General features: G+C 37.1%; 2 protein-coding genes and 1 non-coding gene across 3 annotated transcripts; 1 reads left to right on the top strand and 2 right to left on the bottom strand.

Moving 5' to 3' along the window:
- The first annotated feature begins 24184 nt into the window (after nucleotides 1-24184).
- On the top strand, nucleotides 24185-24727 carry LOC140878268 (kirola-like). The gene is made up of 2 exons (XM_073281866.1): nucleotides 24185-24371; nucleotides 24447-24727. The coding sequence occupies exons 1-2, from the start codon at nucleotides 24185-24187 to the stop codon at nucleotides 24725-24727; spliced, it is 468 nt and encodes a 155-aa protein (XP_073137967.1).
- Nucleotides 24728-45434: 20707 nt separating this feature from the next.
- Nucleotides 45435-46364, bottom strand: LOC140884077 (plasmodesmata-located protein 6-like). Its single transcript, XM_073290744.1, has one exon. It carries the CDS (start codon nucleotides 46312-46314, stop codon nucleotides 45505-45507), a length of 810 nt encoding a protein of 269 aa, XP_073146845.1. The 5' UTR covers nucleotides 46315-46364; the 3' UTR covers nucleotides 45435-45504.
- Nucleotides 46365-63021: 16657 nt separating this feature from the next.
- On the bottom strand, nucleotides 63022-63127 carry LOC140885715 (small nucleolar RNA R71). Its single transcript, XR_012151133.1, has one exon. It is a non-coding gene; the product is annotated as a small nucleolar RNA R71 (small nucleolar RNA).
- Nucleotides 63128-72089: the final 8962 nt, after the last annotated feature.

Below are 72089 nucleotides of genomic sequence, written 5' to 3'. Positions count from 1 at the left end.
GTGCTTCAGATTTTCCCCTCCCGGGATCAGGGAGTTTCATATCTTCCTCTCATTAGAACCATGGACCTTCAGGATCGGTACCTTGATTTACCAGGTCTGGTTAAGGTTGAGCTTAAAAGAAGGCATAGACTGCTCATACAAAAACTTTTTCTAAACGAAAGGCAAGCCTCTAATCCATATCGTCTGTTCTGGCTGTCCGTCATTCTGAGAATAATCACTGAACTCAGGTGTACTAGAATAACAAAAGTCTCTTCGAAGACTATACCAAAAGAAAGGCCATAACCAAGATCTCTATCTAAAATGACCAAATTCGATATTCAATCAATGTGACAAAAGTTCTGACAGAAACACTAACATCTGATCATGTATGAGAACCATTCTGTAGGGAATACAATAGCAGATTCATCAATCGGTCAATCAAACTCGGATGGCAATTCAAACTCAGACTGACCGGTAGCTCTGCGACAACACCTGTCGAAAGTTCCCAATTCTATTCTGAAATAATAAACTGTACCACCAAAATCAGATCTCTCTCTCAGCTACCAGCTGTGGACAGTCCAGATTATCAGTAGTTATTCTTTAAACTTCCTTCTGCATCTGTTCTGAACAGATCAATCCCTCAATTCTCTGAACATCCGTCTGTCATATGAAAGAATACTGAATAACTCAAAAGTGCCGATCTCTAGATACTCTGCTTTCTCGAAACATCTGACGTAACAAAACAATTACTCCCAACATACGATCTCAGAACTGAACTGAAACTCAAACTGTAACCCAATCTGAATTTCTTCAACGAATTCTCATACCTGCTTCAAACTCAAAATCGAAACTGTATCAATCGTCACTCAAAGAGAATTACCGATAGTAGATAAAATAAAAACATATCTTTTGGCTTAGAGCAACAGCTGCTGCATTCGATATCCCCGAAATGAAAAGATTTCCAATCAAAAATTCCTCAGTACTACTAATCATCTTCTCTTTCTTATACTCAGTCTGTACGGAAATTTCCTCATAAGAAAAGCGATACAGATCTTCTAATCAATAAGATCGCGACGAGATCAAAGTCCAGATTCAGACATTGAGTCTCGAGCGTCTTCAGCTGTCTCGATGCTCAGGCTAAAAATTGATTCTTCCAAACAAGAATAAACCTCAAATCTCAATAAGAATGATCTCCTCAATGGTACCAAGACTCCGAAAGAATATGCACTTAAAGCCTGGTGATGCATGTTCGAGTCTTGGGGAGGGCATGAAACTCTCCTTTCCAGGTGGGGAGAAGACCATGAGTATGGCTGGGCCAAAGCAGAGCCTAGATGATGGCAGAGCAGAGACCCAGTCCATTACATAAAAAGGGCGCCCTTTTATGTAATGGACTGGGCCTCTGCTCTGCTATCTCTTAGGCTCTGCTCTGGCCCAGCCATACTCATGGTCTTCTCTCCACCTGGAAAGGAGAGTTTCATGCCCTCCCCAGGACTCGAACTTGCACCCCAGGCATAAGTACAAATTCTTTCGGAGTCCTGGTACCATTGAGGAGCGCCCTTTTATGTAATGGACTGGGCCTTTGCTCTGCCATCTCTCAGGCTCTGCTCTGGCCCAGCCATACTCATGGTCTTCTCTCCACCTGGAAAGGAGAGTTTCATGCCCTCCCCAGGACTCGAACTTGTACCCCAGGCATAAGTACAAATTCTTTCGGAGTACTTCTGTTTACTCCAAGATAGATCTGAGATCTGAATACCACCAGATGCGGGTACGAGACTCAGATATATCTACGACTGCTTTTAGGACCAGATACGGGCATTATGAATTTCTGGTGGTGCCATTCGGTTTGACGAATGCACCGGCAGTCTTTATGAATCTGATGAATCAGGTATTTCGAGAATATCTGGATAGATTTTTCATCGTCTTCATTGATGATATTCTTGTCTATTCTCATGACAAGGATGAGCATGCACATCATTTGAGAATTGTTTTACAGACGTTACGAGATAAGCAGCTGTATGCGAAATTGAGCAAGTGTTAATTCTGGCTTGATCGGGTAGTGTTTCTCGGTCATGTGATTTCTAATGAAGGGATATCTGTTGATCCTAGTAAGATAGAGGCAGTTCTGAACTGGTCTCGTCCGACGACGGTTGCTGAGATTCGTAGTTTCTTGGGTCTAGCTGGATATTACCGTTGGTTCATCGAGAATTTTGCACAGTTGGCCAGACCTTTGACACAGCTTACACGGAAAGATGTTGCCTTCATATGGTCCTCGGATTATGAGGAGTCATTTCACGAGCTGCGTGGACGTCTTACTACTGCACCTGTGCTAGCTCTACCTTATGGATCAGGAGGTTTTGTTGTCTATACTGATGCCTCTGGTCAGGGGTTAGGATGTGTTCTGACACAGCATGGACATGTTATTGCCTATGCTTCTCGAAATTTGAAGACGCATGAGAGTAATTATCCAGTACATGATCTCGAGTTAGCCGTCATTGTATTTGCACTCAAGATCTGGAGGCATTATCTTTATGGCGAGAAATTTGAGATATTCACGGATCACAAGAGTTTGAAGTATTTATTCACTCAAGCAGAGTTGAATATGCGACAGAGACGCTGGATGGATCTTTTGAAGGATTATGATTGTGAAATCAAATATCATCCAGGTTCTGTTAATCTTACTGCTGATGCCTTGAGTCGGCAGATGAGACTTTCTGCACTTCAGACTAGTGAAGTATCTCATATGATTCAAGAGTGCTGTTCATTGAGTTTTACGCTCAAGCACAAGAAAGGGAGAAATGGGATTCGGTTGTATACTATTTTGTCTGAGCCAGCATTGTATTCTCGGATCAGAGATGCTCAGATATCTGATGTTAATACTCAGCGTTTGGCACGTTTAGCCAATGGAGTTAATACATCTGGATTTCATTTTCAGGCAGATGGTTTATTGTGCTTATCTAATCGAGTGGTTGTACCTAATGTTGCGGAGCTCAGGAATGATATTCTATCTCAAGCTCACAGGATTCGATTATCAGTTCATCCTGGAAGCATGAAAATGTATAAGGACTTGCGAACTAGATTCTGGTGGAAAGGGATGAAGAGGAGTGTGTATCAATTTGTTTCGAGATGTTTGGTTTGTCAACAGGTCAAGGCTGAACATCGATGACCAGGTGGATTATTGCAGAATCTTGAGATTCCCGAATGAAAGTGGGAGCACGTAACTATGGATTTTGTTACCCACTTACCTATGACTTCACGTCAATGTGATGCTATCTGGGTCGTTGTTGACCGTTTGACGAAATTAGCTCACTTTATTCCTTACAACCGGGAGTATTTTTATGATTGCATGGCACGCTTATACGTCCAGGAGATAGTGCGATTACATGGAATTCCAGTAAGCATAGTCAGTGATAGAGACCCGCGATTTACCTCACGTTTCTGGGATAGTTTTCAGGAGGCGTTGGGTACCACTCTGATTTTGAGCACTGCATATCATTCGGAGACTGACGGACAGTCAGAGCGGACAATTCGTACTTTGGAGGATATGCTACGTTCTTCTGTCATGGATTTTGGCTTATCTTGGCAGGATCAGTTACCTTTGATCGAATTTGCCTACAATAACAGTTATCATCGTAGTATTGATATGGCACATTTCGAGGCATTGTACGGTCGACGGTATCGTACTCCGTTATTCTGGGATGAAGTCGGGGAACGACAAGTCGAGGGTCCTGAATTGGTGCAGTAGATTGTAGACAAGGTAGATTTGATCAAGCATAGGATCAAAGTTGCTCAAGATAGACAAGCCAGTTATGCTAATATTCGTCGCAGGCCACTTCAGTTTGAGCCTGGTGAATATGTGTTTCTACGAGTATCACCTTTCAGGAAGGTGATGAGATTCAGCGTGAAAGGCAAGTTGTCTCCTCGTTTTATTGGACCTTTCCAGATACTGGAGAAGATCGGAGATGTTGCATATCGTTTGGCTTTACCGCCAAATCTTTCCAGTATACATAATGTTTTTCATGTGTCGTTACTTCGACAGTATATAGCTGATGAATCTCATGTGATTCAGTCTATTGATATTCAGCTAGAGCCAGATCTGTCTTTTGTTGAACGACCAATCCGTATCTTAGACAGAAAGGAGAAAGTTCTTCGAAACAAGACTATATCACTTGTGATGGTACAGTGGCAGCGCCGAGGCGTTGAAGAAGCAACTTGGGAAACTGAGAGTCGTATGCAAGCAGAATATCCTGAGTTGTTTGCTTTGTATTTTTAATTACCATGTAGTTGTAATTACAGTTGTTGTAATAAAACTTGGTTTGATATTTCATATTGTTATCTTGATTTGTCTTTAGATGTTATTTCGCGGACGAAATATCTAAAGGTGGGGAGAATGTAGTAATCCGGACTTCATTTTAAGATAATGATATGTTAAACATGATTAAGGGTTGGTAATTAACCAATTCCAAGGCTTAATCAGACTTCAAAATTACCAGATGGATCGCTACATATAAAGGTAGTATCCAAGTTCCACTTTCCGTGCTATGAACGGGTTACTGTCTCCCCCCTCTGAAATTGATGAATCCGATTATCACTGTCCATTGGCTACATGCCCCACTGCACCTGGGGTCATCGCTAAAGGATGTCCTGTTCATTAACGTCTATTTGTTGTCTGTTTTGCTGTGTGCATGAAGCATCTACGAGTCATTGTCTATTTTTCTGCCCGATGGTGCATAAGGTTTGGAAGTGTACTGAATTTTGGTCATATTTAAAGAAGTGTAATATGTTGTCTCCTATTGATTGTGCATTATTGATACGAGATAAATTTTCAAAGAAAGAGTTTGAGTTGTATGTGATGTATCTTGGGCCACATGGAAAGATTGCTGTTAGATTAAACATGAGCAACTTAAGCAACATGTCTCGATTAAGATTGATTGGGTGATGCCTTATTTGATTGAATTCCATAAAGAAAGGGATGTAAGTTTGATATTTAATAGAGATAATCACCTAAGGAAAAAACATGGAAGAAACCGTGTGTGGGAGTCTTTAGACTTGATGTGGTGCAGGGTACGACGAACTCAATGGATGTTTTAGTGTGGCTCTGAAATATTTTTAGCTGCCATGTTACACAACTTAATTTTTTACTGTCTATTTGATTATCATGATAAGAAAAATAAAGCGTGTATGTTCTTCTTAAATGGTTCTCCAAATGATGATGTCGGAATGAGGATATCATCGTATTTGGTTTGTGATATATAATTTTTTTGTGCTTGATCGTAACCGAAAATTTTTCGTTAGATAATAGTTGAGATAGGTTAAACTCTGCTATGAACGGCTTAAGAGCCCAATCAAACCAGCTGATTGAGAAAGGTTGCAGGGGATGGTAATGGTGGTTTATTTTGTTCATTCGGGCTTGTGAGCTAAGCTAGTTTGTTGTTTTTTTTGCATTTACTGATTGGAAAGAAAATCTTGAGGTGGGCTGTGGAATTTTGGCCTGTTTCTTTGAGATGTTTACTGTTCAGAAAGATTCAGTATTTTTTAAGCTGTTTTTGGGAATTGTAATGGGGAGTTGCTTGAGTAGCCATTCCAAGTTAAATCTGAGAGCCTTTTTCATTCTGACACAGGTAATTTGTTCTTCTAACCCTTCTTTTTTTGGGGATCTTATGTAATTTTTGTTTTCGACATTATTGATAATTTAAGAAATTGAGAAATTAGAAGCTTTACCCATAGGGAGTCGCCTCAAATTGATGTTTTACCCGAGTCTGGATCTTTTGAAGCCAGAACGGGGTTGTGTTGCCATGCAAGATGCTCAAATTCTGTAGGGAACTCTAAGATATTTTATGCAGTGTTGATGTCTAAAAATGTGTGCAAATGAATTGAATATGACAATACATAAAGTATTAAAATGTGCCTGTTATAGGACACTAATGTGCCATAATTTCGTAATTGGCTTGTAACACTATTTGGTATTTGCTGTTACTTGTAGTTTTGGCTGTCGGGTGACTGGAAGTCATGTCGGGCATGGGCATGAAGCTGTGGAATGAACTTGCTGTTTTGGGAATGTGGAATGAACTTGCTGTTTTGGGAAATTGAGGAGAAGCGCTTTGTTTCAAGATCGAACTCTTAACAATTGAGGAGAAGCTGTTTTTGAAAATCATGATCGAAAATAATTGTAAATTGGTCAGATAAGTAGATCTATATTTTTTTGTACAACTTCCATGACATGTTGGGTTCGAAATTACTAGCGCTACAATTTCTATAAAAGTATTTAGATGTATGTCACAGCTTTTGAGACTTGAAGATATATATTATTTCACATATTTTATGTATGTAGTAAATATTTTATTTTGTATGGGTATATACCACTAATTAAAATAGACAATGGTTTTTTAATTCATTGTGAATAATAGCTCTTGCGGAAAGGCAATTTAAGACAATGGTTATAAACTATTGTTAAAAATAACATACGACAACGGTTTTAAAATGTGGTTGAATAATAAGCAAACGACAACGGATATAAGAAGTTGCATATATGTTGTCGTAACCTACATAAGACATCATTTTTAAAATGTGGTTATTTCTAAACATACGACAACGGATATAAAGTGTTGCAAATCTGTTGTCGTATGCCAACATAGACAACGGTTTATAACTGTCGTAAAATACAACTTAAGACAACGGTTATAAACCGTGGTCAAAAGGTGTGGTATGCCAACATAGACAACGGTTTATAACTGTCGTAGAAGACAACTTAAGACAACGGTTATAAACCGTGGTCAAAAGGTGTGGTATGCCAACATAGACAACGGTTTATAACTGTCGTAGAAGACAACTTAAGACAACGGTTATAAACCGTGGTCAAAAGTTGTGTACCACAACAGATATTTAATGTTGCATATCTGTTGTCATATGTTGGAATCCACAACGGATATAAACCGTTGTCGTATGTTATACTTACGACAACACATAAAAGTACAACGGTTTTTCGACCCCTACGACAACGGATTAAAACCGTTGTCGTTTCCAGTTTTTCTTGTAGTGGTACTGTAATATTGTAAAATCTAATTTTATATATGTATGATATACCTCAATAAAGTGATCTTCTTGGATGAGCTAATTAGCCGCGCTAACAAAACTCCTCCAATAAATGATGAACTGTTGCTGACTGAAACCACGAACAAGAGTGTTAAAGGGGGACCGGAAGATGTTCCGGCGTATCCCCTCCGACGCTCAAGTCAGATGCTTGGATAGAGAAATATAGAAAGTGGTGTGTGTACACGAGTGAAAATTAGGATCCAAATAATGAAAGTGAACCTGGTATTTATAGGAGAGGACTCCGAATCTTACGCTTACCTTCCTTATCAGGAACCCGAGAATCCCGGGATTGCAATCCCGAATATATAGGCGGATATCTCGTCTGAATCTAGCTTGACCGTGAAGATATCGACATGTACATTTTATCCGAGCTGACCTGTCATCACTAAGACTCTATATTGCTGCTCCCCCGGGGGTCATATGAAAAAGGAGTGAGTGAGTTATTACTGAACTCTTGAACTCGCCCTAAACATTGATCCTAACATCTTAACTAGCTCACCAAGGTTGTCGAACCCATTTACTAAGCTAACTCCCTACTAATATTGGGGCTGAGCTGATCCCCCCAGTTCCCGAGCTGAGCTCCCGACCCGAGCTGGAAATTATGGTGGGGGAGCTTGGCCGAGCTCCGAGCTCCCGAGCTGATCTCCCGACCCGAGCTTGGAATTATGGTGGGGGAGCTTGGCCGAGCTCCGAGCTCCCGAGCTGAGCTCCCGACCCGATTCTGGTTGATTAGGGATGTTTCTTTTATATTAGGGTTATCGATGAGTTGAGGTGGTTTCCTCCTTCAGGTATCACAAGTCCCTCCCATAACAGTCGAATTGAGGTCAAAGACTCGAAATTCGTTTTTATTCTGAGATGACCCTAAATGAATGTCGAGCTGAGGTGCCCCACCAAGCCCAGCTGTCATTCTAACAAGTACTATGTAACGGTAACTTTTCTAATTCCACTCAATCTGAGTCGTCCACCTGTCCTAAAATCAACAGCCTGAATTGATCCGAGCTTTCTATAAATAGGTCTCGCTGTAAAATTTCATTTTACCCTTCTCTGATTCCTATTCTCTGATTTTATTTCCTCCATTCCCTTTTTTGAGCTGTCTTGCTGCTTAAAATTTCTTCCTGATTTCCGAGCTCCCCAAGTAAGTTTAAACCCCCTTAATGGCTTCTTCATCCCGCCCTCACCATGAGAGCTCAGATGAGGTATTTGCTGAGGTGGATCAATATGATTCACTCGCAATTACCCCAGCAGGAGAGTCCCCGGGCAAGGATCCTGCTCCCACCTCAACTTCCGCTCTGGATGATGATTTGGGGATTAACCCCGAGGCCCCCTCAGTGCCCTGATTTGACTTGTACTCATCTGAGCTAGATGCTTCGGATGAGGAAAAAATTAAGGCTCTATCTCATGCTCCCGAGGGTTATGAATTTATCATTCCTGACCTCGATGACCGAGCTGACAATCCCCCTATGGGATATTATACTTTTTATGTAGATCAGCTAGAAGCTGGCCTTAGGTTTCCTCTCCCCCCTCTCTTTCAACAGCTTAGTCGTTACTACGAGCTCCACTTAGGACAATTTACCCCCAACTCCTTCCGGACCTTTTGCAGCTTTGTGGTCCTTTTTAGAACCTTAGGTTTTGAAGTAACTTGTTTTACTATATGCAATTTTTTGCTCCCCAAACGTTATGAGGAGGGCCTCTTTTACTTCTCTTGCCGCCCTAACTGCAAATTTTTTAAGGGCTCTCCCAGTTCCAACAAAAATTGGAAAAACTCCTTCTTCTTTGTTCACCCTACCGATACCTGGGACATATGCTCAGTCTGAAGGGAAACCGTCCCTCTCCTGCCTGTTCCTGCCCCAGGCTTCCGTCAGGGGGAGCTGTTTACTGGAGCCCTAAGGGCCATAGGGGGAAGGTGCTTTGATATCTCCACCCTTCTGGCAGAGGACTTGCTCTTCCATCATGGGCTCAGCTCGGCAGATGTTTCTGTCCGAGAAAACTTAGGTATGGCCCTTCCCCCGCCCGTGCTCTGCTTTACTAGTGCTCTCACCATTTACTATCCTGACCTCCCTTTGTCTTGTGCAGAAAAAAAGTTATGAACGCCGCCATGAAGAGAATGCTAGAGAAGAAGAAAACGGCTGCCCCGTCGGGTGGTAAGACTAAAGGGAGCTCGGCCAAATCTAAAGCCCCTTCACCCCGAGCTACTGGCACACCTGAGCCCTCTACATCCCAATCCAAAGGCTCGAAAAGGCGGGCAACATCAAGCCCGCACCCTTATGTGGTGGAGCTGGACTCCGGGAGGTCTTTTATTCCAAAAGTGGTACCCCTCCGTCAGTTCAGGGCGGAAAAACCTCAGACTCCTGTGGTCCGGTGCAGGACCAATTTCTTTGAGATGTACCATGATGCCCTGCGTATCGTGGGGGTCGGGCCTACTCCAACTGCCGGGTCAGTCCTTCGGGATATGATTTCTCAGGCTGATGCTGATTATGTAAAGAACCTTGGATGGACTGAGCTGATGCAACGTTCTAACACTGCCTCAGGCCTACTCTTTTCCTTTCTTAGGCCGCCCTCCTGAACGCCGAGCTGTCCCTCCGAGCTTCCATGACTCGAAAGAAATTTTCCAAGGATACCCGAAATTATGTGTAGTGACCCTGCATGGAATCACCTACTAACTGGCAACTAATAGCATGCATTAAACTTAATACAGCAAAATACTTAACAGAGTAAAAACGTGCGGAAATATAATCCATAATTTACATATCAGCTTAGTAACATAATCCAGGCTTAAATCTGTAGTGATACAACCAAATCTAAGAACTTAAAAGTAAACATTATACAGCTAAAGCATATCCTGCTGTATAAATTCCCCTGAAAAGCTCCGGCTCCCTAGTCCTGCCAGCTCTGTCCATCCTGCGACCTGCCCCATGGAATAGGGTGTCCAAGATAACAACTAGGACTTGAGCGCTAACGCGCAGTACATAGACATGAGTAAACATATGTATATAATGCATGCAACATGATGACTGGTAAAGGGTCATCTGAAAAGTCATGCTCAGAACCGGCGCCACATGAGTGCTGCCACCGCACGGATCAACCTCTGGGTGCAACCACACTCGTCTAGTACACCAGAGTAGACAGACATAAATGCCCCCGCCATCGCGGTACTCTCAGTGACAGACTATCGAGTATAGAGTTGAGCGGCTCTATAGTCAGGTATAACAAGGTATAGGCTCAACGTGTATATGCACATGACATATGAATATAGAAAGCGGTAAATCATATATCATGCCATATAATAATTCCAAATAAATGCAACATATAAACATGTATACTCGCTGGCAATCTCAGTCAATGTGTACGTACCTCTAGGCTAGTTCAAGTATAGTAGGATCCTAGGTTCCAAGCCTATATTCAAAAGTTCACCGTATCACTACATAAATTCTATAAGCCTTAACTAAGCTAATAAATACTCCCAAAACTTAAATAGATTCCCGGACCATACCTTCGTCCGTAGATAGCCCTTTGGAGTCGCTAGTCCCGGATGACTATAACCACTCCTTGGTTATTCCAGAACCTCTATTATAACCGATAGGGACCTCAAGTGTATAACTCACACTATATAACTGAACACTCGAAATACTTGATTTATATCTAATTTCTCGTCCGAATGGCCCTATTTATAGGCAAAATATGCCGGAGTTCGGAGCCTCCGAACTGGGGTTCGGGCCCTCCGAACTTGCATGCCCGAAACTTGTCGAAAATCGCGGATTAGTCATTTAGCATTGCTGTCTGGGGGAGTTCGGAGCCTCCTAAGTGCTGGGTTTGGATCCTCCGAACCCAGGTTCGGATGGTCCGAACTTGGTCTTTGAGTTCGGATGGTCCGAACTCATTTCGATGCCTCCGAGCTGTCCGAGACCCCCGGGACCCTTCCTACCATTTTCGGAAGTTTCGGAGCTGATTTTTCACTTATTTTTACCAAATAAGGACTTCTTAATCATGTTTTGCCACTTTTAAAATTATATGACATATCATAGCACGGAAAGTGGAACTTGGCTACTACCTTTATATGTAGCGATCCATCTGGTAATTTTGAAGTCTGATTAAGCCTTGGAATTGGTTAATTACCAACCCTTAATCATGTTTAACATATCATTATCTTAAAATGAAGTCCGGGTTACTACATTCTCCCCACCTTTAGATATTTCGTCCGCGAAATAACATCTAAAGACAAATCAAGATAACAATATGAAATATCAAACCACGTTTTATTACAACAACTGTAATTACAACTACATGGTAATCAAAAATACAAAGTAAACAACTCAGGATATTCTGCTTGCATACGACTCTCAGTTTCCCAAGTTGCTTCTTCAACGCCTCGGCGCTGCCACTGTACCATCACAAGTGGTATAGTCTTGTTTCGAAGAACTTTCTCCTTTCTGTCTAAGATACGGATTCAAATAGACAGTAAAAAATTAAGTTGTGTAACATGGCAGCTAAAAATATTTCAGAGCCACACTAAAACATCCATTGAGTTCGTCGTACCCTGCACCACATCAAGTCTAAAGACTCCCACACACGGTTTCTTCCATGTTTTTTCCTTAGGTGATTATCTCTATTAAATATCAAACTTACATCCCTTTATTTATGGAATTCAATCAAATAAGGCATCACCCAATTAATCTTAATCGAGACATGTTGCTTAAGTTGCTCATGTTTAATCTAACAGCAATCTTTCCATGTGGCCCAAGATACATCACATACAACTCAAACTCTTTCTTTGAAAATTTATCTCGTATCAATAATGCACAATCAATAGGAGACAACATACTACACTTCTTTAAATATGACCAAAATTCAGTACATTTCCAAACCTTATGCACCATCGGGCAGAAAAATAGACAATGACTCGTAGATGCTTCATGCACACAGCAAAACAGACAACAAATAGACGTTAATGAATAGGACATCCTTTAGCGACGACCCCTGGTGCAGTGGGGCATGTAGCCAATGGACAGTGATCATCGGATTCATCAATTTCAGAGGGGGGAGACAGGGGGACTGTCACTTAGAGAGCCACAGCTCTGGCCTCCATTGACAGGGCCATATTTGAACAAAACTTTGTTTAAAAATGCAAGATTTGAACCAAATTAATCTTGCATATAACCAAATTAAACAAAACACTTAAATACTCTGCCAACCGTCTTGTTATACCACTTCATAATTCAACAAACCTATAATGCACAGCATGCATATGGAAAATATTCTACAAGTTTAGGCAAGACTTGGCCAGTAGAAGTAGCAACTAAGTGGACTCACCAATATTTATTATGTGAGCACAAACGACAAATAGCAACTAAGTGGACTCACCAATATTCTACATGCAAACGACAAAATCATCAGGTCTTGTAGGTCTTGGCATAAACATGCAGCTGGAGATTTAAATCTGATAAGCATAAAACAATACTTAATTCACACTGACAGTCATAGGTAGAGTACCTTATCTGTAAAATTTCCGTTGTTCGTCCATAAATATACGTAACTAGTAATGAATATAATCTTGTATGCATTCCGCCCATTCGGAACGAACTTCATTAATTTCTTCCATTGAGTACTCTGTTTTCACGAACTTCAAACCACAAATAAATTATATTATTACCCAAATAAATGTAAATGACTTTGGAAAAAAATAACAAAACAATTATTTGAGAAGATTTACTATAGCGGACAGTGAATGCTTTTCACTATTAACATTTCCTTCAATAATATCTTTCATAAATCTCATCACATAATAACCACATTGTTTTGCATCTGGTTGTCGAGGACCCTGTGTAGAAGAAAGCAGAATGTCTCATCTATAAATAATATTTGTAGATGAATCACAAGTAGACATGCATACATACCTTTACTGTTTCCCATATTGCCTGTTTTCTGCCTTTCCTTTCTTTGTTAGAATTAAACAATTTCAAGCTCCTTCATACATAATATTAACACATTAATGTTGAATCACATAATTAAGTCCTCGATAAAAACAAATATGTACTCACATATTCACTACATATTTCCAGTCTTCACTAAATTTTATTGGACAAGTTAAGTCCAACTATAATATCATATTTACCTCATCCCGCATCAATACCAAGTGCACAGGCCAAGCCACGTGAGAACCTACAGCATCACCAATAGTATCACATTCATTTGGAATTGGGAATGGCAGCTGTGCTGATTTCTCCACAGCCTCATCAATGGCGATGCGCATACAATTTACGGGCAATGGAACTCCATGAAGTAAGTTACCACCTCCATTGACATGAACAATTGTACCGTATGCAACTACAATATTAGATTCCAGTGTCAACGTAACCAACTTGCCCTATAAAACAAAGTTTCATCATGTTATAAATTGATTCAACTCCCGGGTAACATTCATTCAATTACATAATAACAGTAGCGTAGGCAATACCTGCAAGAAATCGTCTTTGCTCAGAATTTGCATGTCATCATCAATGAAAGTTGCATAATATGGGGCACTCTTTTCTGTTTTGATTTTGTCTTCATTCCTGAGATGTAACTTTACGGAGCAACTACCTTTCTCTTCAATCTCAGAGGCGCATGCACCATTTTTGAACATTTCTTCCAACTTTTTTATGCGTTCGTCTTGATCTGCAAGGCGATTAGATTGTTCTGAAATCAATAGTTTTGCCTCTGACAACTCTTTTTTATGCTGCATCAATAAGTGGCCATCACCAGTAGGCCTCTTCCATAATGTACCAACATTAAAGTAGACAATTGGAGTTATATGACCTCCAACACCCCTGACACGTCCACCATGCTCTTCTGAATCAAGTACATTTGAAAGGATATCCTTTTTTGACCCTTCAAATTGCAACTTACCATCCCGTTTTTTCTTCACATATTCATCCTGTCAAGCACAAGAAATTATTTTTTACCAAAAAATAGTTTAGTTGAATAAATACTATTGGATTCATGTACTTATTACATACAATCTTTTCTATTTTCATTTTCAGATCATCTCATTCAACTTCACCCTCCTTATTCACCCGTCCTTTCTTCCAAATAAGAGCCCGATTGACATCATCATCATCACATAATTCACTTGCCTTCAAACAAGATAAAAAATATCAAATGATTGCCATTGTTATAGAAGATAGGCTATGAAAATAATACTTACTATTTCATCAGCAAATTGTGCATAACCTTTACGGGAAAGCCGATGTGGGTGTTCTGCTTTCTTCTCTTCTTTTGCTCAGCACTTAAGTTCTAGATAATTCTCCACATGTGTTAATGTATCGGTATATATAATAATGACATGTTAAATTGTTTTTAAGAAGTAATTAATAATCGATCTTACCATGAAGTCAACGGACATGCGAGTGATTACAAAGGAACTCCAATCATCCCGTGGAATACCGTAGCCACTTGGCGGTTCTTTCAACTCCTATGGTTTATCAAACTTCGAGAAAATGAACTTCTCAGTTAGATGCGCCTTGTATTGCCGCCACTTACTATTTGCTGAATGCAAACAGCCCTTCCTCCAGCTTGGGCTAACATTGTATGTCAGCTGTAAAGAAAAGTATATATCAATCCATACATAACATTTAAATTATTTAAACTGTCAAATACTTCTTACTTACATTAACTGATTCCCATATTAACTCTTTAACATCACTTGTAACTTGTTTCCAATTCTTGTAACTGATCTTAATCTTTTCTCGAGCGAGAACTCCTATATAACTCTGCATTTCAGCCGCAAACTCTCCTATTGGCTGTCCAATTTTATTGAACATTACATCCTTTCTAACTCCCTGCACCCTTTGCCTAACGACCTTATCCAAACGTGTACATCCTCTAGAACTTCTTGTCATCTCGGTCTCAGTAGATTCCACCGGTTCTGCCTCATTGTTTTCAGCAGCTTTACCATTGTGATAACCATTACGAAACTGTTCACGAGCTTCCATAGTGCCAGAAATTAGAAGATTATTCAATGCCAAATCAGACCTCAAGTTTCCCCAATGACAGTTCCTGCAAAAGTTGACATCTTGTTAGGCATACGTATTAAAACGAAATAAAGAGTGATAATGAAAACGAACTATAAATTTCAAGATAAAATACAAAGAAAATAGATTAACGAGATTTATATACTAAACAGTAAAAAAAGGATTTCAGTGGGTTACATTATGCATTGTCAACCCAAGTTCCATCACAATCTTCACGAATGCATGGTGGTTCATTTTCATCTTTTTCATCAACATCCAATGGTTCCATTGGTAGAAATCCTCTAGTAAAAGATTGATAATGAATTACAGAGTTTTCCAACACATCCTCAGATATGAATTCAATGTACTCCTTGGTAGGAGTAGTAAGTACAACATGCCATGTAGGATCTTGAGGATCTTCAATATAAAACACCTGCTTTGCTTGACTGGCTAAGATAAAAGAGTCAGATTTGAATCCAACTCTTTTCAAGTTCACCAACGTGAAACCAAGATCATCAACTTTAATACCGTTATTATTCTCAACCCAATTACATTTAAACATTGGAACTTGATATTTGTGGTAATCGAGTACCCATATCTCTTGAATGATCCAAAGAAAATCATGTCTGACACAACTGGATGTTTGTCCTTTGCACTGGCAACTTGCATTGTTTTTGCAATTAAGCTTACTCCAGAGTTTTGAACAACTCGTGTATCATCACACTCTTTGGTATGATAAGTTACCCGATCAATCAGATAGCTAGAGTACTTTAACACTTGATTGCTAGGTCCACGGGCTATCCACTTTAATCTTTCTGATATTTGACAGGTGGAATGACTAACACCACTTCCAATCTATATTTCACAATGTGATAAATTTTATCACGAACTTCAAAACTTATATTTCAATGCTTATGACACTTACACGGTCACGTAACCAGTTAGCAAACGCGCGGTTGTGCTCATCTTGTAACCACTTTTTGGACTTAGCTTTATTGGGAAATTTTTCATTCAGAAATATCATGTGTTCCCTAATAAAAAAATAAATGTGTTTATGTTAAACAATAGATCAAAAAAGTTGAAAGAAATTACTAATAAGTTAAAGAAATTACTCGATATATGGATCAACGTCAACATCAATTTCCAACACATAGCGATGCGCTTGATGCAACTCATCAAGGCTAGTGGAGTACACTACGGCACCAGATAAAGGCCTAGTAAGTTGTAATTGTCGATGCCTTGTTGGGATCCCAATTGTATGAACGTTAGACATGTAGTCGGAGCAAAATTCCACAGCCTCTTCAGCAACGTAACATTCGGCTATACACCCTTCCGGCCGATTGCGATTTCGCACATAGCCTTTCAAGATCTTCATGAATCTTTCAAATGGGTACATCTGCCTATACCAAACAGGTCCACACAATTTTACCTCCCGCACAAGATGGACAGTTAAATGAACCATTATATCGAAAAACGATGGTGGAAAATATTTTTCAAGCATACACAATAGGGTAACAATCTCTCTTTGCAGACCATCCAACTTTGAGACATCTATCACTTTATTGCATAAAACATTAAAGAACCCACACAACCGGATGATAGTATCTCTAACATGTTTAGGCAAGACATCGCGGATGGCGATTGGAAACAATTGTTGCATCAAAGTGTGGTAGTCATGTGACTTGAGGCCAACAAGTTTTAAGTCCTTCATTGACACCAGATTTTTAACATTGGAAGAGTAACCTGTCGGGACTTTCATTCCAAACAAAGAATTGCAAAGTTTTCTTTTCTCAGTCCTACTTAGTGTAAAACAAGCTGCTGGCAAAAAAGTTCTATTCTCCTCCGTCTTTGGTGCCAAATCAGTCCTCACATTCATCTCCACAAGGTCTAGTCTAGCGGCTACCCCATCCTTTTTTTTTCCTGGAACATTAAGTAGCATACCAATAAGACTTTCACAAACATTTTTTTCAATGTGCATCACATCAAGCACATGTCGAACATGTAGATGTTTCCAATACTCTAGTTCAAAGAATATGGATTTTCTTTTCCAACATGATTTTGTTTCCAACTCCTTGCGCTGAAGCTTCCCACTCATTTTTCCCGCACGATAGTTAATCTTATCAACTCTTTCCAACACTTCAAGCCCAGTTAATGGTTTTGGTGCGGGGTTAAACTCTTGTTTCCCATTAAGAGCTTTTTTTTGCCTTCGGTAAGGATGATTTCTAGGAAGAAACCTTCGATGACCTGTATATGACATTTTTCTACTATGCTTCAACCTGGTCGAATATGTTTCTTCCCCACAGATAGGGCATGCTTGATATCCTTTCACAACACAACCTGACATGTTCCCATAAGCAGGAAAATCATTGATTTTCCATAGTAAGACAGCTCTGAGCGAGAAATATTCTTTCTGATATGCATCATATGCATCAACACCTATCTCCCATAAACATTTTAAGTCATCAACTAGAGGTGCTAAATAAACGTCAATATCATTTCCAGGTTGTTTGGGTCCAGAAATCAATAAAGTCAGCATCATAAATTTTCTCTTCATACACAACCATGGAGGAAGGTTGTAAGTGATCATCACAACTGGCCAACAGCTATATGCAGAACTCATCAAACTATGGGGATTGATCCCATCTGCTGATATGGCCAATCTAAGATTTTCTTGACTCCGATGCAAAATCCGGCCATTTGTGATCCACTACTTTCCAAGCCGGTGAATCAGCTGGATGACGCAAGTATCCATCACAAATTCTTTTATCAGCATGCCAAGTTAACTCTTTAGACACCTCTTTGTTCCGAAATAATCTTTGAAATCTAGGAATAGGTGGGAAGTACCAAAGAACCTTTGCAGGAGTACCTTCATTCACCACAGAATTATTACCCAACTTCCACCTAGACATACCGCAAATAGGACAATTGGACAAGTCCTCAAACTCTTTCCGGTACAAGATACAATCATTAGGGCAAGCATGTATTTTCACATAATTCATTCCTAATGCACTGAAGCTTTTCTTTGCATCATAGTAGGATAAAGGCAATTCATTGTGATCAGGAAGCATTTCTCCTAACAAACTTAGCAAGTCAGTGAAACTTTTATCGATCCAACTATATTTTGCTTTCAAATTAAATAATTTCACAAGTGCTGTTAACTTTGTAAATTTTGTGCATCCAGAGTATAAAGGTTTCTCGGCATCTTCAAGTATCTTATGAAATTGGCTTGGATTCTCAGCATAGCTATCATATGAATCATGTACCATATCTATAGTTTCCTCGGCAAAATATTTGTGTTCATCTGGTCCTACTTGATCACTATCATTCATTGGGTTCTTGACCGTAGATCTTTCCCGTGCCAAATCCATGTATGATATGTTAAATCCATGCCATTAGAACACAAATGTGCCCTTATAGTGCGAACATCTTTCATCTGTAGATTACCACATCTTGTGCAGGGGCAAGGTATTTCATTTGGATCGTTGGCATTTTGCATTGCAAATTGCAGAAAAGATTCTACCCCAACCTCATATTCATGTGATAATCTGTTCTTTGACATCCAAGCTTTGTCCATTACTCATACAAATAAGCAACCAGCACTGAGTCTAATCCTTCAAAACTTAAAAAAAATTAATCAATGTTTTATCATTCTATTTTGTTGAAGAAATATACCAGTTAACACTAGTTTCTAATCTTTATAATAAAATCCTTAAATATTGATCTAATCCACCAATCAACGGACTATGGAAAAATAAGGAAAGAACTAATTCTACTAATGTCCAATATTTGAGTGAAAAGGAGCGAATTTCTCAGAAAAATAAATTTTATGATTTGATATTCAACCAAGAACATAATGAAAAATTGTGAAAAGAATTCAATGGCAAAGAAAACAGTAACAAAATAGAACCACTTTTTGATGTTCATATTTCAAAAATCAAAAATAAGAAATGAAGAAGAGGATTGTCTTACCAGCAGTATACCACAGACAAGATTCACAGATCAGTTCCCATCCACAGAGACATTGGCACTGAAGTTATCTAACACAGCTGGAAATAATCCTGTATCAATTTAGAACACGCACCATTATGGCCAAGAAAACACACAGAGAAGTTATCTAACACAACTGGAAATAATCGCTATTTTATGCAAATATTTCCACCTTTTCTTTCATGGATACCTTGAGTACTGTTGCATTATCGATACCTGCACAACTTCATCTACACTCCAACCTCACAAGGTCACACCAATTCAAGAGTTGATGGGTTTATGATTTTCAAAGAAAGAACATCTCACAATTAACAGAATGATGAAAAGATTGCAACAAACTCAAATAAATTCAATCTTAAACCAATAATTTGGGCGATTCAGTGAATTTGCAACCAAAACTTGTAATTTTAAAAACACTAAACACAAACTCATGAAAAATTTCTTCGAGGAGGAGATCTGCCCCTAATGGGTCGGTTCTGATTATCAACATTAGCCGATTTTTTTTCCAATAAAAGAATCATTCATCACAGGATAAACTGAATTTAGTAATCAGATACAGGGAAAACATTTCTTCACTGACCTTTTTCTCCTCAACCAAGCGCAAAAGTTATGGGATTTATCTAGAATTCTACACCAGAACTCGTCATTACCGAGCCATTGTTTGAGGGGGCACTCTTTCAATTGATTACTTCACTCTTTTAAATGGATGCGCACGCCTACATTTATTCTCCAAGAACTGAGAAAATCTGTTCAGAAAAGAAACAAAATATCTCGCCAATATCTTTAATCCCAATAAATCTGTTCAGAAAATAGCTTTGTTCTCACAGCATATGACCAAGAAAATGACGTCCTTTTGTGGATGGTGCAGGGGAATTGAAAGCTGAAGTTAGATTATTGACAGCTGATGGAGCTTCAGCAGCAGCAGAACGATTACGCCAATGTTGTCAGTAGCGAACATCATCATCGTAAAAGCTAACCTGTTTGACACTTGAACTATGTGCAATGATATTATGTTAAAATAAAAGTATCCAAACAAGATAAAGGAAAATAAATAGGGTCAAACCAGATCAGTTGAAACCCGATAGTCATCAATAAAAACAGCAGAAAATGTCTATGTCCATGACCATAACCTAAACACGTATAAATTCCAGGGTACTGCCAAAAGAAGAAAAGGAAATTTTTCCAAACAGATTCTCCATTAAGCAGTCTGGATTCTTTCTAGACTTTGGCAGGAATCAAAAGAATCATTTATGAACACAAAAACACATCCAATGTCACACAACAGAATTAAAAAATATCATATAAATAAGAATGGGGAAAAAATACAAAGGCTTCAAGTCATCGGAAAATTACAAGCCTTTGGCCATGGATTCATCAAGAAAACAGGATTTTCTAACCAAGGAAAGGCATACAGAGGCCCATGCACATACATATATCCTCACTACCATAGATATTTAACAAAAAGGAAAAAAAATCAAATTAAACGAATTCAAACAAGAGGTCGCTAACTAAACAGATTTGAAATAACTACTGCATGACTTTTATATAAAAATGTGATACGGTGAGGTGAAGTCAAGGTTTAAAATACTACGATCCAGTATTACAAAAGGTAAAAATTGCCTATCTAGCTTTAACCAGGAAGAAATGAATTATTTGGAAACTGGAAATTCATATTATATGTAGAAACTACAACCGAGAACAGAGTGACCGAGCCATATATATTATAACATAGACAAATTTAGCAAAAAGATAATCAACACGGATTGCCGATACTCCCGTAGGAATGCGTAACACCAAAGAGTAACATGAGTTTTGTGGTATGAACTCGAAAACAATATCACAGGCAATGGTTTTACATAAACGGATGAGCTAATGAAAGAACCCAAAAAAAAACACAAAATAGAGTCTCGTTTTTCACCTTTTCTCGACATTCACCTAAAACCCAAACAACAATAAATCTAGACTCTCAACATCTACTAAAAATACCTAGAAACATGAGCCCGAAGAAAGAGAAGAAAGCAACAAAACTTACACGTGAAAGTCGCGACACTGAAGCTCCGATCCAAGATTTAAACTCACGATTGAAGTCACGATTGGCGTTGCCAAGGCTTGGGCTAGGTGAAAAGAGGTCGAACAACCATTTTTCGGCGATCCATCGGCGCCGGAGGTGAGCTGGGTTGAAGGGGGCGAAGGGTTTGGCTAGGGATTGGGTTTCTCTCGATTCTTCTTAAGGCAGACGTAGTGTTGTACTATATGGGTTAATGTTATATGTATTATATTTTTTAAATATTATTATATTTTTTAAAATATTAAAAATAAAAAATAAATAAATAAATAACAAGGACAACAGATTACAATCTGTTGTCTTAGACCTTCAGAAAAACTCTAATAGACAACGGTTTTTAAAAACCGTTGTCATAGAACATCAAAAACGCGCTCATTGACAACGGTTTTTAAAAACCGTTGTCTTTGACGAATATAAGACAACGGATTTTTAAAAACCGTTGTCTTTTTAATTAAAAATACGGTTAACGACAACGGTTTTTGTAAAAACCGTTGTTAAAGGCAAAAAGACAACAGTTTGTGTATAAAACCGTTGTCTTTTCAGTGTTGTTAATGAGCATATTTGTTGTAGTGAGTTATGATATATACTAGCTATTACGTAGGGGAGAATGGTTAACATTGTAAATTTCTAATCCGGAAACCATAAAATCGATTCGAGATCAAAAGAAAATAAAAAAATCTTATCTTATTAGTGTATTATGTTATATTAATCTTCAATCTAATCTGATCCATAGAAATATTATTTTTAATTGTAAAAATATCATTTTTGTCGATCTATCTCACATATAAGCCGAAAGGAGACATCCTCGTAAAAGAAAGAAAAAAAAAGAACCCTCCAATTGTTAAAAGGGCATTGATATTTACACTCCACTTTTTATTTGCCGAAATTGCCCTTATGTGTGCTATAAATATTACACTTTTATTTTTATTTTATTTTTTTTAAAATTTCAATATTTCAAATTTTCATATTTTTCTCAACTAAAAATTATAGATAAGATAAATTGATAAATAAATTTTAAATTTATTTTTACATTATTTTATAAATGAAAAAAAATAAATTTAAATATTATCAAAAAAATAATACATAACATACAATGTTAAATATATTATATGATTTTATACATACGCAACGCGTGTGTGCGATTATACTAGTATATATTAATGATGAAATCATGGTATTAATTTATCTCTAAAATTTCAAATGTGATATATTTTTCCACGTTTAAGAATTATAAGTTTTCAATTATTTACCACAATTTTCTATCATGTTAATGTATACATAAAAATATAAACGTGGAGCAGAATTTGAAAATTAATATCATTAATTTTATATTTTCAATATGTATATTTGTTTCAAAAATTACATAATATTTTTCATATTTTATCCCAAATCTTTAACAGGGTTTGAAAATTATTAGTTAATTGATTTCACAAAGTATTGGGGTGTAAAAAATTTTGGAGTAAAATAAGACTTGAATTAAAATATGGCATTAATTTTTTTATGCTAAATTATTTTAATTTATTTTTGCAAAATTACTAATGATAAAATGTATAACTTTAATAAAATATATTGCGAACACTATTTATTTAGGCAAAAACTCTTGTGAGACGGTGTCACGGGTTAATTTTGTAAGACAGATCTCCTATTTCGGTTACCCCAGAAAAAGTTATACTTTCTATTGGAAAATATAGGTGCATAAGGTTGAATCGTCTCACGGATAAAGATTCGTAAGGCCGTCTCACAAGAGACTTACTCATGATTCATTTGACGTGATATTTTTAATTGTTAAAAATATTTGAACAAAAATATATTAACTATTTTTATTTTTTAAAAAAAATATAAATGTATTTTTATAAGATAATGTGATTACTTAAAAATCTTATTTTTTAAAGTTCAGAATAAAAATATTATTATGGAATAAGATATCAAAATATGCTAATGAAATATCACTTTATTGGAAAAATTAATAATAAGAAAAAAATTAAAAAAAGTAACAAATCGGGTAAAAAAAACCAAAAAACAAAAGTAACGATAATTTAATGATTTATGTAATTTTTCTTTTTAAACTTTTACATATTTTTTATACATTTAATGTTTTAAGTAACTTATTTTGGGAATTAAGATCATTAATAAATTTACTCAAAATAGAATAATCAATAAAAGGGTATCATTGACAATATATACTATAAAAATTAAAGGTGGAATATATTTAACAAATATTGGAGTGTAAATATCACTCCCCTTGTTAAAATATATCGGAACATATATATTAAGGTTGCGCATGATTTTTAATCCTCAATTTTATTAAGGATGTATAATTTATGGCTTGCATAAATGAAAAAAAAATTAGAAAACTCCTAATATACCTTTATTTTTAATCATTTCTATTATATTTGAAGGGAAAAATTGTGAATTTTTGTTTAATCAAAATTCTAATCACAATCGTAATCAATAATAGTAAACAAATTATTATTTATTCATAACACTTTATATCATATCTAATTAGTTTAATAATCACCTAATAAATTATATCTTCACAATCCTATCAACATAAATAAACACAACCTAATTATGTTTAAAAGTTGTAGTCCATATGATTTTATTCAAAACAAATAATATAATCTTATTAGGATGTTCGACCTTACCTCACTGTGGGTGCACGACCAAGATTTGACCATACACCTTTTTAGAGAAAGTTTAGAATAAAAAAACAAAATCATAACTAATCACGATTCTACACCATAGGATCAAATTTCCCCTTATCTTTCTAGACAAATTTTAGGCACATATATGAAAGCTGTCAAAATCATGGTGCCCAAATGCTCTACAGAAACAAAAATTGGGGGAAAAAAATAATAAATAAAATGACACAGAATTATTGTTGCCACTTGCAAATTTAATTTAATGTTAATAAAAAAAATGAATGGCCATGGTATTTACACGTTAGCTGCCCCGGTTGGGTTTATCATGATTGCCCTTAAATTAAAAATAAAAATCAAATAACTACTTCACCTATAAATAGATGACCAATTCACATAATAATAATAAAAATTTCTTACAACACATGCAAAGAGAAAAGATGGGTCTTACTGGTAAACTAACAGCCCAAATCGAGTACAAATCCGGTGGAGATGTGTTTCATGAGGTGTTTAGGTACACGCCCCATGAAATTTCCAATATGAGCCCTCGAAATATTCAAGGCTTCGATTTGCACGAAGGAGAATTGGGAACCGTTGGTTCTGTCATCTTCTGGAAGTTTACCCATGGTACGTACCTATATATATATATATACATGCACGCACATAATTAATTTTTATAATGACATAAACCTCTCTCAATAGACGGAAAGGAGAAAGTGGCTAAGGAGATCGTTGACGCGATCGACGAAGAAAAGAAACTGTTCAAAATGAAAGTGATCGAAGGTGATCTGTTGGAGTTGTACAAGAAATTTGATGCAACATTTCACGTGGACACTCATGACGATATCGATTTGGTGACATGGACTTTAGAATACGAGAAACTCCACGAGGATGTGGAAGAACCACTCACTGTGTTGGGGCTATGCATTAATCTTACCAGAGATATCGAGCTTCATCATCTCAATAAGAAGGCAGAAAAATAATTAATTAATATATTGGTGATTATATATTTTATATCCATACGTGTGTGTGTGTGTGTGTGTGCATGTGTGTGTGTGGGAGATATTGCAAGGTTTGAATAATTTGATATGCATATGTACGTTTGTTGATGATGATATTTGGCTGGTCGTGGGAGTGGACCTTTGAGTCTGGTTCATGACTTTTCTTTATCTATTTATTTTGTTTACAATTGTGTGATTATCAAATAATTTTGATTATTGTACGTACCCTGTAATTATATATTGTAGCCTATCTGCTCTTGGCAATCTTTTGTTTTTGTTTATGGATTGAAAACGTTAAATGTACTCGATTGAAATAAAGATTTGAGATCTGAGTTAATTACTTTGCATTTGAATTTAATAATTCATAATTCCCACCAGTACATGTAAGCAACGACGACGTTCATGAGATTAAAGTAGTGTTTGCAACTTTAATTGTGGATTTTTTTCTTCACAATTTTGTTAAAAAAAAATTCACGATCACTTATTTTAGAGGTTACAAACACTGTTTAAATTAAATTTGTAATGAAAAGATTATTTATAATCGGTTTAAGAAAATATCAAATAATGTAAAATCGTTTATCAGGTTAATCAAGCAATTATATTGCACTATACGAGCTAGCATAGATCAAAATATAATTTGCTATATACTACAAATATAATTATATTTGTTTTGGGGGAAATGTTTTTTTTTATCCAATAACTTGTCTACTTTTGGTTTTGGTCAATTAATTTTTCAAAGTTTGATTTAGGTACACTAACTTTGAATTTTTAGTTATTTTGGTTTAACTGCTGAGTGGCAGCTAGACACGTCATCATTTTACGGTGCCACGTCATCATTTTTTGGTGTAACATCAGTAGTTGAGCCAAAATACCAGAAAAATAAAAGTTAGTGTATCTAGACCAATAGTCGTGTGTGCTTTCTTCGTCGAAGAAATTAGGGATGGTTTTTCAAAACCCTCGTTACCTTTTTATAAACATATAATTACGATCGATCATATGATATTTTGAGAACAAAAAATTATTGAATGTACTTTCCCATCCAATCATTCGATATTTCATCTGGTTACAGTTTGAAATATTGTTAATCGTACGTGTTCTGATTTAACAAAATCCACCGCAGACAATAAATAATCAAATTGGAGATACAAAACAATAGAGGGGGCGATATGAAAATTCTTGATGAATCAAATTAACAATATTGATTACAATGTCAGAGTTTAGTTAGTAAACATTAATTGAAAAGTAATTGACAGTTTTAAAATCCTTGGGCCAACATGGGACATGACTCATGATGCATGGGCCATTACAATGTTATCATACCGACAGCACGTTAGGTTTTAAGTTTCATCTTACGACGTAACCCCAAAATATGGCTGCAACGGAGTTAGATGTTTGCACGGCTCGATCAAATCTCGAGTCGAATTCGGCCTCGATTGAGTTGGAGTCGAGAGCAAGCGTGAGTAGTCCAAATTGTTGTAACTCTTTGTTTTGGAACAAAAGAAGGATTTAATCTTAAACCATCAACTCTTTTTAAGGTATAGCTAGAAACTAAGCACCATCAAGCTAGTTTCATTGGTATGGTAAATTAAGTTCAGATTTATTCAAGAAGAACCCTTTAATTTGTCTAAAACTTGAGTTAGAGAACTGCATGCAGATGGAAGTAATAATACGTACGTCTAGATTGGGCGCAGGCGATTTAGGTTTTGGTGTGGTGTGGGGTTATTTTGGTCCGACAGTAAGAGCATGATAACTTATCCAACCAAGCGCGGAGCTAGGATCTAATAGTATATATCTGGGGCAGGCTAGCTCTGTCCCGTATTAAACAATAATATGAGTGAAAATTTAGTTAAAATCGAACAAAACTTTCTAAAATCGAAATAAATAAACCTTTTTTTTGCCGATAAAACAAATCAATCGAACTTTACAACGAAAACCAAAAAAACAAACAAAAAATTCTATTATTTCTATCAATAACCAAATTAAGTGAAGTTTTTTATAATTCTTTTTAAAAATCATGAAGTTTTATTTTTTAAAAAAATATAGTTAAAAATTGAATTTTATGATTTTAAATCTTATTTATTAAAAAAGATTTTTTCAAGTCTAATTCTATTGTTCAATAATTAATTAAATTTTATTAGAAAATTTAATAATGTTAATTTTTTATATATAAATGTAAGGTTTGTTCGGTAAACCAAGGTATTACATTAAAATCCGAAACCGAAGTGACATAACCAATATTTTTAAAATCTAAAACCGGACTTCTGAATACACTGAACCAAATTTTCAGATTAATTTAATTAGGTATAGTCTATTTCGATTGATTATTTCTCAAAATTCGCAACAATAGTTTTTAGGGTGAAAATTCAAACTCAAAAATTCATATATATATCATAGTCAATATTATCGCAACTAAATTTTGACATAATTTTGGAGTTGTTGAATTTACCTCAAAATCACATAATTTCAAAATCTAAAACAATAAACCAACCTAAAGATGTAATGGAGAGTTCTATTTTTAATTTTTTTTGTATGGGGCAGAAATTTATTTTTAAAAAATTAAAACTGCAAAAAAAAAAAAAGAAATTGTTTAAATGGGTGGGTCAGCTGGAGCCTACCCAAGCTCAAGGATGGCTTCGCGCGCCATTGTATCCAACCAATAAAAATCATGTTGCACAATTGTTTGGCATCAAGAGGTTGTTTGTCACACAGATTGTGTTCGTACGCTTGCACACAAGTCAAGTCTTTTCTAGTTTAAATCAAGCTTTTTATTTTTATCATGTGCAAGCGCGCGTGCGAGAGACTATTGATCAATCATTTTTACACCTTCATAAAGTGTAACACAACATGATCTCACATATTTTTTTTTCTATTTAATGTTGGACACTCTCACATGTCTTATATATGGCAAGTCCAATTTTCATTGATAACGGAAAAAATCCAAACATGCCAATTTTTGTGACATGACCATTACGATGGTGATGAGTGAGCATATATTTTCCTGTTTGGTTAAAAGAAGAAGTGTGATAGTGTCGATCGACAATATTATCATAATTATTAAGACTAAGGTGAACAGTACCGATCGAGTACCATAATGCTAATTATAAAAGACCGTAATTCATTTTCAAATCTGAGAGTACATATTATCTTAAGGTTCATTTCAACCTATATATATATAGGCATTATTCCCGTGATAGATCTAAGGGTCCTCATTGATCTATACACGCGGGGTCCACTAAAAAATAATAGATCCCACATTTATTGATAAATGTCCACCGTTAGATCTACCTCAATACAGTGCCTATATAGGTAGGATCTAACTTACTCTTATCTTTGTTAGGATTTTAATAATAGGTTGTTATGTTTGATATAAGGGTTATTAAAAGGAATTAAATAATTGATGGTTATTAATTATTTAACGTGTCTTTTGAATTAAATAATTGATGATCATATTATCAATTATTTAATTGTTTAAATTATTAATAGGCATGGAAGTGTCCTTTGAATTAAACGGACATCTTTCACCAATAGTTGGGTTGGTTTATCAACAGCAAACAACTTTTAGTAAAAGTTGTGTTGGTTAAGGAATTTGCCTATAAATAAGTGTATTGAGTTAAACTCTAATAATCTTTTTAATTCAATTTCAGTTTCTTATCAGATAAAAATCCTTTGTTTCATTATCTATTCTTTGGGAGAGATAATAAGATTGTTGCTTTTATCTCTAAGGGGCTTTGTTGTATCCTGGGGTAATTTGCTTTTTATTCCAACAGCAACTCTGTAGTGGGGGCAAATATTACCTTAAAGAAAGTGGTTTCACGCCTCAAAGCCGATACAATATATTTTTTGGATTGATAGATTCTACTACTATATTACTCATCTAACAATTTTAAGGTAATAACTTCCATGGAATCTTCTAAGCCAGAACCCGTCTACAATAATATCATCAATCAAGAAGTATACAAATTGGAGCGTTTTGATGGACTGAATTTTACTCGTTGGAAAGATAAGATAACCTTTCTTCTCACTGAATTGGGAGTATTTTATATACTCGTTTCAAATCTTCCTGATTTGTCTGCACCAAAAGATGACGATTCAGATGCTATCAAGGCTGCACGCAAGAAGAGGGAAGATGATGAAATACGTTGCAGAGGACATATTCTGAATTCACTATCTGATCGTCTCTATGATTTGTTCAGATCAATCCAATCTCCAAAAGAAATCTGGAATGCTCTTGAGGCAAAGTACACTTCGGAAAAACAAGGTACCGATAGATTTATTTGTATGAAGTATCTGGAATTTCAAATGCATGATAATAAATCTGTTATGAATCAAGTTGATGAGCTGCAAGTTCTAGTGTCTAAACTCAAGGATTTGAAAATAGAAGTGTCGGAACAATTACAAGCGGCTGCGGTAATTGCGAAATTGCCGCCATCTTGGAATAGTTATCGAAAAAAACTATTGCACACTTCTGAAGATCTAACGTTAGACCAACTTTTGAAGCAAATACGAATCGAGGAAGAAACTCGAAATCGTGATGATAAAGTCGCTTCAAAAACAGGTACTAACGTTAATAATATTGAGTCGGGCACTAGAACTAACACCAAGAATTATACTGTTGGAAAGAACAAGAGGAAGTTTGATGTATTTAATGGTACTGAAAAATCAAACAAGACCTGTTATTTTTGTGGAAAGAAAGGGCATTTTAAACGAGACTGCAAGTTCCGAAAGAAACTGAAGATTGGGAAAAATGACGCTGTCAAAAGAGCAAATCTGGCTGAACAAGAAAATAATGAACTTGTTGCTATGATTTCACAAATGCGAATCAGCATGATATCAGAATTGAATATGGCAACAATGGTGAAATCTTGTGATTGGTGGTTTGATTCTGGAGAAACTATCCATGTTTGCAATGATAAGGCTAAGTTTAAGGAATACAATGATGTCGTCAATGAAGAAAAAGTATTGATGGAAAATCATGACATAGCAAAGGTTCATGGAAAAGGGACGGTGGAACTACAATTTACTTCAGGAAAGAAATTAATTCTCACAAATGTTCTTCATGTTCCAGATGTTAGAAAAAATCTTGTATCTGCAAATATTCTATGCAAAAAGGGTATGAAGGCTGTTCTTGAGGGTGAAAAGTTAATAATATCCAAGAATGGTATATTTGTTGGTAAAGGGTACTCTTGTGATAGTATGTTCAAGCTCAACATTGATTGTAATAATTATAATGATAATAAAATTGATTGTTCTGCTTACATGATTGAGTCATCCACTATTTTATGGCATAATCGTTTGGGACATGTTAATTTTAGATATTTAAAGTTTATGTCTAATAATGGATTGATTCACGGCATTACTAATAATAATAATTCTAAAATATGTGAGATTTGCATTCAAGCTAAGATGACTAAGAAACCATTTCCAAAAAGAGAAAGAAATAATGAAATTCTTGATCTTGTGCATTCTGATATTTGTGAATTAAATGGTAATTTAACAAGAGGAGGAAATAGATACTTTATTACTTTCATAGATGATCGATCAAGATATACTCAAGTATATTTAATGAGAACAAAAGATCAAGCTTTTGAAATGTTTAAGAATTATAAAACTATGATTGAAAATCAAAAGGAAAAGAAATAAAAATGTTAAGGAGTGATAGAGGTGGTGAATACTTCTCAAATGAATTTACTACATTTTGTGAAGAATTTGGAATCATTCATCAAAGTAGTTGTAGTGACCCTTACCCGGATCACCTACTAAACAAAACTTAGGCATGCAATTAACTTAATAAAATAGATATCAGAATAAAACTGCGGGAACCATAAACATTATACAATCCCAAGTAACGGAATCTGTAATTTATCCAAATAATATACAACCAAATCGAATAGTTGTATCAACCCAAACAACAGTAATAAAACCTAGACGAAGCTCCAGCTGGCCAATCACTGACTAGCCCCTCCTGGATCCACCCTCCTCGTCCAATCGCAAACCTGCCCCATGAAATAGGGTGTCCAAAAACACAGAGTACGAGACGTGAGCATAAAACGCTCAGTACAAGAGTATGAGTATACATGCATGCAAAGTGAACTCCCTATAAACTCGAGGTCAAGGATCAAATAACAGAGACAGACCGGGCCCTAGTATGTAGCACGTTGTGTCGTCGCTTCAGGAGGTGGCTCCCATACCGAGATAACCGTGGATACGCCGGACCCAAATCGATGGAAGTCCATCTACTAACAGGATAGGGTACAACCCTACTAACAGACATCTCGAAAGAGATACAGCAAGATGCAAATGAATGCAGCATAATATCATGGCATATAAATCATGCAGTCACATAATACATGCATACTCAGTCAGGATATCTCGAACAGTACTTCCATATCTCAAAACAGTGCAAGCTCTACCAACTCTAGGTCCACTCCTATAGTCTGCTCTACACTGCCAAATGATACTACTATCATTGAAGTGCTCTAAAAGCCTTAATTAAGCTATTGCATACTCCTAAATATTTATAGGAAGCAAAGGCTATACCTTCGTCCGTCGTTAGCCCTTTGATGTCGATGCCTCCATAACTTGGGCACAACTCCGCTACGACTACCGAACGCCTCGCCGACCGCCGGGTCAAGCCTAGAAAGGCTAGAACAACTCGAATGGACTAGAAAGGAGAGAAAAATACTCGGAATTGGCAATTGGAAATGAAGCTTCGGCCCTCTATTTATAGACAACGATCGGAACTTCCGATCCTCGATCGGAACGTCCGAACCTCGATCGGAACGTCCGATCCTGCCATCGGAGCTTTCGAAGATCCTGATCTGCCACGTGTCAAAATATCACTTGTTGATTCCGGATAGGGGTGATCGGAGCTTCCGATCCTGATCGGAGCTTCCGATCCAACCACACGTCATGGATGACGTAATATCATCGGTGACTCCGATCGCTCATCGGAGCTTCCGATCGTGCCTTCGGAGCTTCCGATCTGTCCGATACCCAATTTATTTAATTAGCATTTATCCTTTAATTACTCAATTAGGGTACGGGCTACTACAGTAGTGCTCCATATACCCCACAACAAAATGGTTTGGCAGAAAGAAAGAATAGAACATTAGTTGATATGGTTAATGCAATGTTACTCAATGCTAAATTGCCAATAAATTTGTGGGGTGAAGGTTTACTAACAGCCTGTCATTTTCATAATAGAATACCTTCAAAGAAATTAAAATCTCCTTATGAATTATGGAAGGGAAGACAACCAAATTTAAATTATTTAAGAGTATGGGGTTGCATAACTTATTATAAAACACTGGATCCCAAAAGAGCAAAACTAGGACCAAGAGCTTTGAAAAGTATTTTTGTTGGATATGCAGAAAATTCAAAGGCATATAGGTTGTTAGATTTAGACTCTAACGTAATTGTAGAGTCTAGGGATGTAGAATTTATTGAAAATAAATTTCTTAATGATTCTAAGGTTAATCCAGAATTGAACCTTGATAAAGAATCTACAACAACAAATGATACGATTATCACTACTAGTCCTAATAATAATAATAAAAGAAAAGCTATTGAATTTTCTAATGAACCAAGGAAAAGTCAGAGGGCTAGAAAAGTAAAAAATTTTGGTTCAGACTTTATATCTTCACAAGCCATACTCTTCTTAGTGGAAGGAGATAGAGATGTGTTACTCAATAAAGTACTGATCCTATTACAAGTAGAAGAAGATCCAAAAACATTTAATGAAGCAATGAATTCAAGAGATTCCGCTTTCTGGCGGGAAGCAGTTAATGATGAAATGGATTCTCTTTTATCAAATAATACATGGGTATTGTTAGATCTACCTTATGGTTCTAAACCTATTGATTGTAAATGGGTCTTTAGAAGGAAATTGAATACCAATGGATCAATCCATACTTTCAAAGCAAGGCTAGTGGCTAAAGGATTTAAGCAAAAAGAAGGGGTCGATTACTTTGATACTTATGCACCCGTTGCACGGATTTCATCTATTAGAGTAATTTTTGCTTTAGCATCAATATATAATTTATATATACATCAAATGGATGTTAAAACAGCTTTTCTAAATGGAAATTTAGAAGAATAAGTTTATATGGAACAACCTGAAGGGTTTGTGTTACGAGGAAATGAAAAAAAAGTTTGTAAATTAGTCAAATCCTTATATGGACTAAAACAAGCTCCCAAACAATGGCATGAGAAGTTTGATTCAGTAATCTTATCACATGGATTTCATCATAATAATGCTGATAAGTGCATTTACACCAAATTCTCAAAAGATCTTGGAGTTATAATATGTCTTTATGTAGATGACATGTTAATTGTGAGTACAAATATGCAAGGAATAAATGAAACTAAGAAGTATTTAACCTCTCAATTCACAATGAAAGATTTGGGAGAGGTAGATACAATCTTAGGCATCAAAGTGAAGAAACACAACAAGGGTTATGTCTTATGTCAGTCTCACTATATTGAGAAAGTGCTTCAAAAGTTTAATCATTTGGGCATTAAAGAAGCAAACACCCCATTTGATGTTTCTTGTAAACTATCTGAAAATTTAGGAAGATCTGTGGGTCAAATTGATTATGCAAGTGCAATTGGTAGTTTAATGTATGTCATGCATTGCACTTGTCAGCCTTCACAGTTTGCAAGCTTTCAAGATACACATGTAATCCTAGTGTAGAACATTGAAAGCTATTGCTAGGGTGCTTGGTTATCTCAAAAGGACCAAATCTTTTGGTTTATTCTATAATAATTTTCCAGCGGTTCTTGAAGGCTACACTGATGCAAGTTGGATAACCAGTATAAGTGATAATAAATCAACTACAGGCTGGATCTTTACTTTGGGTGGAGGAGCCATCTCATGGGCTTCTAAAAAACAAACTTGCATAACTCATTCAACTATGGAATCAGAATTTATAGCATTGGCAGCCGCAGGAAAAGAAGCCGAATGGCTTAGAAATTTATTGTTGGATATCGATTTGTGGCCAAAACCAATGCCTGCAATTTTATTGCATTGTGATAGCCAGTCCACTATGTCTAGAGCATTTAGTAAAATATATAATGGAAAATCTAGACATATTTGCCTAAGGCATGAATATATTAGACAACTAATTTCAGAAGGTATTATTACAGTTGTTTATGTAAAGTCTAATAACAATCTGGCAGACCCATTTACTAAAGCACTCTCGAGGGATATGATTAAAAATACTGTAGTAGGAATGGGTCTGACAATTTTTTAATGTGCCACCAGTAATAGGAACCCAACCTTTCCTATTATTTTCATAATATTAAAGGTTTAATGGGTAATAACAAGTTACTGATAAGTGACATACTCAAACACTAAAAAATTATTTTTGTGTTTGGTGTTAAGGAGGATGAGTGGTTTATGCTCTTAATGAAGTTTAATTAGTTGTTGAAATTGAGCAAGATTAAAGATTTTTAAACTTTACCTATATGAACATAAAGGAGTGGTGCCGCTTCTAGCAAGAATGGAAATAAATTCTTGTACGTGTTCATGAAGACAGGATTGTAGCACAGGGCCATTAAATGGTGTTAAACTAACGGTGAATATTTTGAAACAAGAAAAGCATGTATGTACAATATTTCCGATTATAATATTAAAGAATCTTGGTTTAAAGTTTGAGCTACCAATGATTTCATTATAATTTTGAAATATTTGTAATAAGAGCAGGTTTAAATCGAAAGATACCTTCTTTGATGTGTGTGCCTGTATATTTTGTTTGATAAGTTAATCAACATTACAACCTAAGTGGGGGATTGTTAGGATTTTAATAATAGGTTGTTATGTTTGATATAAGGGTTATTAAAAAGAAATTAAATAATTGATGATTATCAATTATTTAACGTGTCTTTTGAATTAAATAATTGATGATTATATTATCAATTATTTAATTGTTTAAATTATTAATAGGCATGGAAGTGTCCTTTGAATTAAACGGACATCTTTCACCAATAGTTGGGTTGGTTTATCAACGGCAAACAACTTTTAGTAAAAGTTGTGTTGGTTAAGGAATTTGCCTATAAATAAGTGTATTGAGTTAAACTCTAATAATCTTTTTAATTCAATTTCAGTTTCTTATCAGATAAAAATCCTTTGTTTCATTATCTATTCTTTGGGATAGATAATAAGATTGCTGCTTTTATGCTTTGTTGTATCTTGGGATAATTTGTTTTTTATTCCAACAGCAACTCTGTAGTGGGGGCAAATATTACCTTAAAGAAAGTGGTTTCACGCCTCAAAGCCGATACAATATATTTTCTGGATTGATAGATTCTACTGCTATATTACTCATCTAACAATTTTAACAGTAGATCTTTATAACATTAATTATATACATATATGTTAAATATTGACAATTATATCCATGATTTGGGTCCACGGTAATATCTCACTTCTCTATCATTGTTGCCATTAGTCGACTTAGGAAAAAGCAAAATTAGTAACGTAAATGGGCTTATTTTCATTGTTGATCTCGGGAATAATCAAAATTATATGTAGTCATTAAATTTGTTTTTTTTTTAAAAAAAATTTATTGCTTTAATTTTATTTTTCTCGAGAGTACTATTTGTTTGGCGTCAAGACAACCGTTTTTATATATTTTTGTTCTGATTTTGATTGCAAGAATTCATATGCTGCTCTGGGAAATCACGTTTTGTAATAATTGGGATGAGGACCTGAAAATTTCAAATATCAACTTTTTTTTACTTTTAATTTGAGAGAAGGAGACAAAATAATTTTAAAATGGCCACTCAATTACACAAACTAGTGTTATCTGCGTGTGATACTTGGTGTTACTTTGACGATATAATGATTAAATATTTAAAATTCTAGATAATAAAAAAATCTTTAGTAATATAAAAAAAAATTAATTAGAAAAAGTTTGAAGTAAAAGATTTCATTTGAAATTTGGAAGATTGTTTAAAATGTCTAGGGGATACTTTTATTATTTTTTAATCTACTAAATTTAAAATATTTTAAACAATGAAAATTTTAACTTTAAAAAAGAGACAGATGTTAGACCAAAAAGATTTTAAAACACATAATAAATTAGAGAGTAACTCTTTTGAGACAATCTCATAAATTTGTATTCGTGGTATGGTTGATCTGTTTCATCTATTACTATTAATAAAATAAGAACATGTTAGAGTAACTAACTTTTGATATTTTCTAGTGAAATTCCAAAAATAACCATATTCAATAAATAAATATACTATTTAATAATTTCAATTTATTTTCATACAAATTTCCCACCATTTTATATATTTTACGTGTGACATATTTTAATTTCAAATTTTAAAAACTAACTTTCGTATATATTACCTTCATGACATAATTGATTTCTAATTTTTTTAAAAAAAATACAAATTTTATCATAAATTATTTTTAATATAATAATTTAATAAACACACGTATTGCATATGCAAAACGCTAGTATATATAATGACAAATAATATTTTTGACATGCAAAATAATATTTTTTAATGATCGATCAAATAAGAGATCTTTGGGTCATAAATATCTAAAATATAGACTACATATATACATAAAATATGGACAATAGTCTGTTGGACAAGAGCTCACTCTTGCGGCTCTTGCACATATATATAAGAGCTCCGCCCCTGGATGTTTTAAATTTAATTTTTTATGCAACAAAATTTTCATAATCTCATTAGAGCCAATATAATCAAAGTATTGTTGTAAAGCTTGTAGTATATTATTTCCTCTTCTTCTTCCTTTTTTTTTGAGGAAAAATCTTGTAGTATATTCAATACAATACTCTACTTAATCAAAGTATTGTTGTAAAGCTTGTAGTATATTATTTCCTCTTCTTCTTCCTTTTTTTTTTAGGAAAAATCTTGTAGTATATTCAATACAATACTCTACTTTGATTGCTTTTAGAACATGGAAAACAGATTAAAAATATTTTCATACACTTTTCAAATATAAGTCCACCGACACCTATAACGCTAAGAAATCATATCAACATGAATTTATCCCAAATATAAAACTAATTGATGCGATATTATTTTCCATCTTTTTTCCCCAAACAATATGGTTCTAACTTCGGTTTCTTGTCACGTTCCCTGATATGTAATTTTAATTTATAAATATAAATTATAGTTTAAAAAGTTCTATGGATGAGTTCCAATCATTAACAAAATTTTCTTCAAATTTGGAACACAACGTGTATAAGTGATTAATAGGGGTAGTTGAGATATTAAACGCAATCTATTTAATATGCGGACCAAGGATTGAATTTTTCCATGTGACAAAAGTTAGAGAGACATTTAAACCTCCACAATATATGAATATTAGAGAACGATTGAATTAAAAGATTTCGCATGAGTCATGACAAAAATCAAAATCAGGGGAACTCACATAAGTCATGATATGTATATCGGAATATTATTTAAAAATTAACAATAATAATAGTATAAATAGATTCAGGTGTGTGCGTATATATATATATATTTACTATTTAATAATAAGTGAATCTCATAGAAAAACTGATTTTGGTCATTAATGTGGGTGAACTAAGTAATATATCCTTGGTTTCTTTTTCAATTTTTTTTTATCAAAAAGAGTAAAATGATAATTTCACGTGAAAATTTTTTCCACTCTCTCCATTTCCTCCCACATTTCTCAATCTCTCATCCATCATTTTGTTACATATTATTGCATAAATATCCTCTTAATTTAGTGTTCATGATCTACAATAAATTTTAATTATTAAGTATCATTTAAATCATAATATTTAAATTAGAATATTGTAACAACACAAAATATTTTCAAATAAATTTCATGTATTATGTTACACACGCAACGCGTGTGCTTCATTGGCTAGTATATATAGTGGACGAAGGTTAGCCATATTTCATAGGAAAAAAATATCCAAATATTATTATATGTAGCTTGAGTAGGTATATAATAGTCAGAGATTAGAGATAATGGGTCTTCATGGGAAATTAACAGCCGAAATAGAATACAAATGTGGTGGAGATGTTTTCCACGAGCTGTTTCGATTCAAGCCGCATCACATCTCAAACATGAGCCCAACATTGTTCAAGGCTGCGATTTGCATGAAGGAGAATGGGATACCGTAGGTTCAGAAATCTTCTGAAACTACACACATGGTAAATATATATTATATATCCTTACATTCTTGAAATTTGTATGGTGAAAATTCCCTTGAAATTAAAGTTGATGAGTTTCTTCATCAACTGCATGCAGATGGAAAGCAAAAAGTAGTGAAACACGAAGTCGAAGCCATCGACGAAGAAAAGAAACTGATCGTTCTCAAAAGTGCTTGAAGGCGATGCATTGGAGATCTACAAATCCTTCAAGTTAAGTCTTCATGTGGAAACAAATGGAGATATTGATTTGGTGGCTTGGATTTTGGATTTGGAGTATGAGAAACAGGGGCGGATCTACGTGGGACCCGTGGCCCCCCCAAAAATTTTAAAATTTTTTAATATTATATATGAATTATTTTATAAAGTATGTATATATATTTTAATAAACCTATTAATATATCAAATGGGCTTAGCCTAGATGGCAGGAACGTTTTTGTTGTGAACGAGGATAGGAGAATGGTTCCGGGTTTGAATTTCCTTGTACCCTCATTTTTTTTTTAAACTTTTATATATATATTTGTCTTTTGGCTCATTTTTTAAAGTTATTTTTTATTTATTTGTCTTCGGCTCATTGATTAATATTTTTATTTGTCTTAGCCTCATAATTAATTGACATGTCTTCGATATATTTTTAATTGAGATAATTTTAATGTCCATTATTAAACATTTATTAAATTGAATTACTTTTTTTTCCGATGTTATCCGTAAGTATTTTTTATAAAACTAAAACTTTACTTTTAAAATTTATTTTAACTCACTTTTTTCGTATTAAAAAATAGTATAAAAAATTAGTTTAAAAAATACTTCTAAACTTTAAATTAAAATTTAAAATAACATGACCCAAAAAAAATAGGAGTTTTATTATGTTAAAATTTGATTTCATTAATATGACAAGATCATTGTGGCCCTTGAACAAATTTTTTTTTTTTTCAATTTTTTTCCTTTCTATCTCACACTCAAACTGAAATTTTTAAGAAATGCATAAAACACAAGTCAAAAGAACGAAACTAATAGTACTAGTTGGAAATTGATAACTTCGATACCGCCGCATGTTGCTGTCATTTCATATACGGCCCCCCAAATTTTAAATTTTGGATTCGCCCCTGATAAGAAACGCAACGAAGACATCGAAGATGCACTCACTCTGTTGGACATGTTCATTGATCTCACAAGGGACATCGAGACTCATCATGCCAACCCATTGTCTCATAATTAATTAATGTATCATTCATTTGAGAGATCAGTGCATGCAGTAGTTTATATATATATATGTTGATAAAATAAGTGATCACTGAAGATGAATGAATCTCTCGATATATAATGTTTGATTGTGCGTGTTTTGTATTTGGTTTTTTGAATTGTGTGTCTAATTAATATTTCCTTAGACTCCTCTTCGATAGAAGTATTTCAAATCCATGGATTTCAAATGCATTTTTGTTGTTTAAAAAAGTATAACCACAAACATCAAATTCACTACTTTTATGTTTATGTGATAATTTATGGTAGTTATGATGGATTTTAAATTAATCCAATAAAGTGGTGATTTAGAATCTTTTTTAATCCATCTAAGTAATGTGTAAATAAAAGTTATGAATTTGAGATTTCTCTATGTTTCATTGTTAACACTAAAATTATAATCGAAATCCATGAATTTGAAATACTTCAATCCAAGCGCAACCTTAGATTTCTATATGTGATTTTGTTTATAAAAATGGGCAAGTGAGAGTGTTTTATGCTTGTTGTTGGTGGCTGTTATTTGTTGAATATATATGAATGTGTGTGTAGTTGGCGAAGGTTGCAGGTGTTAGGTATCCGTCCTCTTCGTTGTCCAGTTGGCAATCTAGCTTGTTTCTTGTTACTAATCTGCACAACAGAAAGAAAAGAAATAAAGCAGAACAAGCCAATAACAAAAAACCACAAGCAACGTAATATACTCGATACTACCGGGGCTCAGAAGCTTCGACCTCTCCGATTTAACCAAGAACCAAGACGAAGACCACAAAAGAATTGCCAACCTGGATTCCCAGCCCAAACTCACTGCCTCTACACAAAGTAGATACTCCCAGGGAAATAATGGCACATGCTTCCTTACCTACACAGAGTATGAACCCAAATCAAAACCTAGCGAGAAAGAAACAGCAGAGAAACACTAAGAGACTTCACTCCAACCTCTCACCCTCGTGCCCTCTCTCACACACGTCAGCGGCCTCACTTAGAAGCAGAAGCAAGAATGAATCTAACGCTCTCAATTCTCTTTTTTCTTGGCTGCCTCGCTCTCCTCTACTGCCTCATTCTTCCCCCTTTCTTTATACACAAAAGACAAGGCGCTCCAAGGATCCGACAGCCCAGAAACCACAGTGGAAATTGGTGCTATCAGCTGCCCCATGTTTCCCGCAAAAAAAAAGTGGGACTCTCACAAGGTGTCGCCCGCCTTACTCAGAAAGGTGAAGAAAAAGGAACGCACTAACTCTAACTGATTAGGGATAGGGGAATTATAATAAGGCTTTGGGATGGGCTGGGAAATAACATGATAGTTGGGCCAAAACCCAACAATCTCCACCTTTTGGCCCAACGCCAGTTCATTGATTTTCGGAGAGTTACCTACAGCATTATCATCGCCCCACAACAGAAAACACACGTTAATACAATAACCAATACGTAGCAAACACAAAGTAAGCTACAACACAACACACAAACAGAACAAATCTGTAAACAGCATCAAAGTTTAGAATTTTCAAACAACATCTAAACATTTCAACAGGTAAATGCTCCATCTTGTTTGGAGCAGTAACAAGTTTGAGAATAGGGGAATTTGAAAACTTAACTCTACTAAGAACACAAAGTTCAGATTCAGTATGACAAACATACAAGTTTTACTTTCACAGCGTTGAAAATTACTACTGACCCTTTCATAATTTTCATGACCTCATTACCCCATCTACCTTGTAAACCAAGGTCTTCCAAAGATGCACCTGAAATCAAGTTATGACACAAGTCAGGAACATGTCTCACATTCTTCAAAGTTAACATATAACCAGAATCAAACATCAACGAGACATCACCAACACCAGCAACTTGACATAATCTTTTATTTTCCACAGAAACATACCCATGCTTCACTTCTTCATAACTAGAAAACATATTTTTAAATGGGGACATATGAAAAGTGCTTGCAGAATCAATAAATCATTCATTTTCACATAAAAAACTTGAATGCACACAATTCACTATACACACATAATATATCTCAGTCACCATAAAAACATCACCCATGTTTTCACTACAAGAAGCCATATTAGCATGCTCATCATATTCTTTTTGACAATCTTTGTTTTGGTTTTGGTTTTGCTTAGACCTAGAACAATCTTTCATGTAATGACCAATTTCACCACAATTATAGCATTTTCTATTCTTGGGTCTCGATTGGAATCTGTTTTTAGACTTTTCTCTGACAAACATAGCTTCTCCAGAATTATTAGCCTTTAAATCTATTTCTTTGCTTTTCAAGCTATTCACAATGGTATCTAAAGTTATCTGATCTCTACTATTTAATAGCAGATTTAACATTACTATAGGAATCAGGAATAACATTTAAAAGAACAATAGGGGTATATTCATCAATATGTTTATCTCCGGTTTGCTTAATATCTTGAACTAATTTGGTAACACATCAATATTCTCGTCAATTTCTTTTTCTAAATCAAGTTTGAACCGGAAAAATTTTTCAAGCAAAAACAATTTACTGGGCAATGAATTTTCAGTATAAAGTTCTTCTAATTTTTCCCAAAGTTCCTTAGCAGATTTCAGTTTACCAACTTTCCTTAACACCGAGTCAGACAAGTTCAAGATAATAGAAGAATAAGCAAACTCATCTATTTCAGTTTTTTTCTCAGCCTTTTCATCAGCAGAATATGACAAATTTATTGCTTTGAAAACTTTTTGTTGTATCAAAATTCCTTTCATTTTATGCTCCCAAATTGAAAAATCCATTTTCCCATTAAACACAAAAGCAAAACCAACAAGTTTTCACATAGAAAACGCTAAACACACAAAACAGATTTTCACACATCTGTAAAATCGCACAAAGCACAAATCAGAACACAGCGGAATTGAAACACAACAGTAATCAATCACTAAAATAAATCCTAGGATCTACCAGCAAGTAATCCCAGCACCTAAACCGCGACCAGTGGCTACTACTAATGTTACTACTAATGCGATAAAAAGAGGTTCAAGGTCAAGCCAATATACGAGTTTCGATTCCCAGCTAACCGATGTGGCAGAACAACGGACACGGCACTTGGTGACAGCAACTAACCAGGCGGCTGCGGAGTGGTGAACGGGCGACGACGGCGAACCAGCGGCGACCAATGGCTCTGATACCACTGTTAGGTATCCGCCCTCTTCGTTGTCCAATTGGCAATCTTGTTTCTTGTTACTAATCTGCACAACAGAAAGAAAAGAAACAAAGCAGAACAAGCCAATAACAAAAAACCACAAGCAACGTAATATACTCGATACTACCGGGGCTCAGAAGCTTCGATCTCTCCGATTTAACCAAGAACCAAGATGAAGACCACAAAAGAATTGCTAACCCAGATTCCCAGCCCAAACTCACTGCCTCTACACAAAATAGATACTCCCAGGGAAATAATGGCACACGCTTCCTTACCTACACAGAGTAGGAACCCAAAGCAAGAACTAGCGAGAAAGAAACAGCAGAGAAACACTAAGAGACTTCACTCCAACCTCTCACCCTCGTGCCCTCTCTCACACACGTCAGTGGCCTCACTTAGAAGCAGAAGCAAGAATGAATCTAACGCTCTCAATTCTCTTTTCTCTTGGCTGCCTCGCTCTCCTCTACTGCCTCATTCTTCCCCCCTTTCTTTATACACAAAAGACAAGGCGCTCCAAGGATCCGACAACCTAGAAACCACGGTGGAAATTGGTGCTATCGGCTGCCCCATGTTTCCCGCAGAAAGAAGTGGGACTCTCACAAGGCGTCAGTCGCCTTACTCAGAAAGGTGAAGAAAAAGGAACGCACTAACTCTAACTGATTAGGGATAGGGGAATTGTAATAAGGCTTTGGGATGGGCTGGGAAATAACATGATAGTTGGGCCAAAGCCCAACAGCAGAAATTTCAAATATCTCCTGCCTATTCTATTCGAGCCCCGGGCCGGAATTCTAATGAGTTCCATTGTTTTTTTAAGTATAAGAAAATTGGGAAAAAACAAATTCATTCTCCTTCATGCAAATCGAAGCCTCGGACCAATACTTGAAGACTTGATGGAACAAATCTCCACCAGACTTGTACTCTATCTGTGCTGTTAATTTTCCAGTGAGACCCATCACTAGCTCATTTATAACTTAGCTTGATCGATGATATATATATTATTGCAGGGAATTCTAAATCTTTTTCTCTCTAGTTATAGCTAGCTAGCTATGAATAATTCGAAATTAGTTTATAATTTGATCTGTTTACTTATTTTATATGTGATTTTCATGACGTGGGAGCAAGGTAGGTAGGAGATTAGGAGGTGTTGATGTCTTAGTTTGTGTCTCACATCAGTTGGTTGAATAACTTGGGATCGGAGCCTTATATATAGATAATTGCAAACCTTTCATTTTGAGCTAGCTTTCGAGGTGAGCTAGTTCCAAATCAATTTCTAATATGATATTATAGCCCGTGTTTTACTGTTATGTATTAGACGGCCCATAGTTGGCCTCACATGTCTCATAGTTGGCCACCCGTTAATATCTCCACGCTAGCCAGTTATTACATTCCTGATAGTTGATTGTAAAAGTAAAACTACTCCGAAAAAATGGATTGCAAAATATTGTTTACGCACAAGTAATCGAGTTGCACATGTACGATTAATTAAGAAAAAATATCCTTAAAAAACTTATTTTGGTGAAGTTTTTTATTCCAAAATACTAGCACTCCATTTTTCACAGTTTTCACTTTTGCTCATATATATGTAGCTATCGATTTCAGTTTCATATAAAATTAATTATTATATTCTCTAGACAAAAAACCTTCATTCTCCACTTTTTTAATCGTGAGTTTTGCATGCACAAGAGCATTGTGTATGTCGCCTTGCAGCCATTAGTTATTTAACCTGGATCCTTTGTTGTCCAAGAAAAACAACACCTTGTGTTATGTAATGAAATCATGTCGTCGTTTCTCTACAATATATTTTTTATATATTTTTTTCAATTGACAATATATTCACGTGAGTCTCATCTCAATTCAAAAAAAATATATAAAAATTGCATCGAAACGACGACGTCATTTGATTGCACAACACGAGGTGTTGTTTTCCTTGGACAACAGATCAGGATCCAAATCCTTAGTTATCAGAATAGTTTACTGTTAATTATCATAAACATGTATCTTTTAACGCTTAATATATATATAATTAACAACTGAATTAAGGACAATCAGTTAATTATTGGATTTGTTTCAACTTGGAGTCGAGTAAATCGACCTAGAATGAAGCCTTTTGCCATTGGAATTGGGCCAGTACTCTTCTTCTGTCTTTCTTTTGACCTATTTTATTTCGGTATTCTTGTTTTATTTTTTGTAAATGATTTATAGGGCACGTATGTTATTATTACAGGACCTATTGTTTTTTTTTTCAAGTTAATTAACATATAATTGATAGCGATATGTATTTAATTCGAGTATGTCTATCTTACGTACAAATTTGTATTTAGCTAGCATTTTAACATTAATGTTTTAAGAATATATATATATATATATATATATATGTGTGTGTGTGTGTGTGTGTGTACATATATATATAAAAAAATGTGTTTCCACGATACTTTTGTAAAATTTTATTCAATGTCTGTTTAATTTAATTTTTATGAGATTCTATCAACAGATATTTAATTACTTTCAACCATATTTACAATTTTAAAGTGGAAAATTTGTATTTTTTTAAGGCATCTTATACGGTCTACTTTTAAAAGAAAGTGCTTTTGTAAAACAAAAACACCATACCAGTCTTTAGTGCATTATGTGGCCATGATTTCACTTAAAGTTCATTGCTTTTTACCATTATTGAAATTAAGAGTTGTTTGTGATCGATGTCGCCAATGACAGAATATTTTATCATTTTATTTGGATTTTTGTCCCTTATAATATGATTCCAATATATAGAATATGTTTGGGTTATGAGAGTTTATCTATGAGGATTTTCTAGAAAATTAAATCTCGAAAAATAGAAATGGTTGTGGTCTTATTCAAACTCCACCACATGATATTCTTTAAGGCGTGGCCAAATAAAGGAAAAGAGAACTAATTGCTTTTCCCTTTATTTGACTTCTTTTTGCAGTCGATCTAACACTTTAATAATACAAAGGTTATTTGCTTATAGTTAACGTGTTCCAATGTACTTGAAAATTAATTGTTGAATGAAAACTTGGTTTTTTAAAACAGAACAAATACAAAATTTTCAACATGAATTATTCTAAAATGCCAAGGAGATGTGTCACTAACAAAGTAACACCAAATATATTGTAAACATAGTATAGCTAACATATCCAACCATGTTACATCTCCAAACTTAATTTACACACTTATTGATCAGGTAAAAATCCAAGAGACCGTAAAAACAAAGAAAACCGTGAACCGCCACCCGTGGCTGCGAAGCTTCTTGCCGCCGCGGGAGGTGTATCCACGCTCAGAGTACCGAGCGTAGCACTTTCCCAAATACATATGGCCCCATGCAGAATCCCCACACACGTTTTTCAACCGTTGGATCGCTTCCGATAGACAATCCTGGCACTCCCCCGTCGTCAGATCCTGCACACACTGCGTCGTACCCTGCACTTCGCCCGACCCGCCGACCCGAAAGTACTGCCCCGCACCCGTCAGATAACCCAGCACCGCATCTTTCCGGGTCAGCACGTCGGTGTCCCCCGCGATCGACGGCCCACATTTACTGTAAACGACGGACTTATCCTCCACACCCAGGAACGGAGTGTTGTCATACTTGACGAAACACCCTTCGTACTGCAACGCGCCGCCGGAAGCGCCGCCGCAGAGGCTCCCGAGTCGGCCGACGGCGTCGGCGACGCATTGGTGGCAGTCGGAGGTGGGGAGGTCGCCGCGGCACTGGAAGAGGCCGTAGACGACGTCGGTCTGGGTGGAGCCGGGGAGTGAAATCTTGAAATTGTTGAAATTGGCGGAGGCGGCGGAGTTGACGAGGGAGGCGAGGATGGAGTTGACGTTGGATTCGTATGGGGTGCCGGAGATGTACCTTTGCTGGGAACAGCCGACGTATATTAAAGATTGCAGCGAAGAATTTGAAGAGCGTGGGAAGAGTGAAACATTAATTAGTATTAATACAAAGCATACAGATATTGAAGGGGGAGACGAAAATTTAGCATGCATGTCGATTTTGTGAAGGGATTGTGCGAGAATAGCTGGGGAGGAGTTTGAGTTTTGATTTCAGTTCAATCAGTGGAGGGAACATTAATATTTATAAAATAAAAACAATATATGGGACCCACATTCCATCTTCTCGAGATAATAAAAAAAAGAATGATATATGTATATGTAGGGTTAAACGTTAAGTTACACAATGTACTTGAAATTATATGATTATTCTATATGTAATTTTGAAAAAAAAATTTCAAATAAAGTGCAAGAATAATCATGTAATTTCAAGTATATTGTATAATCCAATATGTAATTCTCCATGTACATGTAGCATTACCCATAAAAAGAGCACATGCACGTACAAAGTAATTGTTATATTCATGTTATTTTTGTTTGGATTATATATATATTTTTTCGAAATATATAAGTTCCTACTATATTTAAGAGATATTAGAATTTATGAAAAAAAATGTTTATATATGGTACACTGTTGAAATTAATTGAAGCAATCGATCATATCGTTCGTCCCATCATCTTTCATTTTGTTTTTAGTCTTTTAAGCGTACACACACTACAAGAAAAATGCACAATTACAACACTTAAAAGACAACGCTTTTAGTGAAAAATATTATTTTTTTAAAAGACAACGCTTTTAGTGAAAAGCATTGTGGTTATATGTTTTTTATTAATCAAAGACAACGCTTTTTTTAAAAAGCGTTGTCATTCAGCGTTTTTTTGGGGTCAAAGACAATGCTTTTAAAAGTGTTGTCTATTAGCGTTTTTTTCTCCATGTAGCACAACACTTTTTAAAAAGTGTTGTAGAAAATATATTATTTTTATTTAAAATAAAACATAAAAAAATAATATTCCCCAAATCCCCAAATCAGACCCCTAGCTTCTCGATTACTTCTCCCCCTTCTCGATTTCTTCTCTATCCGATCCCTTTCTCTCCTTCTTTCAACGCCGATGCTCCCCAACATCGACACTCCCCAACACCGACACTCCCCAACACCGTCGATCCGGCAGCTCCGGCAGCTCCTGTAGCTCCATCCGATCCCTTTCTCTCTTTCTTCTCTCTTTCAGTATTTTTTCTCCTGTAGCTCCGTACTGATTTCATCTTTAAAATATAACGTATGGTAGTCTTCTGAGGACGACGGGGAATGAGGCAGGAGGAAGAAGGCGGTGAAGGACAAGATCAAACACAAACCCACCTCGCAAATGCTATTCTCACTCGAGCCGTCGGGAAGCCCACCTCGCATCTGCTGCTACGCTCTCATCGAACGACACTACAGGTGAATACCGGGAAAATATTGATTTTTTGTAGCTCTTATAGTTGCCTGTCACGATTGAAAAAATAAACTTAAAAGGATTTGCGACAAGTTCTTTAGGATTTTCAGTGGGTGTTTACAGTCCACCAGTAACAACGAGGGAGACAATTTGGTACCATTATTTTATTTATATGTTTGGTAGTGAAATTTAAGCTTTTCTGAGTTCAAGTTATCATTACCAGAGCAAATCAATTTACTTGGCCGTTATATTGAGCATAAAAAAAATAATGAATTGATTATTGAAATAAATGTAGAGCTTCTCCATTTTCAACTCGGTAGTTTGGAAAATGTGCTTGAATCCAAACTTTTGTTCAAATAAACGTTTTGGTCGATATATAATTAATATTTCTGAGTTCACAAATTAAATATTAATTTATATTTGTGATGTATATTGTAATATATAATTTTTAATTATGTATGTAGCTGCAACTTCCAGGGTAATGTGATATACTTGCTTCAATTTTTGAAATGAAATTAGCCCATTATTTTCATTGTGTGGGTGTGCAGAATGAAGGAGATAGTAAAAGGTTGAAGACAGAGGTCATTTCGAATGGAAATGGCGAAAATAAACTCGAATGGATGCATGACCTTTCTATTTAAGTAGTAACATTTAAAATATTTAACACCATTTTTGTAGTTCTATGCTATTGATTGTTACCAACTATTAGTCAAGTTAGGGTGGATAAGAAGCTAGACGATGCCTATTAGTCAAGACGTCTATTATACTATTTAGTTAATATAAGCAGATTTTTTGGTAACAATTTTTTCCTGTATTATTATCATTCAGGTTTCATTTTTGTAATATTACCTTATCTCTGTTTTCTCTTTATAGACAATTAGAGTATTAGACATATTTATACTATTTTTGTCCCAATACACAAAATCAAACCTGGGTTTTGGTATTTCATACATGAATTTCTACTTTTATTTTATCAATGATATGTATATTAAGCAAACCATCTGGCTGGCTATGTTAATTCTGATCAATGGGAGCTACGTGTTATTTGTGTCATTTTGCATCTATGTGCATCTGGATTGCCTACTCTGTTTCATGCTTTGTCTATGTGATTTGGTCGTCGAAGAATAACTTTTTATATGTTTTTTAATGCTACTGATTTGGAAATATATTTGACAATAATTTTTAATGTGGAAAAAATTCTTTTACAGAGAGATTTTTAATTTGGTTTATTGTTCACGAGATCGATGTTTTAATATTGATTGGATCTGTCAAAACTTTGGTCATTGAATTTCTCCACTTTTTTGGCCTTTGGCCAAGCATATGGGACGAACCACTTGGCTTTTTTTTTTTCAACATAAAACTATATATAGATGTCCCAATTTTTACAAGCTTGAGTTCAATCGGTTCGTGGATCTTAGTTAACTGTAGCCTTCTGTTTGTTCCAGCCAAATTCGGGACGTGTGGATGGAGGAACCGACATCAAGTACATGAACATGTTTGATGCACAGGTCATTAACTAGTACTGTTTTATGCTTACATGTTATTTATAAGTTCTTACATAATCTTCGTCTTCTCGATTTCTTCTTTATTAGGACTGGATAATATACATTTGGGGTTACTCATGCCGCTGCCAGAGCCTTCTGTATCTCCTTTTGTAACAAATGGTAAATATGAACAAAATTTAGATTGCAACTACATAACTAAGCAATTGAGGCATAATTCCCCATCGACAATGATCTGTCACTTGTTGTGTTGCAGAGTCGAAGCAAAAATTCTTTTAGCTCTATTTGAAAAGGAGAAGTTTTTGATGCGTATCGTTTGAAAATAAGCTACTGGCCAGTTCCAAACCACATCCATTACCTCTAAATTCCGCTGTTCCACCCTTCAAGTTCAATCGTTCTTTCCCCAAACTATCTCCTCCTGCTTGGTATGTTTTTATTCCTCCTACGGTGAAAGAATTAAGCTTTATTGATTTATGTTTGATAGTTTTTTTTGGGTTTTTTTGTTATTTGATTGGTTGTTCTTAGTCCTGTTCAACAATTTAAAGCATTGAGCTATATTGTTATGTGAATCCAGTGTTTTTCTTGGTTTATCTTTGCGTTCTTGACTGTTGTCAGTTCAGTTCTGAAGTTGGATTTGTACAGCCGCTTTGGTTTGATTGTGTTTAAGGTTAACCCATTTCCCATGCTAATTCTTGCTGGGTTTTAAGTAATTTTTTCAGTAGGTTTCGAGGTTAAGAGGGATTTAATGATTTTCAGTATGTAAATTGTTCTTCTGATTGTATAAATGATTAACCTTACAAATAAAGGGAAATCACCGTCAGTTTTAAAACAACTTCTTCTGAAAAATGAGACCAGATTTGTGAGACCTCGTTTCTAATCAACTAAACTCGGACAAACAACCAATTATATATTTTTTTTAAAAGAAGGCTCGCGCGCCCGCGCTGACATCAGCGCGCCCGCGCCTAAGCTGCGCAAAACCCAGTGTGCCCGCGCTCTAAGTAAGAGCGCCCGTGCCCTTACCTCGCAAAGAGGCTGTGCGCCCGCGCCGTCCTTTCACCCAGAAAAGCTAAGGCACCGAAATAAACTCAACAAAACCTAAACACTTGCATTAAAAGTATTTGACATGCCAATAACAATACAAGTAAGGTTTAGGGAAGAGAAACATTCAATACGATAGTACCTACATCGATTCTTGCTTACAAAACAAATACGAGAAGTTTGAATGACTAAACATGTTCGCAAAACATAACTAGGTTGACATGCTGATTCGACTTCTAAACGAGTCTCACTTCTATCTCTTTGTAACACCCGGTATTTTTAAATACGTAAATCCGCCTGCATAATTAGGATATTTAATTATTTAAATTTATGATTTATGGGTTAAATAATTATGTGAATTAGTTATGCATGATTTAATTTATTTTTAAGCATTTAACCCATAATTAGTGATTTTTATGATTTTTAGTATTTTTATTATTTAATCGCGTAGACGGGACCGTGGACGGACGAGATGACAACTTTCTAGCCAAATTATTTTATGAACCTTTTTGGAGCCTTAAAATATTATTTTGAGTTTTATTATCTCAAAATTTTAAGTATTTAATTTTATTTAATTTTAGGGGTCATTTTTATCCAAAATTAGCCAAAATATGGACTTTTTAATACCTTTAAAATTCCTATTTTTACTAATTTCGAGATTTCATTTTTTATTATCAGATTTTTAAAGTTTAATTAGGAGTTTAAGTTGTACATTTAATATTTAAAACTTTTAATTCCTTAATTATTTAACCTATATTTAATTAACACTAAAATTAAACCTAATCTACCCAAACCCCATTTAGCCGATCACTTCACCCCTTAGCCGCCTCCACCCTCACAGAATAGTCATCTTCTTCATCGATATTCAGCCCTAAAACTCCATAGAAGATCGGTTTCAAGGTTCCAAGCAAGCCAAAGTCGTCCCGTCGTCCCGAAGTCCTTCCTACACGTGTTAAATCCATATCTACGGTGAAAGGCATGATCTTTTTTCTTATTTTTACGCTATATCAGTATATATATTATGTAAGTTATGGTAGGCATCTAAATCCTTTAATCATTTTTCAGAAAAATCGATTGAATGTTGTTGTTTGTGCATTGTACTTCGAATTCATAGCATGCTCACGGTTTCTTTCTCTCTATGCATGGTTCGGCTGATGGCTAGGTCTCCTGGGGTGTGGGTACGTGGTCTAGGCTCGGGTGGCTCGAGTGGTTCGAGCCAAACGAGCCCAGGTGGTCGCTAGGTTCACTCAAGTGCACGGCCCCGACAGATTAGGGTTTTGGGTTTGGAAGCTTCGGGTTCGACGTGGGGTGAGCATGGGGTTGGAACCATGGTAGGGTTCGAACCGGCAGGACCCTGGGGAGGTCCTGCTGGCGGCGCTCCGGCCGGTCGTGGCCGGAGCAGGGCGGCAGCAGGCGATGAAGGCCTGCTGCTCAAGCCCTCGGCGGCCGAGAGAGGAGTAAGGAGGAGGGGGTCGGGTTCTAGGGTTAGGCTTGGTCCGGGTCGGGTTCTTGGGTCCGGGTCGGGTCAGTAGGTTAGTGGGTCGGGTTAAGTGGGTCCGGGTCCGGGTTTGGTGGGCCGGGCTTGAGTCTTTTTATTTTTAAAATATTTTATGAAATAATGGGTTTTTGAGTCAATTTAATTGAAATAAAATTATTTGGACTCCCAAATAATTTTATTTGGACTTTTAAAATTTTAATTAAGTTAGTCCATTAATTTTATGGGCTTTTGGGCCCATAAAAGTTAATGGGCCAGTCTTTGGGTTTTTGGGCCCAATGGGCCAGTTTAAGTGTTATTGGGCTTAGTGTAATTTTAATGGGCTTAATTAATTTAATTGGGCTTAGATTAATTAATTGGGCTTAAAGTTTAAGATATTGGGCTTAAGTATGTTAATGGGCCAGAATTAAGTTAATGGGCTTGAGTGTAAGGCCAGCAGTCCAGGACCATCCATGAGAAAAATTGCATGTGTCCTGATTATATATTTAATTATTTTTATGCATTTAAGTTATTTTAATATTTATATGTTAGTAAGAAAATTAAATTAAATATATATGAAGGACACACAATTTATTTAAGTACATGCATTCATGAAATCAATTTTTATGCTATGATTGAAGTTCTATGGTCGAGCAAATAAAATATTTTAGGTGGAAATTGAAGTAGTGTGGCCATTTATGTATGGGCAGTTTCTGCCATTTATGTATGGGTGGTTCGCCACAAGCCTCGTACGATGGTTTCTTAGACTGATCAGTCGCACTATAAGTATGGGTCACACTTACGGATAGGACCATTCGATGTTAAGAAAATAAGTGCTCAACAACTCAAGTATGTATGATATTATGTATGTTATGTATAATTCAGTGATTTCTCTAAGTAACATTTATGTTATTATTTTTAAGGCATGCTCATGCATTTATAGTATAAGTATTATGTATGAAAGTGTATTAAATTATTTTAAACCCTTGTTAGTATGCATGTTGGGCCTCTAGGCTCACTACACTGATATGGTGCAGGTGAGTATATAGAGGAGCAGGTTACCCCTACCGGTGGTGAGAACGTATGAGCGGAGCTGCAGTGGCCCCGTGACCGTGACAGCCTCTGAGTCACCATATATGTTATGTTATGATACATTTTAATATTTTCATGGGTTGAGGTGATTGAATATTTTATTAAATATTTTAGTGCATGCACACTTTTTATTTATTTTATTTATGCAGTACATTTTGAATTATAGAGGTTGACTCAGATAATTATTTATTTCAAAGATGCATTTTACTTAAGTATTTAATTGTTTATTTATTTAGTCATGTATCTATTTTAAATATTTTATTCTGTGCATATATGTATGGGCATATATGTACATATTTTATTTAGTAGTAAAAAAAAAAAAAAAATTTCCGCATATTTATTTATTATAGAGTTAGGGTCGTTTCAGTTGGTATCAGAGCACGGTCCTTGGAGGGGCCATTACTGCTATGCGAGCTCAGAAATCCACGCTACCGGTCTGTAAGTTTTAAATGTTTATAGTATGATTTAATTTCTAGAATTTAAGTTAGCCTTAATTTTAAACACTTAGTTATGCATGGCGATTTACGTAAATAAATATGTGGTGGTGCAGAATGCCTCCCAGACCAGTGAATCGACGTGGGAGACCTCCACCTCCACCGCCACCTCCGCAGCACCCCATGACAGCACTGGAGCAGGCCAGTGCTACGATGATGGCAGGGATTACTGCTCTGTTGGAGCAGCAGGCTGCACGTCCCAGACTTTCACATGAGGAGGACGTCGCTGAAAGGTTCCAGAAGAAGGGGCCTAAGGAGTTTATGGGGACCACCGATCCTTTGGTGGCTGAGGGATGGATTCGCTCTCTGGAGTCCATCTTCGATTATATGGGGATCACAGACACCGACAGGGTGAGCTGTGCGACGTATATGATGAGAGGTGATGCAGCCCTTTGGTGGGAGGGTGCAGTTCGAGGAGTCCATCTACCTACACTGACGTGGGCCGAGTTCAGGCGTATCTTCTACGCCAAGTACTTCACTGAGGATGTGCGCAGTCGCATGATCCGGGAGTTCATGAGTCTCCGTCAGGGGGACAGGTCTGTTGTGGAGTACGTGAGCCAGTTTGAGAGGGGCTGTCACTTTGTGCCCATGATTGCTGATAGTCCGTAGGAGAAGCTGCGGCAGTTTGTGGAGGGCCTGAAGGCTGAGATCAGGCATGACGTGCGTATGACAGACGTCTTTACATATGAGTCTGCAGTCAGCAGGGCCTTGCGTTCCGAGGAGGGACGGAGAGAGATACAGAGAGAGCAGCAGGGTAAGAGGCAGTTTCTGCAGACAGGGTATCAGCGACCATCTTCGCAGCCACCTGCAAAGAAGCAGTTTACAGGGCCATCTAAGGGCCCGAATCAGCAGAGGCCTCAGGGGAAGCCACAACAGCAAACTAGGGGCGGGGCCCCTACTCCAGGGAGATATCCAGTATGTCCGAAGTGTCAGAAGATGCATTTCGGGCAGTGTCTTATGGGAGCAGGAGTCTGCTATCGTTGCAAAGAGTCGGGGCATCAGATTGCCAACTGCCCGCAGAGGCAGAACGTCAGTGGGCGAGTATATGTGATGCAGGCAGAGGAGGCTGACCCAGATACCTCCTTGATCACCGGTATACCTAACCCCTAGACCTTTTTCAATTCTTTGCTTTTGTTTATTGCGATTATATTTGAATGCCTGTTACTTGAGTTTAACTATCAGCATGCTAGAATAAGAATTTTGTTTCTTTGTGATTAGAATTAAGGGTTGTAGTGTTTTAACCTTGGGAGCGTAGTGGTATGAATTGTTGGGAATCTTCTGCGTGCAGGGAGAATTCTAGTTGGAGGCAACTCCACGTTTGCGTTGCTAGATTCAGGAGCCACGCATTCGTTTATCTCCCGAGATTTTATCAGACGGATAGGCATTACACCGGAGGTTGTCGACTGTGGTTACGATGTTACCATGCCATCCGGACAGACTATCACTACCACTAGTGTCATCAGGGATCTGGAATTGGAGTTGCAGGGACACTCCATTCGAGCAGATCTAGTGGTTCTTCCATTGACCGGGTTTGACTTGATTTTGGGTATGGACTGGCTATCAGTTAATGGAGCTTCGATTGATTTCCGACGTAGGACAGTGTCAGTAAAGCCAGCGGGAGGTGAGATGTTTACTTTCTTTGCATCTCAGTCTAGCAGTATTCCTCAGATGATATCACTTGTTCGTGCGAGGAAATTATTGCGCCATGGATGTCAGGGCTTTCTTGCTAGTGTGGCCACTACCTCAGACATTTCTAGCAGATCTTTATCAGATATAGAGGTGGTACGTGATTATCCAGATGTTTTTCCTGACGATGTTGCAGGAGTTCCACCAGTGAGAGAGGTGGAGTTCAGTATTGAGTTGTTGCCGGATACTGTGCCTATCTCTAAGGCACCGTATCGACTTGCTCCTACAGAGATGAGAGAGTTGAAGGAGCAGATTCAGGAGCTGTTGGAGAAGGGCTTTGTTCGTCCTAGCTTTTCTTCATGGGGAGCTCCAGTGTTGTTTGTGAAGAAGAAGGACGGCAGCATGAGATTGTGCATCGACTACCGAGAGCTCAACAGAGTCACAGTGAAGAATAAGTATCCACTACCGAGGATAGAGGATTTATTCGATCAGTTGCAGGGAGCTTCGGTATTCTCCAATATTGATTTGCGATCTGGTTACCATCAGCTGAGAGTCAGAGATTCAGACGTGTCTAAGACTGCCTTTAGGACACGATATGGGCACTATGAGTTCTTGGTGATGCCCTTTGGGTTGACCAATGCTCCAGCAGTTTTTATGGATCTCATGCATCGTGTTTTCCAACCGTATCTAGATCAGTTTGTCATTGTATTCATTGATGACATATTGATCTACTCGAGGAGCATTGAGGAGCATATACAACATTTGCATACAGCCTTGCAGACTTTGAGGGAGCATCGACTGTTTGCAAAGTTCAGTAAGTGTGAGTTTTGGTTGGAGCAGGTGGCGTTTCTAGGCCACATTATTTCTAGGGATGGGATTGCAGTGGATCAGTCCAAGGTGCAGGCAGTGAGGGATTGGGGGATTCCAAAGAATGCTTCGGAGATTCGCAGCTTCTTGGGTTTAGCAGGATACTATAGGAAGTTCATCAAGGGTTTTTCCTCTATTGCAGTACCCTTGACTTCCTTAACCAAGAAGAACGCAAAGTATATTTGGAGTCCAGATTGTCAGAGGAACTTTGATCAACTGAAGGATGCACTTACTTCAGCACCTGTGTTAGCTATGACAGTGCCACATGAGGAGTTAGTGGTGTACACCGACGCGTCCAAGCTTGGTTTGGGCGCGGTACTTATGCAGAGTGGCAGAGTTATCGCATATGCGTCGCGACAGTTGAAGATTCATGAGCAGAACTATCCGACGCATGATTTGGAGCTTGCAGCAGTGGTATTTGCGTTGAAAATCTGGAGGCACTATCTGTATGGCGAGAAGTGCAAGATTTTCACAGACCACAAGAGTCTCAAGTACTTCTTCACACAGAAGGAGTTGAACATGAGACAGCGCAGATGGTTGGAGTTGGTGAAGGACTATGACTGTGACATTAGCTACCATCCGGGTAAAGCTAATGTAGTGGCCGATGCTTTGAGTCGGAAGTCGTCAGTGGTATCATGTTTGACCGTACAGTTACAACTACAGAGCGAGATTCAGAGATTTGGCTTGGAGTGTTATCCGAGTGGTTGTGCACCGAGCTTGTCAGTGTTGACGGTGCAGCCAGTTCTGCGAGATCGGATTAGAGAGGGACAGTCTACTGATGAGGAGTTACAGCGATGGAGACAGAGAGATGAGGCTAGAGGTAATCTCTTGTATACAGTGGAGGATGGTATTGTTCAGTACCGTGGTAGGATGTGGGTACCGAACGTCGATCAGTTGAGAGCTGAGATTTTGGCAGAGGCTCACACATCTCCGTACTCCATTCACCCCGGAAGTACGAAGATGTACAAAGACTTGCAGCTATTGTATTGGTGGCCCGGGATGAAGAGTGACATCGGGAGAGTGGTGTCAGAGTGCTTGACTTGTCAGCAAGTCAAGGCAGAGCATCAGCGTCTAGCAGGACTTCTTAGACCTCTTCCTATTCCGGAATGGAAATGGAAGAATATTACGATGAACTTTGTGGTTGGCTTACCGAGGAGTGCCAGAGGTTGCACAGCGATTTGGGTGATTGTAGATAGACTCACCAAGTCAGCTCATTTCTTGCCGGTGAAGAATACTTATACTTTGACACAGTATGCAGAGCTTTACATCAGAGAGATTGTTAGACTGCATGGCATACCAGTGTCTATTGTGTCAGACAGAGATCCGAGATTCACATCTGCGTTTTGGAAGAGTCTGCACACAGCTTTGGGGACGAGGCTTTTGTTCAGTACAGCATTTCATCCCCAGACAGATGGTCAGTCTGAGAGAGTGATCCAGGTTCTCGAGGATCTTCTGAGAGCTTGTGTCATCGATTTTCGAGGATCTTGGGAGACTAGACTGCCATTAGTGGAGTTTACCTATAACAACAGCTTTCAGTCGTCTATAGGTATGGCTCCTTATGCAGCACTTTATGGGAGGAGATGCAGATCTCCGGTGCATTGGGATGAGGTTGGTGAGAGGATTTTGTTGGGTCCAGAGATTGTGCAGCAGACAGCTGACATCGTGACGCAGATTCGAGAGAGGATGAGGACTGCGCAGAGTCGGCAGAAGAGTTATGCAGATGCCAGACGACGCGATTTGGAGTTCGCAGTAGGTGATCACGTATTCTTGAAGGTGTCACCTATGAAGGGAGTAGCGCGTTTTGGACGGAGAGGCAAGCTTAATCCGAGATATATAGGGCCATTCGAGATCTTGGAGCGAGTGGGCACGTTGGCCTATCGTTTAGCTCTACCTCCAGGGCTAGCGGCAGTGCACAACGTTTTCCATGTATCCATGCTTCGGAGATATGTCTCCAACCCATCGCATGTGTTGGATTTCGAGCCCTTACAGTTGCCACCGGATCTTGTATACGAGGAGAGACCAGTGCGGATCTTGGCTAGAGAGGAGCGGAGGCTTAGGACACGGGTCATACCGATGGTCAGAGTCCAGTGGCTGAATCACTCGGAGGAGGAAGCTACTTGGGAGACCGAGGAGGATATGAGGACTCGCTACCCGGAGTTGTTCGGGTAAGTACTTTAATTTCGAGGACGAAATTCAATTTAAGGGGGGGAGAATTGTAACACCCGGTATTTTTAAATACGTAAATCCGCCTGCATAATTAGGATATTTAATTATTTAAATTTATGATTTATGGGTTAAATAATTATGTGAATTAGTTATGCATGATTTAATTTATTTTTAAGCATTTAACCCATAATTAGTGATTTTTATGATTTTTAGTATTTTTATTATTTAATCACGTAGACGGGACCGTGGACGGACGAGATGACAACTTTCTAGCCAAATTATTTTATAAACCTTTTTGGAGCCTTAAAATATTATTTTGAGTTTTATTATCTCAAAATTTTAAGTATTTAATTTTATTTAATTTCAGGGGTCATTTTTATCCAAAATTAGCCAAAATATGGACTTTTTAATACCTTTAAAATTCCTATTTTTACTAATTTCGAGATTTCATTTTTTATTATCAGATTTTTAAAGTTTAATTAGGAGTTTAAGTTGTACATTTAATATTTAAAACTTTTAATTCCTTAATTATTTAACCTATATTTAATTAACACTAAAATTAAACCTAATCTACCCAAACCCCATTTAGCCGATCACTTCACCCCTTAGCCGCCTCCACCCTCACAGAATAGTCATCTTCTTCATCGATATTCAGCCCTAAAACTCCATAGAAGATCGGTTTCAAGGTTCCAAGCAAGCCAAAGTCGTCCCGTCGTCCCGAAGTCCTTCCTACACGTGTTAAATCCATATCTACGGTGAAAGGCATGATCTTTTTTCTTATTTTTACGCTATATCAGTATATATATTATGTAAGTTATGGTAGGCATCTAAATCCTTTAATCATTTTTCAGAAAAATCGATTGAATGTTGTTGTTTGTGCATTGTACTTCGAATTCATAGCATGCTCACGGTTTCTTTCTCTCTATGCATGGTTCGGCTGATGGCTAGGTCTCCTGGGGTGTGGGTACGTGGTCTGGGCTCGGGTGGCTCGAGTGGTTCGAGCCAAACGAGCCCAGGTGGTCGCTAGGTTCACTCAAGTGCACGGCCCCGACAGATTAGGGTTTTGGGTTTGGAAGCTTCGGGTTCGACGTGGGGTGAGCATGGGGTTGGAACCATGGTAGGGTTCGAACCGGCAGGACCCTGGGGAGGTCCTGTTGGCAGCGCTCCGGCCGGTCGTGGCCGGAGCAGGGCGGCAGCAGGCGATGAAGGCCTGCTGCTCAAGCCCTCGGCGGCCGAGAGAGGAGTAAGGAGGAGGGGGTCGGGTTCTAGGGTTAGGCTTGGTCCGGGTCGGGTTCTTGGGTCCGGGTCGGGTCAGTAGGTTAGTGGGTCGGGTTAAGTGGGTCCGGGTCCGGGTCCGGGTTTGGTGGGCCGAGCTCGAGTCTTTTTATTTTTAAAATATTTTATGAAATAATGGGTTTTTGAGTCAATTTAATTGAAATAAAATTATTTGGACTCCCAAATAATTTTATTTGGACTTTAAAAATTTTAATTAAGTTAGTCCATTAATTTTATGGGCTTTTGGACCCATAAAAGTTAATGGGCCAGTCTTTGGGTTTTTGGGCCCAATGGGCCAGTTTAAGTGTTATTGGGCTTAGTGTAATTTTAATGGGCTTAATTAATTTAATTGGGCTTAGATTAATTAATTGGGCTTAAAGTTTAAGATATTGGGCTTAAGTATGTTAAAGGGCCAGAATTAAGTTAATGGGCTTGAGTGTAAGGCCAGCAGTCCAGGACCATCCATGAGAAAAATTGCATGTGTCCTGATTATATATTTAATTATTTTTATGCATTTAAGTTATTTTAATATTTATATGTTAGTAAGAAAATTAAATTAAATATATATGAAGGACACACAATTTATTTAAGTACATGCATTCATGAAATCAATTTTTATGCTATGATTGAAGTTCTATGGTCGAGCAAATAAAATATTTTAGGTGAAAATTGAAGTAGTGTGGCCATTTATGTATGGGCAGTTTCTGCCATTTATGTATGGGTGGTTCGCCACCAGCCTCGTACGATGGTTTCTTAGACTGATCAGTCGCACTATAAGTATGGATCACACTTACGGATAGGACCATTCGATGTTAAGAAAATAAGTGCTCAACAACTCAAGTATGTATGATATTATGTATGTTATGTATAATTCAGTGATTTCTTTAAGTAACATTTATGTTATTATTTTTAAGGCATGCTCATGCATTTATAGTATAAGTATTATGTATGAAAGTGTATTAAATTATTTTAAACCCTTGTTAGTATGCATGTTGGGCCTCTAGGCTCACTACACTGATATGGTGCAGGTGAGTATATAGAGGAGCAGGTTACCCCTACCGGTGGTGAGAACGTATGAGCGGAGCTGCAGTGGCCCCGTGACCGTGACAGCCTCTGAGTCACCATATATGTTATGTTATGATACATTTTAATATTTTCATGGGTTGAGGTGATTGAATATTTTATTAAATATTTTAGTGCATGCACACTTTTTATTTATTTTATTTATGCAGTACATTTTGAATTATAGAGGTTGACTCAGATAATTATTTATTTCAAAGATGCATTTTACTTAAGTATTTAATTGTTTATTTATTTAGTCATGTATCTATTTTAAATATTTTATTCTGTGCATATATGTATGGGCATATATGTACATATTTTATTTAGTAGTAAAAAAAAAAAAAATTTCCGCATATTTATTTATTATAGAGTTAGGGTCGTTTCACTCTTGCTCTGGACGCTAACCAGATCTATGCTGACTTGATCCTGCCCTTCCTGTTGCCAAGTACACATACAAAACAAAGCAACAGCCGGATAAACCGGTGAGAATGATAATCCCAGTAAAAGCAACATATCAAGTAATACAACAATAAACATGCTTTCAAGACAACAACACAATCAATAACAACGTAATGAAATGCATGTCTTTAAACCGGGATATCAAATCTGATAAACAAAGGATTGCTGCTGTGCTTTTGGGATCCCGAGGATGAGATCATGGGACGACTCACCGACTCTTCCGATCGAGATGGTGCCACATATCTCACTCCTCTAGAATTTGAGCAACCATAATGAGTATGCTAGCACTAGACGATACGACTACGACCTAGGCCACTCAATCATAGTTCCCAAACGTCCAAACAAAAAGGGCGGTTCTGCCCGCTGAATCAACGTAGGCTCAAGATGAATGTATAACAAAAACATAAAACATAAGCCACTGATCAGTGCAATTTTTGCACATATATTTTATATGAATTAGCTTGGCTTTTGTTGTGTTTTGAGCGATATTATGCATGTATCTTGTTGTTTGTGTTGTTTGCAGGAATTTGAGTGTTATTCATTTTAGTTGGTCAAAAAAAGTGAAAAAGAGGTGAAAAAGAGTTGAAGAAAAAAAGAAATAAAAGTGCCCAGACTAGCGCCCCAGCGCTACAAGCCAAGCGCTCCAGCGCTACACGGAGTCTTCCGAAAGGTGAAAAGTCGAGGAAATAGCGCCCCAGCGCTACATATGCAGCGCTCCAGCGCTGTTGGAAGAAAATGACGGGCGCTCCAGCGCAGATGTATAGCGCTCCAGCGCTGCGCAGTGTCCATAATTTTGGAAAGACTTGATCGAGTTTAAAAAGGAATTTATGGCTTATTCTGAGGGGATACAAGGGTTTAGAGAGTTTTCAGAGCATAGAAACGGCTATTGAGAGTTTTGGATTGCACAAAAGCTCGAGATTCCGGTACGAAGACTGAAGACGGCGGCATCCGGCGACGGAGAAGCTTTATTCTAATTCGTTCTAGTTTCTCTTTGAACTCTATTTTTCTTAGTTTATGGATTGTTGGAAAAACATGAGTTATTTGATTTTGAATTGCGTTATGAACTAATTTCTTAGTCTAGAGGTAGACGAATCTTGACTGGAAACCATGATTGACATATTTTGATTTATATATTTAAATTTCTTCGCACAGTTTATTTGTGTTTTCCTGATCTTAATGCTTTCAATTTACTGGTCATAGATTGAATGATATTTTATTTAGAATCTATCACTCGAGAGAGGAGATTTTGAATACGACATAGGAAAATACATCTATGGTGTTTATACTGTTCGAGAGGCATATAACTCCATAGAAGTCATTAGAAGAATTCTTGTGCTTTTTACCGAATTTAATAATTGAACTTTTATAGAGATATTGAGTTTGTTATTGAATACGAATTTCTGCTTGACACTCGAGAGAGGTAGTAGAAAATAATAGGAATTCTTGGCTAATAAACTAGGAGATTTTATAATTGAACAATCATTAGAAATAAATTGTGGTGTACAGTCAAGTGAAGTCGAACCTCTAGCATTCATCGCTTATTGAATTTTTCATCTCGTGAACTCGTGGTTATTTAGTTTTGTTTCTTGCAAATTTTAGTTTTATAATAATCAAACTATTTTCGTAGCTCTACATAGGATTAGGATTTGATTAGTTGCAAATATTTTATATAATATCATTTATTCATTTTTCGTGGGATCGACTTGGACTTAATTCCTGTATTATAACTTGACATCGTGCGCTTGCGAGCGAAAAACATGCAACAAGTTTTTGGCGCCGTTGCCGAGGACTGAATTTTATTTGATTTATATTAAATTGTGCTAATTAGTCTTAATTTTGATTTAGAGCATTTTATTTTATTTTGTTGGTTCTAATTTTAAATCTTTCTTGTCTATGCAGTTTATGCGAAAGAGCCAAAGTTACGACTCACTGCTCTTTGATCCAAAAATCAAAAAAACTGCTAAAGCGTTGCGAAAGGCTAGAAGAGAAGAGTTGCAACTAATGGCTGAAGAAAGAGAAAGAGAAAGAGCTGTTAATAATGCTCTGGTGCCGATCAGAGATCACTTTCGACCGGTGATCAATGCTCATTATTCTGGGATAGCTAGGCAGAATATCACAGCAAATAATTTTGAGTTGAAGCCAGCTCTGATTAATATGGTGCAGCAGAATCAGTTCAGGGGTGCAGCTACAGAAGATCCAAATTTGCACCTGCGTACTTTTTTGGAGATAGCTGACACGGTGAAGATTCATGGTGTTACTGAGGACACCATCAAACTACGATTGTTCCCATTCTCTCTTAGGGACAATGCTCGTAGTTGGTTGCAGTCTTTACCTCTTGGGAGTATCACCACATGGGAAGACATGGCATCTAAATTTCAGTTGAAAATAGAGATCACTACATTCAAACAGCATGATTTTGAGCAATTGTATGAAGCCTGGGAGCGGTACAAGGAATTGCTTAGGAAGTGTCCGAACCATAATTTTCCGGATTGGGAACAGATCGAATTATTCTACAATGGTTTGAATGGGCCAACTCGTATTTCTGTGGATGCTGCAGCTGGAGGTTCAATTTTTTCTAAATTTCTTGAGCAAGCTTATGAGATGCTCGAGCAAATGACTGTTAACAGTTATCAGTGGCCGAGTGAGAGATCTGCAATAAGAAAGCCTACTGGAATTCATGAGGTTGATGCATTCACTGCTTTGACTGCTCAGATGGCTACTATTTCTACACAGTTGGCTGCACTGACCAAAGAAAATCAAAGTTCTATTGAGACAGCATCACTGGCGACTGCCGTAAATTCCGCTGATGGATTTGAGAGTGTGGAGCAAGCTCAATATGTGAACAACAAGAATTACAACAACTATCGAGGTAATCCTGTACCCAATCAGTATCATCCTAGTTTGCGTAATCATGAGAACTTTTCCTATGCAAACAATAAGAATGTGTTGAATCCTCCACCGGGGTTCAATACTCAGAATGGTGAAGGTAAGGCATCGTTGGAAGATTTGGTGAGTAATTTCATTGCAGAATCATCCACAAGATTTAAGAGGAATGAGAATAGGCTTGATAGTATGGAGACGCACTTGACCAATGTGAGCGCTTCTATGAAAAATCTTGAAACACAAATTGGTCAACTGGCGAATGCATTGAATAATCAGCAGAGAGGTGTGTTTCCTAGCAATACTGAGATTAATCCAAGGGAGCAGTGCAAGGCTGTCATGCTTAGAAGTGGTAAAGAACTCGGGACTGATAACCCAAGGGCAGTGGTTGATGAGGAAGCTGAAGAGATTGTGGTAGAGTCTGAAAAATCTGATAGCCAAAATTCCAACAAGTCTACAGTTGTGCCTGAGAAACCGCCTGTGCCAAAAGCTGTTTTGCCATATCCTCAGCGGTTCAAGAAGAAAGCGTTGGATGAGAAGTTTTCTAAGTTTCTTTACATCTTCAAGAAAATTCATATTAATATTTCATTCGTTGATGCATTGGAGCAGATGCCGCACTATGCTAAATTCATGAAGGATGTGATGGCGAGGAAGAGAAAGCTTGAAGAGTTTGAAACAGTGAAGTTAACAGAGGAGTGCAGCGCCATCCTACAAAAGAAACTGCCATAGAAATTGAAAGATCCAGGGAGTTTTACTATTCCTTGTATTATTGGTGGTGCGACTGTTAATAGGGCATTATGTGATTTAGGTGCAAGTATTAATTTAATGCCTTTGTCTATTTTCAGGTCGTTGGAGCTTGGCGAGGTGAAACCAACCACGATTACTCTGCAGTTGGCTGATCGTTCTCTTACTTATCCTAGAGGAGTTGTGGAAGATGTACTGGTAAAAGTAGATAAGTTTATTTTTCCTGTTGACTTTGTAGTGCTTGACATGGAAGAAGATCAAGATGTCCCTCTAATTTTGGGAAGACCATTCTTGGCAACTGGCAGAGCGTTAATTGATGTGCAGGAGGGTGAACTAACTCTACGAGTTGGTGGTGATGCTGTCACCTTCAATATCTATAAAATCATGAAATACCAAGATGAGGTACATTCTTGTAATCGCATTGAGTCATCTGATTCTCATGAATATAATTTTTGTGCAGGAATGGAGTTGGAGGACGCATTGACTAGGTGCTTGATTAATTCCATAAATCAAGTGGATGGTGATGATTGGGAACTTAGAGAGCAAATTCTTGCTCTTGAAAGTTTGCCAAAGGAAAAAGAAGGCAAAGACAAAATTGAAGCAGTGCCTGAGGAAGCCAGCAAAGAGGTACCAGTTTCTTCTACTCCTGAATTGAAAGAACTGCCTGGTCATTTATGTTATGCATTTTTGGGAGAAAATTCGACTAACCCGGTAATTATTTCATCCTCTCTTACTCATGATGAAAAGGATAAATTATTAAGAGTTTTGAGAAAATTTAAATCTGCTTTGGGTTGGTCAATTTCTGATATCAAGGAAATTAGTCCCAATATTTGCATGCATAAGATTTTAATGGAGGAGTCATATAGTCCCTATGTTGATCATCAAAGGAGATTAAATCCTGCGATGAAAGAAGTGGTAAAAGCTGAGGTGTTGAAATTATTGAATGCTGGTATTATTTATGCCATATCTGACAGTTCTTGGGTATCGCCAGTACAGGTAGTGCCGAAAAAGGGAGGTATGACTGTAGTTAAAAATGAGAAAAACGAGTTGATCTCGACTCGTACTGTTACTGATTGGAGAGTTTGTATTGATTATAGAAGGTTGAATAAGGCTACTAGGAAAGATCATTTTCCTCTTCCTTTTATTGATCAAATGCTTGACAGGTTGGCAGGTTACAAGCATTATTGTTTTTTAGATGGCTATTCTGGCTACATTCAAATTGCTATAGCGCCAGAGGATCAAGAGAAAACAACTTTCACATGTCCCTATGGTACTTATGCTTTTAGGAGAATACCATTTGGTTTGTGTAATGCACCGGCTACTTTTCAGCGATGCATGATGGCCATTTTTTCTGACATGGTGGAAGAAGTTATGGAAATTTTTATGGATGATTTTTCTGTGTTTGGGTCTTCGTTTGATTATTGTTTGCACAATCTGACCCTTGTTTTGCAGCGTTTTCAAGAGAAAAATCTAGTTCTTAACTGGGAAAAATGCCACTTCATGGTGCAAGAAGGCATCGTACTTGGGCATAAAGTGTCATCTAATGGGCTTGAGGTGGATCGAGCAAAAGTGGTTGCGATTGAAAAGCTTCCACCGCCAAATAATGTGAAAGCCATTAGAAGTTTCTTGGGGCACGCCGGGTTTTATCGTCGCTTTATTAGAGATTTTTCTAAAATTACTAAGCCTTTGTGTAATTTATTAGAAAAAGATACATCTTTTATTTTTTATGATGCGTGTTTGCAGGCATTCACAAAGATCAAGGAGGCATTAATTTCTGCGCCTATTATGATTGTGCCTGACTGGAAAGAGCCGTTTGAAGTAATGTGTGATGCCAGCGATTATGCTGTAGGAGCAGTTTTGGGGCAAAGAAAGGACAAGATGTTTCGGGCAATTTACTATGCCAGCCGCACTCTTGACGGAGCACAACAAAATTACACTACTACTGAAAAAGAGATGCTGTCTGTGGTGTTCTCCTTCGACAAATTCAGGTCATATCTCATTGGCTCTAGAGTAATTGTTTACACTGACCATGCAGCTATTCGATATCTCTTTTCCAAGAAGGATGCCAAGCCGAGATTGATTCGGTGGATACTCTTACTACAAGAGTTTGATTTCGAAATTAGAGACAAGAAAGGGAGTGAAAATTTAGTAGCGGATCATCTGTCTCGCTTGGAGTTGGAAGGAAAAGTTGAACATGAACGCATCAAGGAGCAATTTCCTGATGAGCATCTTTTTGAGGTAAATTCCAAACTTTCTTGGTTTGCTGACTTTGCTAATTTTCTTTCTTGTGGTGTTTTGCCTCCAGATCTTAATCATCACCAAAGGAAGAAATTTTTCCATGATGTCAACTTTTTATTTGTGGGATGATCCGTTTGTCTATAAGAAGTGTTCGGACCAAGTGATAAGGAGATGTGTAAATGAAGCTGAATCCAAAGAAATTCTGGAACAATGTCATTCTGCACCGTATGGTGGTCACTTTGGAGCCACACGGACAGCCGCCAAGGTACTTCAGTCTGGTTTTTATTGGCCAACTTTATTTAAAGACAATTATACCTTGGTAAAATCATGTGATAGATGTCAAAGGATGGGAAATATATCTAGGCGTCATGAATTACCCCTTACAAATATTTTAGAAGTTGAATTATTCGATGTGTGGGGTATTGATTTTATGGGACCGTTTCCCCCCTCCTTTGGTCAATCTTATATTTTATTGGTTGTTGATTATGTCTCGAAATGGGTGGAAGCAATCGCCACCTCCATTAATGATGCTCGCGTAGTGGTGCAGTTTGTGCAGAAAAATATTTTACGAGGTTTGGAACGCCAAGGGCTATAATCAGTGATGAAGGTACGCATTTTTGCAATAAAATCTTTAATTCATTACTGACAAAATATGGTGTTAGGCATAAAATGGCATGTGCATATCATCCTCAAACAAATGGGCAAGCTGAAATATCCAACCGGGAAATTAAGCAAATTCTGGAAAAGACTGTCAACACAAACCGGAAGGATTGGGCAATCAAGTTAGATGATGCACTATGGGCATACCGGACCGCGTTCAAAACTCCTATTGGCATGTCTCCATACAGGTTGGTCTTTGGTAAAGCATGCCATCTTCCAGTGGAGTTAGAGCATCGAGCGTATTGGGCGGTGAAAAAGTTGAATTTTGATATGAAAGCTGCTGGAGAAGAGCGATTGTTGCAGTTGCATGAGATTGAGGAGTTTCGTAATCATTCTTACGAAAATGCCAAGCTCTACAAAGAACAAACCAAAAAATGGCATGACAAAATATTACTGAAGAGAGACTTCGATCCTGGACAACATGTATTATTATTTAACTCTCGTCTCCGCTTATTTCCAGGTAAGTTGAAATCAAGATGGTCTGGTCCGTTCACCGTGGTGAAAGTGCATTCCTATGGAGCCATTGAACTGAGCTGTCAAGATGGTCAGACATTCCAAGTCAATGGGCAGAGGTTGAAACATTATTTTGGCAATGAAGTGCGGAACATGGAGAAAGTTACTTTGATAGACCCTGCATAAACACTCCAGATAAGTCGGGCTGACGACGTTAAACCAAGCGCTCTTTAGGAGGCAACCCAAATTTTTAAATTTTGTTTTATTTTATTTTATTTTATTTTTTTTTAGTTACTTTTATTGAATTTCAGTTATTTTATTAATTTTGGTCCTAATTCGGAGTTTTATTGCAGGTTCTTTTCTTCACAAAAATCACATTTTGGAGTATGAAATTCGAGAATATAGCGCTCCAGCGCTGTTCTTACGTTGGATTTTTTTAGAAAAGTCGAGGATTTAGCGCTCCAGCGCTAGTATGTGAGTTCCAAAGTCGAAGATGTAGCGCTCCAGCGCTCTCCATATAGCGCTTCAGCGCTGTTCTGTATCATCAAGGTCGAAGGTTTAGCGCCCCAGCGCTTCAATTATAGCGCTCCAGCGCTCTCTTAGAAAATAATCGGGCGCTCCAGCGCCACTAATATAGCGCTCCAGCGCTATCACAAAAATTCTGAAAAATAAAAGGGGATCTCAGATTTCATTCATCAAATATTCATACTTCCCAGCCTTGTTCGCCGCCTCCACGCGACCCGCCCCTGCAAATCGAAAAAAAATCCCACCTGAAAATCTCGGTTACACCATCAATCACACATATTCATCCTTTCATAGCACTTGTTTGAATTTTAGTCATCCGGGTTCCAATATTTTCGCAGCTAGGGTTCTTCAAGTTTGGGGGGTTTCAATCAATCCTCTATCGCATCGTTGGTTCGATTTCACGAAAGGATCGCGAGTTTATCTTCTATAATTTCCGGAATCGTTGCTATCCAATCGAGGTATTGTGAAATTTTTTTTTTACACTGGGGATTAGAGATTGATTGATCGATTATTGAATTGGATTGAAGTCATATCTTCTTGTTAATTCATTGGTGCTTATCAGACGTTTTTGTGGATGGTGTTGGAGATTTGTGAATCATACGGTTAATTGTGCCTATCTTGGGTTGTTAGAACTTCGAAGTATTATTGTTGGTTGTGCGGAGTAGTGAATTGTGTTGATTGGGTGAGGCTTGAACGCCATTGTTGGAAGTGGTTCATTTTTGTTCATTATTGTTTGGTTGAATTGTGATTAGAATATTGTAATGGCACCGAGAAAGAAACAAAAGCAGGGTGCATCTTCGTCCGGTACCTTTGATGCTCATTGTTTTTGGGATGAAGAGGCCGCCAAGAATTATCCTCTCATGATGAGCAAGAGCATGGTTAGAGAACGAGGTTTTGATCCTAATTCCCCTCTACCATTGTGGGATGTGCGACAGCAGCTCATGAGCGAAGATGGACGGGTTTTGTCCAACCTCCAGGTGATGCCGTGGTTTCATTAGTCCGGGAATTTTATGCCAATCTCAAATGCAAGCATGAGCAGTATCATGTTCTAGTGCAGGGAAAGAGGGTGGCTTTTGATGGACATTCTATTAACACCCTCTTCCATATGTCATCTCTTGATATGGATGACTATTCGGAGTTCCAGGCCGGCGAGGTAGACTATGATGAGATTCTAGCGACCCTGTGTGAGGAAGGGGCGCAGTGGAAGATGAAAGATGACAAGGTGGTGCATTTTCCGTCTGGGAAAATGAAGCAAGACGCGAGGTCTTGGTTTTTCTTGGTGGCTGCTCGTGTTTTGCCCACAGGTCACACTTCTGAGGTGACGAAGAAATGGGCTGTCCTGACTTACTGTATCGTCACTGGGAAGACGATAAACTTGGGAAATATCATTCAGAAATCCATTCTTGCTGCAGTTAGGGGGGCTACTACTGGAGGATTGCCGCACCCATCATTGATCACTGCGCTTTGTGCACATGCTGGAGTTACATGGGGTACAGATGAAGAGCTTTTTAAGGTCCAAGGACCTATTACTGGGACTACACGAGAGCATATACCACCCCCTCCGCGACCAGCAGCGCCTCGGGATCGCCCTGCGAGTAGCAGCCAGCCACCACCACTACCACTTACTGGAGCGTATGAGCATTTTGATGAGCGATTGACGCGAGTGGAGCAGCGGCTAGACCTTCATTGTCGTCGGACTGATATTTTCATGGATTATATGGTGGATTTCACGACGACTCTAGCCCAGTGCTTTCCTGGCTCCAGTGAGGATCCGCAGTTTCCCCCACCTCCTACTTGGCTCCCTCGAGATGACGACATGGACGATGACCACTGATGGTCATTGTCGTAGGTATGTGTTTGTTCCTTGTTTTTATTGATATTGCACATTGAGGACAATGCACATATCTAAGTTTGGGGGGATGTTGTTTGTTGTTTTAGCAGTTTTGTTAAGCTGTTTGTTAAATGGATGGTTGTTGAAGCTGAAGTGAAGTTGAGTTGCGAGTTTGATGGGGTATTGCATACTAAATTAGTCACTAGTTCCTGCATTTGTGTTTTTTTTAGTTTTCTTGTTCGTTTTATGTTTTTGCTGGTGTTGGTTTTTTTGTTGTCAGTTTTATCGTTTGTTTGTTCGTTTTGGTGTTTGTCTTTGTCGTTTGTGTGGTTGTTTATTTGAGAAAACAAAACAAAAATGTGAAAAATTAGAAAAACAAAAGAAAAATGGCCTATGATGATGAAAGGAAAAAAAATAAAAATAAAAGGAGTTTATAATCTAGTGTTGGCAACATTGTATCTTGAGTTCTCACCTTTTATGCACTATAGCCTTGACTGTCGAGACTCCTGATAAGTAAAGAAAATTGTGTGGATTTTGTGAGAAGATTGGCTGATTTGATTCTTAACTTTGGCGATACATACTCGAAACTGAGGTAGATTTTTACAAACAGAGAAATGATTTAGGCAACTTTGTTTTTGAGCCTGCAAGCCTTTGATTTGTTAGTCTTTCATTTGTAGCCTTGCGAAAAAAAAAAAAAGAAAAATCCAAAACTGAAAGAAGGCCGAAAAGAAAAAAGAAAAGCAAAAAAATTCCAATTGGATGAAAAAGAAAAGATGAAAAAAGATGGAGAAAGTAAGGTGAGGGGAGGCATTGAAACTGGATTGAAATTCGAGTCCAAAGAAAATGCAAAAAGGTGTAGAATGTATGGAGTAGAGGAGTCAGACAAATGTCTGACAATGCCCTGCAACTGATAAACCTAGCCTAATCAATACCGCAGAAAATTATAAATATCCAATTCCCTTTACTTGAATCCTATATGCTTACATTGACTATGGATACTTCTCTGCTATAAAAAGTGCTTGCCTAAAAGAACTACCTGATAAGTCCTGTTGATCTTTGGGAGTAACGGTTGAACTTGGTGGAGAGTGTGTTGAAACTAGAGGGCGGGGTTAATGACTCTTTGAGGCTTATTGATTGCTTGATTTGATCGAAAGTTAGGTGGGTAGACAAGATTGGCTAATCACACACACACGAGAACTCTTGAGAAAATTAGCTACATGGATTAATTGCTGAACATCTGAGGCCAGTTGGGTTAATAAGTTTTACTGCTTTCTTGTGTGTTTTTAATTCCTTGTGTGTCTTAGTGTTTTGTTTGTTTTGCTCGGAACTAGCAAAAGTTCAAGTTTGGGGGGATTTGATCAGTGCAATTTTTGCACATATATTTTATATGAATTAGCTTGGCTTTTGTTGTGTTTTGAGCGATATTATGCATGTCTCTTGTTGTTTGTGTTGTTTGCAGGAATTTGAGTGTTATTCATTTTAGTTGGTCAAAAGAAGTGAAAAAGAGGTGAAAAAGAGTTGAAGAAAAAAAGAAATAAAAGTGCCCAGACTAGCGCCCCAGCGTTACAAGCCAAGCGCTCCAGCGCTACACGGAGTCTTCCGAAAGGTGAAAATTCGAGGAAATAGCGCCCCAGCGCTACATATGCAGCGCTCCAGTGCTGTTGGAAGAAAATGACGGGCGCTCCAGCGCCGATGTATAGCGCTCCAGCGCTGCGCAGTGTCCATAATTTTGGAAAGTCTTGATCGAGTTTAAAAAGGAATTTATGGCTTATTCTGAGGGGATACGAGGGTTTAGAGAGTTTTCAGAGCATAGAAACGGCTATTGAGAGTTTTGGATTGCACAAAAGCTCGAGATTCCGGTACGAAGACTGAAGACGGCGGCATCCGGCGACGGAGAAGCTTCATTCTAATTCGTTCTAGTTTCTCTTTGAACTCTATTTTTCTTAGTTTATGGATTGTTGGAAAAACATGAGTTATTTGATTTTGAATTGCGTTATGAACTAATTTCTTAGTCTAGAGGTAGACGAATCTTGACTGGAAACCATGATTGACATATTTTGATTTATATATTTAAATTTCTTCGCACAGTTTATTTGTGTTTTCCTGATCTTAAT

This window comes from Henckelia pumila, chromosome 2 (genome assembly GCF_033568475.1).
Source record: "Henckelia pumila isolate YLH828 chromosome 2, ASM3356847v2, whole genome shotgun sequence".
NCBI lineage: Eukaryota > Viridiplantae > Streptophyta > Magnoliopsida > Lamiales > Gesneriaceae > Henckelia > Henckelia pumila.
This window is presented reverse-complemented; position numbering and strand designations above follow the sequence as displayed.

Bases quoted from the DNA above. Each gene is read 5' to 3' on its own strand.
- LOC140878268 (XM_073281866.1), top strand. From the start codon at position 24,185: ATGGGTCTTACTGGTAAACTAACAGCCCAAATCGAGTACAAATCCGGT. The intron at 24,372-24,446 runs GTACGTACCTAT...CTCTCTCAATAG, and splicing joins CTTCTGGAAGTTTACCCATG to ACGGAAAGGAGAAAGTGGCT.
- LOC140884077 (XM_073290744.1), bottom strand. From the start codon at position 46,314: ATGCATGCTAAATTTTCGTCTCCCCCTTCAATATCTGTATGCTTTGTA.